General features: G+C 43.2%; 1 protein-coding gene across 2 annotated transcripts; it reads right to left on the bottom strand.

Moving 5' to 3' along the window:
- Positions 1–26,666: 26,666 nt before the first annotated feature.
- Positions 26,667–59,147, bottom strand: ZDBF2 (zinc finger DBF-type containing 2). Of its 2 annotated transcripts, XM_066576088.1 has the most exons (8): positions 59,044–59,147; positions 50,190–50,291; positions 47,471–47,579; positions 46,136–46,187; positions 41,511–41,562; positions 37,597–37,702; positions 36,990–37,117; positions 26,667–32,608 (listed from the first exon to the last, which is right to left on the bottom strand). In XM_066576088.1, the coding sequence occupies exons 3-8, from the start codon at positions 47,501–47,503 to the stop codon at positions 29,947–29,949; spliced, it is 3,033 nt and encodes a 1,010-aa protein (XP_066432185.1). In that variant the 5' UTR covers positions 47,504–47,579; positions 50,190–50,291; positions 59,044–59,147; the 3' UTR covers positions 26,667–29,946. The 2 variants fall into 2 exon arrangements, with proteins under 2 accessions (XP_066432185.1, XP_066432186.1); XM_066576089.1 differs by lacking the exon at positions 47,471–47,579.
- Between the last annotated feature and the right edge of the window lie 12,942 nt (positions 59,148–72,089).

Here is a 72,089-nt window from a genome sequence, read left to right as displayed (position 1 = left end):
ATAAATTAGCTTCTTGGCTTTTGGGTGTTACCCGCGAAGTCGGGCAGGGTAAGATGTTATTTGTAAAGTTCGTGATGCAAGTCTGTATACAGGTATAGACCTGTGCCAGACAAAATAATAATAAAAAGGAACAAATAAAATAAAACTTTTCCTTTCCCCTGAAGTGTAGTATGGTACCTCAGTGCAGATGTTACGTTGGTGGGAAGAGACTCCATAGTGAAGCCATAGAATACTTTATTCTTGTAGAAAAAGGGTTTTTGAACACTTCATTCACATTAACATTACTGTATCTTGAGGTAAACATTATGCAATTCAGTTACATCAATTTGAACAAGTGCAGACACGAAGTGAAGAAATCACATCTGAACACTGATGGGCTCTTTAGTGGTAAGCAAGCATGGGGATCCTTTCTGTCCTCCTGCTTCTCTCACTTTCTTCTCTTCCATTTCTTTAGGTATGAAGCCTTCCTGTAGCTAGTTACTGTTACTTTATTCTGTTCCTTTATTCTCCTTGTCTGTTCCTTTTTTCTCAATTCTTATCTTAGCACAACTATTACTTTCTATAGCTCTCTTCCACCCTTCTTCAATTCTTATGCAACTTTTGTACTCACACTTCAGTCCTTCCCACCTCACTGGCTTCCCCTATCTCTCAAGGCTGATCTGATCTCTCTCCTTCTCCTGGTCTGTACATCTCCACTCAACTCTCTCCAACTTAACTCCACCCCTCTCTTTTATCTGAAGTCTAAAGACTAACCCATGCACGGATGCTGTTCCCCAATCCTAGGGCAGCTACCTTCCATATGGCTAACTGACCAATGGGGCAAGATTAGAGTTTCCTAAGCATGGAGTGAATGTAAAAACAACCAAACTTTAACTTAAAGTTAAACACACATAAATAAAACATCTACATTATTATTATGGAGTGTACAACTCCTATACACTACAGTTCCCCCCTACTTTTAACAAAGCTGTCTCCAGCTATCCTAATTCAGATTGAGAGGTGCAAGTAGTAGATAAATCCTTTGCAAACTTTAAGATAACCTCACGTTAAGACACCAACTTCTTTCCTAAGCCAAGGTGCACAATTAATATATAGGATAAGTAGTGGTCTAAGACCTCTTCAGCTGGTTGTGGCGGTACGGAATAAAACCCCACATTACCCACTTTTTCTTTGTTGGAATTCCTCTGTGTGTGTACTGTTTTTTATGCATGTTGCTTGGAAACAATACAAGGAAGTTTAAAAAAAAAAAAAAGGAGAAACCAGGAAGCCAGTGTATGACAGCGTGTGTGAGATACGCTATCATATTTTATTTTATATGGTCATGTAAGCCCAGCCTTAGGCTGATGTGTCATACTCCAGCCACCCTCCTGGATAGTTCAGTGCCAAGGCAAAACTCAAAATCCTATAAATAAATTATAATGAAATGTAGTTTTTGCAACTCCAAAAATTGGTAATAAAGTTAAGATAATATAAGAGAAGTCCTTTAGGGCCCATTCAGAAGAATGATTTTCCAGTACAAGTGCTGTCCCTATATTTCACGTACAGGCACTCAGATCCACTAAAGCCAATTAGGCTTTTCACATGAAAAACTGTGTGAAAAAACCTTGCAGCATGGCCTATTCTGGTCCAATTCACAGACCACAATTTTACGTGCAATATCTACTGCTCTCAGGTATCAGACAACACATTGATATGTGTCTGTGTGCTGCCTAATCCGATATCCCCTCTGAACACAGTCTTAAGTAGATCAAAACTTTTTTATAGTAAAGTTGTGACATAACACTTCAAAGTATTTACATTATTACACATAAAATATAGGTGCCGTTCAATAATCAATGCAGAACACTTAATTCTGAAAACCCAGAATGGTAAAATTTACAGAAAACCTGCTGCAAGGTTTAGCAACAGATGGGGCATGCTGTGAATATTACATTGTGCAACACGTATAAAAATAAAATAGCCATATTAACAGTATAGTTTTTAATGCTAACATTTTTAAACATAGACTCAATTCTACAACTCATCAACTAATTCCTGAGAACTAGAAAGAAGTTTATGTATCTGTATAGTACATGATGCCTGTTTGCCTGTGGTAAGATATTGGAATGTGATAGCTACCTGTGAAGTGAGGCAGGTTTCTGGAGGAAGGGTCCTTGACTTCCCACATAGTCACAGAAATAAGGGCATAAGAGGTAAGGAAACTCTCCTTAAACATTTTACTGAACAGCACGGAATGGCCAATACGGCGAATAGAGTCAATTTGCCTGGATTGCCCACTAAGAGACAGTCTTCAAACTTCATCAGTATTCTTCTCCAGCAGTTCTTGCATTACAACTGATGAGAACAATGCTTCTCAGGGTGACAGCTCAGCTCAATCTCCCCTGTCACAATCTTTCCCAGTCACTTGGTACTTGATCAGTGACCTCTCGCTCTACCTCATCATATCAGACACGTTGCATGTAACCCTGATCACACTGCTGACTAACTTGGCTGCTCAACTGTTGCAGACTAGAGATGAGCGAATGTACTCGTTTCGAGTAATTACTCGATCGAGCACCGCGATTTTCAAGTACTTCAGTGCTCGGGTGAAAAGATTCGGGGGGCTCCGGGGGGCGGGGGGAGGCGTGGCGGCGCAGGGGTAGCAGCGGCGAACAGGGGGGAGCCCTCTCTCTCTCTCTCTCTCCCCCCCACTCCCCGCTGCAACCCCCCACTCACCCATGGTGCCCCCCGAAGCTTTTCGCCCGAGTACGGAAGTACTCGAAAATCGCGGTACTCGGGCAAAAAAAGGGGCGTGGCCGAGTACGTTTGCTCATCTCTATTGCAGACCCATTTATCACTTACAGTCTTCTATCCGACCCATTGAGTTGCACAGATCTTTCAAGGAGAAGGTGCACGTAGAAATAGTGCATGCACAAGGATGCACATGCATGGTGCTGTGCCCACTAGAGGCCGCTGGGTCCGGATTTTGACTGTGTTTTAGATTACGAAATGCTGCAGAATGGGCCACGCAATTTCCGCGGCAGACATTCCGCAACATTTCCACCTGGTATAAATGTATCTCTTCCTCTGCTTTCCTACAGCAATCAGCTGATGCCTCCTTTGACTACAGACTGCTCTGGCACTCCCCCTCATTGCACCCGGGACATATGCCCCCCCCGGCTAACCTTTCCTTAGCTACACCCCTGTCTTACATACCCTGCAGCCATGCACAGACCCTCTTGTTTTTATACTGGCATGTAATCATATACAAGGAGTGAAAAAGAGCCAATAGAAGCAATATGCAACACAATTTAAGATAAGACCATGTGATGGGGTAGTAGTTACTGCTAATTCTAGATATACTTTCAGTATATAAAAACAGCCTGAAAGGCTCATAAGCCTTAGGAACCTTATGTGGTGCTGTTTGGCAGAACAGAGTCCCATAGCTTTGTACTACCTAGTTGTAAGCACTCCAAGTGCCGACATGTTTTTGGGAGAGAAAAGCATCAACATGGAAACATGGTGCCCTTTTTGAATCTAACAGAAAATAACACATGACATAGAGGCATACAAATATATGATGTCTGAGAGCCTGTACCAAGCCATAATATGGTTTCTTTTGGGGTAACAGGCTGAATCTGTGGCTTCAGGACAATAGACTTAGGACAACTTGATGCTAAGCAAACCCACATGCAGCTGCTGCCAGGAACTAAACAAGTCATACTGACAAACTAATTCACATATGTCAATTGGTAAGTGCCAAACAATAAAGTATTATATGTAATAAAGAGGGTTTTTGAGAATAGAGTAATCTTCTGCCAATGCAATCTTGGAGCAATCATTGTCATGGCAGGAGTGCTGTTTAATAGGAAAAGGATGATAAATTGAAACAAAATGTATTACAATACAAGATTCATTTATCTGAGTAAATATCTGTACTAGGAACAAGGTTTTCCCAAAGGAAATGTGATACATACATTGTATAATACATGAGACTATAGGATATACTAGAATTTTGGATAGTTAAAGCTTTCTGCCCATTGACAACAATAAGGAAAATATGAAATGAAGGTCTTCCATGCCAGCAGATCCCCGTAAGAACATTCCTTAAGAAATGTGGCTGCAGATTACTAGACTCAAGTAACAAACTTCTTCTCATATTCAATAGAAATGGTCTTCAACCCAATTCACTGTTTACATATTGCCCAGCTTAAACCAATATGGGTAACAAACAGTAGCAGGTGTATTTAGCCAGGTGTAGCCACAGAACGGAAGTTTTCTTTATCAGTTATCACCCTTCTTTGCTGGGTAACAATACTAGGAGAAGTCATAACAAATACTGTATGTAGCAGTAAGGCTGGGTTCACACTTGACGGAAAACCCGCGGAATGTCTGCACGGAAATACTGCGAGATTTTCGCAGGAATGCAACTTCAAAACCGTGGCCTTTCACCGTGGATTTTGGAGCGGCTTCACCGCCTGCATTCTGCTGCAGCCATCTCTCCCCATAGAGAGGAGAGAGGCCGCCGCGGAAACAGGGAAAGGATTGACATACCGCGTCTTTAAATTCTGCGCGGCATGTCAATTTCAGTGCGGATTGGCCGCAGTGTGTGGACGAGATTTTTGCAAATCTCGTCCACTTTGCTGGCTAATCCTGGGATTAAAGCCGCGGGTGGAATGTCCGTGCAGAAGGTCCGCAAGGACATTTCGCGGCAATTACGCCCCATGTGAACCCAGTCTAATATTGTATCTAGACACAGTAGCATTTCCTCAAAATGATTCTAATTAAGAATTATTATATGTTTCGAGACATAACAGAAAAATGTATTATTTGATTCTGGGCCGACACCTTTAACCCCTACAGGGCCATTTTCGCCTTCAGAATCACACATAATCTGTGCTTGTTTATGGCACATGTTGTACTTTTTTTACATACCAATTTGGTACACTCACAAGGAAAACATATTTATTCAATTTATGTTGCATTTGTCCCTATATAAAACCGAAACATAAAATGATAGCAGTTCCATTTTGATGCTTTAAGAAATGCCAATACTTCCTGGAAAAAAATCAGTAGACAAAGAGAGAGAAAAAAATACAGGGTCATTCCAAAAGCTGATTTATTTTTACAAGAATTGACATAAAACAGCCAGAATGACAAGAAAAGATGAAAGGACTATTCAAGTTTGTAATACACCTTACAAATGTTCGATGTGGTCGCAGTTGGTGACCTGGCAGATATCAAGTCAGTAGCCCAGTTCTGCACAGACACGTCCCAGCATATCCACTGTGTTGAGTTCCACTGCAGTGCAGATATGAGGTTTTGGGTTATCTAGTGTCAGCAGTGGCCCTCACATTGAATATTTGTAAGATGCATTAAAAACTTGAAGAGTCTTCTCATGTCATTCTGGTTGTTGTTCAGTATGTCACGTCATGTATGAAGAAATTAGCTTTACTTTTGCACTATTCTTTTTGAATTGCCCTGCATTAACTTGAAAAAGCATTATTCCAAACCATATTAAAGGGGTTGTCCCGCGCCGAAACGTTTTTTTTTTTTTCAACCCCCCCCCCCCCCCCCCCCCGTTCGGCGCGAGACAACCCCGATGCAGGGGTTAAAAAAGATCACCGGAGAGTGCTTACCTGAATCCCCGCGCTCCGGTGACTTCTTACTTGCCTGATGAAGATGGCCGCGGGGATCTTCTCATTCGGTGGACCGCAGGGCTTCTGTGCGGTCCATTGCCGATTCCAGCCTCCTGATTGGCTGGAATCGGCACGTGACGGGGCGGAGCTACACGGAGCCGGCATCCAGCACGAGCAGCCCCATTGAAAAAAGAAGAAGACCGGGACTGCGCAAGCGCGGCTAATTTGGCCATTAGACGACGAAAATTAGTCGGCTCCATGGGAACGAGGACGCCAGCAACGGAGCAGGTAAGTGAAAAACTTCTTATAACTTCTGTATGGCTCATAATTAATGCACAATGTACATTACAAAGTGCATTAATATGGCCATACAGAAGTGTATAGACCCACTTGCTGCCGCGGGACAACCCCTTTAATGACCCTTGATCCCGAAAGGTAATCTTTCCCCGTATCAGTGTGTATATAGAGAAGGTTGTCAATCACTCTGTGTAGCTGAGGTGAGCAGGACTCTTAGGCTGGGTTCACACAGGGCGGTTTTGCCAGCCATGTGGACGAGATTTCTCAGAAACCTCGTCCACACGGGACGGCTAATCCGCTGCAGTAAATTCGGCTGAAACCGCGGCCGCCGCAGCCGCGGTTTCTAAAGATGCAGCATGTCTATTTACCTTTCCTTTTTTGTTTATTTACGTCGCGGCCGCGCTCTCCTCTATGGAGCCGCAAAGGAAAAGCATGCGGCCGAGCCGCTTCAAAGCCACCGCGGCGGTTCTCCCAGCGGAAATCTCGCGGTTTTTGCTGCGGCCAAACCGCGAGATTTCCGACGGGAATCCGCCGTGTGAGAACCCAGCCTTACTGTCTCTCCTAGAAGTCCTGCCAAGATTTACTGTACCTTTAAGGCCCAATGCACACAGGCGTATTTGCATTGTGGATTTCGGAGCGGGCGTCCGCCTCCGGATTCTGCAGCAAATACTGCCCATAGACATGCTATGCAAAATCGCTTTTCCATGTCCATGAGCAGAAATCAATTGCGATTTTCCACTCGCGGAGGGAAAATCGCAGCATGTCCTATTCCAGTGCGGATTCCGTGCGGACAGCTTCTATTGAAGTCAACAGAAGACGTCCGATCCGTGGCCCTTTCACAATGAAATTAGGCGATGAAGCAGGAAAAGCAGCCGGTTTTAAAAATAATTCTGTACTGCGCATGTCCGACAGCCATGCGGACCATCCACAGTACAAAAGAAAAGAAAAAACAGCAGGTACGCGTGGATGCCAGTCGTGGGCAGGGTATGATTCCACTGTGGGATTCCGCATGCGGAATCTGACTCGCCTGTGTGGATTTGGCCTAAGGCTACCTGCACATGGGCATTTAAAGGCTGGGGTCACACGGGTTGTAGTCTCGGCAGAAAACTCGTGGTTTTGCCGCAGAAAAAAGATTTCCGTCGGAAAAGCGCAGCTTCAAAACCCGCTGCACGTAGCCGCATGATTTTCTGTTGTGGCCAGCTCTCCCATAGAGGGGAGCACGGCCACAGCAGAAAAAAAAAAAGAATTGACATGTTGTGTCCCAGGAATCCGCGCTGGTTTTACCGCGACAGATTCGCCGCCCCGTGTAGACGAAAATTTTGACAAACCTCATCCGCATGGCAAGCTAATCCCAGGATTAGCGGCCACAGCGAAATTCTGCTGTGAAATTCCGTGGCAAATCCGCCCCGTGTGAACCCAGCCTAAAAGTTGTGACCGAGATTCTCCCATGTTTTTCTTCATTTTTACTTGCACCATTAAGAAGTCAACTATCAGGATCTGCATTTTCCCCAACCCTGCCAGTTGCCTCAGACATGCTGCTGTGTGTTAAAATCGCTCTCTGTCCAGTGATTGAGAAGGCACAGTAGCACGTGCAATTGCTTTAAAGTAATAGTACGTCAAGCTACTCAAAACTATCAAAATATGGGCAAGGGTTAAATAAAACAAAACAAAAATGATCGGAGCCTCTATGTGCACCATTGCAGTTACACCTGGACAGCCATGTGGTCCCAAGTTGGAACGTGTTCACAAGCAACATCTGCAAGTAGTTTTTAGAGTGTCCTTAATTTGGGATGAGTTTCCTCCAGTAACGGCTTTCTTAGCACATTCCACAGAAAGGTTCATTGACTGCCATTAGATTTGCCCTTGTGTGTGAATGACAGAAATAAGGCTGCTCTGGGTGCAGGGACTGATGCAAATGAACACATTTACAGGGATAAGCTGAAATGGGAAAGGCTTCTGAAAGTGGAAGGAAGAAAAAAAAAACGTTAACAAAGGGAGGCTTTATCTACAATACTGTACAATCTGTGGGAAAAAAAGAAATCTATCTAAAGAGACTAAGATAAAACGGTCCACTTTAAAGAAGGAGGAGTTTATTTTTAGCAGAGATATTAGTCTTACTATTATCCGTCTAATTATAGAGCATCCTATTCATTTCAGGCTGTTCAGAAGGGATCCGTTAGAATACTTTCTACAGGGGTCTATTCTTATCTTTAATGAAGCTCTATCTTTCATTAACATTGGCTATATTGAAAACCAGTGTAAAAGCAATGGAGATTTTTAATGTAACTGTTCCTTTTTGTGAATTGCACTTGTTTTTCGGTTTATTATTTCTGTGCCGTTTAGAAAGATTCTTATTATGTATTTGTACTCCATCCTTTAAGTTCATTATGATTTCCTGCTGTGGATTTGATTAGCTCATTAACACCTTGATAGCTCAGATCATTTCAAACTGGAGAAACAGTTTTTAAAACCAAGCTTCCCAGGTGACCTGCTGATCACCGCATATTTGACTGCTGAAACTTCCAGCTATTATCAGTTATCAGTTTGTATAGCTGTAAGATGGTCACTGCAGGGGTAGTGTAGTATTACACAGCGTCCATTCAAATACTTGCAGGGGACCTCCACTCTAGTAGAGGGAGGACCTGATCGATTGACCCTCCTCTATGATGTTCATATATACTATTATGACATTTGAACAGGTGGAGCATATCCTTTATAGATGACTAACAATGCAAGTATTAGGTGTCCTTATAACACTCATTGTGCAACAACATTCCCTGGAAGAAGTTGTCGGAATGGAATGAAACTTTATCTATGTGTTTGTAATGTTGGTATAAGGGAGTGATTACAGTATCAGGGCAAAAGGAGAATTTATTGTGGAGAATTGAACACTTGGAGGGAGGCTCTAGTATGCTGTTGTACCGCCTCTAGCTTGGATGTAAGATGTGATACGAGTGGGCATGGAGGCTCTAGTACCTTGTTGTACCGCCTCTAGCTTGGATACAAGATATGATACGGGTGGGCATGGAGGCTCTAATACGCTGTTGTACCGCCTTTAGCTTGGATGTAAGATGTGATACAGGGGGCATGGAGGCTCTAGTACCTTGTTCTACTGCCTCTAGCTTGGATGTAAGATGTGATATGGGGAGCATGGAGCCTGTAGTTCGCTGTTGTACCGCCTTTAGCTTGGATGCAAGATGTGCTACGAGTGGACATGGAGGCTTTAGTACCCTGTTGTACTGCCTCTAGCTTGGATGTAAGATGTGATACGGGGGGCATGGAGGCTCTAGTACCCTATAGTACCGCCTCTAGCTTGGATGTAAGATGTGATACGAGTGAGCATGGAGGCTCTAGTACGCTGTTGTACTGCCTCTAGCTTGGATACAAGATGTGATACAGGTGAGCATGGAGGCTCCAGATGATCCTATATATTTTCTATTGTTGATAAATCTGGCAACCGAACAGCGACGGAAGTGTGGCAATGTTGTGGAGACATTCCTGTGACACCCTTGTTTGTGCAGCCGAGTACTATCCTGTTGAATAAAGCATCTTGGAGGCCGCCATGAGAGGAACACATGTGGTTGCAGGATGTCCAGAACATATTGCTGAGCTTTCATTGACCCTTGTGCCATTACTAGGGGTGACCGACTATTGTATGTGATGGCCCCCAGACCATCATGCCAGCATTTGTGCAAATGTAACTACATGCTGAATTTTGATGCAAAATGACACCTTCTTCTAGGTGCTTGACTTTTTTTTGACAAAGAGTGAAGCAATCAAACCATTTGGCTGTCCATTTGTTAATTGGCATAAAGTGTTCTTTTATTAATAAGTAGAGCTGCACTAGCTGTTTACATAATCCATAAATATATGGTGACTTTCTTACTAACATTACTCAGTAACTAATTTTTTTTCTGGTTCCCTCTGAAAATTGACTTGGACAAAAGAAAATGAAGCATATTTATGGTAACTGTCTCAAAGAAAAAACGTCTTTCTTGCGCACATCAACCAATCAGAGAGCAGCTTTGATTTTTAAAGTGCACTATGAAGAATGAAAGCTGAGTTGTAATTGGTTGCTACAGTCCACAAAGACAGTTTTTATTTTAGACAGTATCAGAAAACTCCCCCATGTCTATCAAGTCATCACACTTTGCAACAAAAGTCAACTGTAACCGTAAAGTTGAGATGCGACCGCCAAACAGGTGTTTGACACATTGTGCCACAAACATATGCAATGACCGAGACACAAGACCCAATGCTGGGGAGATGGTGGGGGTAGAGATGGCACTTATCACGGTGGCTCTACCAACTCCTCCCTGGAGGGATGCATGCAACCTTGGCCAAGGCGCCACCAGGCCTCCTGCAGGCAAAGCTGCGGAAGCAGTTCCCTGAATAAACAGTGTGGTGGACCTGAAGAATTATGTCAAACCTCGCTTACAGCAACAGATCTGTCAGTGCAGAGGAAGCCTGGAGAAGGGGCAGAGACCAGCGGCCGGGACCTAGACGGCAGCTGCTAGGCGAGTATTGATTTTTTTTTTTTTTACATCTAGTGTAGCAAGGACTGATTTTCGGGGTAGGGCTTATATTGCAAGCCCTCCCCCCGAAAATCGGTGTGCGGTTAACGCTGCCAAAATCGCGGTACCAAGTTTTGTGCTGAAACCGCTGCCCGTTCATTTCAAAACGCCCAAAGAAAGAACATGCATCACGTTGGAAATGCTGCGTTTTGATGCACTGAAATGAATGGGAGAGTTGTACAGCGTTTAGCGCAGTGCTAAACACTGTACAAAAACGCCTGTGTGAGGAAGGCCTTACTGTATTTGTTGCAGTCATAGCTTATTGTGCACCTTAACACTTAATTTGTTTGGTGGAAGAGCAGACTTTAGTTTTTTGTTTGCACTGTCCTCAGGATAGGTCATCAATCGTTGATTGGCTGTGGTCAGCCAATCTGGCACCCGCTGTCTGCGCCACAACACACAAGTGTATGGAGTGGAAGCAGTTAGTCTGACCCCTCTGCAGTGGTCCTCATATTCGTAATTGCAGGTGCAGCTCTCATTAAACTCAACGAGAGCTGCACCTGCAATTACAACCGCCAGCCACTGCACAGGGGTCAGAGCAGCGGCTTCCGCTCTGTTGCCCTGTGTGTTGCGGCATTGATAGCGGGTGCTCGATCAGCTCATAGGTCCAGAGCGGTGGACCCCAGCTGATCAACTATTGATAACCTAAGGGGTTTGCCTGGAAAATCCCTTTAAAGCAGTATACCCATCTCAGACATTTGTGGCACATGCTGAAAATATACCATAATGCACGTCCCACCTCTGGGACCCATACATATCATCAGAAGGGGGGGGGGTTCCCCAAATTCTGTTCTTTCTAATGGCTGTGGTTGCTGCTACATTAGAACCGGAATAATGAAAAAAGCCATGTTTTAGTACATGGCTGTGCTACACTGTTTCTGTAACTCTTTCACTTCTATTGGAGTTCTGGAAACAGCAGTTGTTTCCATGACCTCGGCCAGGTGGTCAGGGCATACAGATGCATATTGCTATCTCAGCCATAAGTGGCTGAGATGGGAATAAGCTTTTAATTACCAAATTAGACCATGTTCTTAATGAGTTAAAATAAATACGATGAGTTTAGAGCAGACACATTAAATACTGAAGTACAGTATATACATAAGTAAAGGCTTTGAGTGGCACTCCTTTCCCTCTTCAATTCCCCAATAACCACTTCAACCTCAAGGGAGATGTTCGCTGGTGGTTTGTTTATGTTGTTCTGCTTCTTATTAGCGGTATAAGTTGGGGAGTGTAAGTACAGCATCAACTAATCAACATCTCCCAGTAGACTGCAACTCAACAACTTCTGTAACTTAGGCCCTGTTCACATTTGTGTCAAAGACATGTTTACACAGCAACCTGTTAATGACCATCCTGACGAGAGGTGTGGACGGGTGCGCTCTCCTCCTGAATATGTCAGACTTTGTTTTCAATGCTTTTAGTAGCCAAACAGCACATTTTATGGAACCATTTTGGTGAATAGTAATATAGACCTGTAGCTGTAATACTCTATATCATAAATAATATCAAAAAGTCATAGTCAAATGACTACTAGAGATGGAAATGCCAAAAATGTATGAAATCATGTTAAAAGATTAATGCTTGTACAATTATGTTGGCATTGTGCTATTTATGAAACCCTTAAGACTGGCCTTCTTTGAGTATCTACAAGCCCTTTGCCCAGAATACACTCTTGGACTGGAATCCATAGGGAGAGTAACACCCCAACCTCATACTGACACCTTCTATTGGTAAATGACAGATTTCACGAACACTACATCAAACCCTCATAAAGCCTCCAGGTTGGCTGAGCCTCTCTGTGATAAGTTAGGGACTTAACAGTCTATAACTATCCTATAATCCTACGAAGAGAAAGGAGGAAAGTAGAGAGAATACCATGGAGGTTTCAGAGCAGGTGTGGCAGGGCATAAACCCTTTCAAGCCCTAGACCACATGACATTTTAGCATTAATCATTTGCTTTCCTACATCACCAGGCATTAAAACCTATTCTAGATAGCCCAGATTTTAGCATTAACCCTTTCACTATCCCAGACCACCAGTAATCTTTAGTATTCACCCCTTCGCAATCTTTTGATCGACTACACTTGTTGGTTGGCATTGTTCTCTTTACTACACAATCAGCTGCTATTACTGGGTAAAACACCGTGCAATGAATCTAGAAAGTAGTGAGACTGCAGGATCAGACTGCACACGTTCATAAAACTTTTAACCCTTTATAAAGTTGCAAACCAGACAATACCATTAAAAAATATGTAGCATTCAGTGAATGAATGTAAAATTCTTAGACATATGCTAAAGTCATAAGCATGAGCTTGGCATGGTCTTTCTAAAGGGTTATTTGGACCGTATGTTCTACTTACCCTTTAAACCATGCTGCAGAATATTATACTAAGGCCCACAGGGGTAATTGAATTGCAGAATCCGCAAGGGGCACCCACGTGGAAGATCCACAGTTCAAGCCGCCTATAGGGAACAATGGGCATCCACACTTGAATTTTGACATGCGGATTCGTTTTCTGGATTCCGCATGCGGAAAACAAATTGCAGCATGTTCCATTTTAGTGCAGTTCCCGCACGGACGGCTCCATTGACGTCAATAAAAGTCGTCCGATCCGCGGGAAAGCAGGAGTTTAAAAAAAAAAGTACTGCACATGTGCGCTGGCCGGCGCTTCCGCACATATCCGCAGTACAGACCCGGACAGATACACAGGGTTTTCGGCTGCTGGCAGGGTCGGATTCCCTTGCAAGCTGCCACATGCGGAATCTGACCCGCCCGTGGACTTTAACAAGACCTAAGAACACGTTATCAACATATATGGTTACTAATAGAGTAAGATATCACATTTTTCGTTATAAGAATTTGAATATCCTCAACTAAGTCTAGACTTACATGTATCTAATCTTTCAACCAGACTGGTCAAACTATAACTGTGCAGATAGCACTGTCACCGTAAGATGACATGTGGAGCAGGGAGCACTAAAAAGATGTGATCAAATCTGCTGATCGTGCTACATTCATACTCTGAATCTTCATCCATTATTTAAAGCCACATGTTTTTCTTGCTCTTTCAATCGATCAGTTTCTGAAACCGTGAAATGCATAAATGCACATTCCCAGCAGTACGCAAACAACTACAAGGACAGCATTTGATAATAATTAGAAGTGATTAGAGTTATTCACGTGAAAAAAAGTTTCATTAACTGTTTATCCACGTTATCATGTTATTAAAGAGTCTGGCTGCAGCTAATCCTATTATTTTAGAGTGTCTATTATTAGTAGTTACATTGCACCATCAACTTTCCAATGCGCTTGGCATAGTATAATATTGGGGTAACACATTGTAACTAGAGATGAGCGAGCACCAAAATGCTCGGGTGCTCGTTACTCGGGACGAAATTTTTCGCAATGCTCGAGGGTTCGTTTCGAGTAACGAACCCCATTGAAGTCAATGGGCGACCCGAGCATTTTTGTATTTCGCCGATGCTCGCTAAGGTTTTCATGTGTGAAAATCTGGGCAATTCAAGAAAGTGATGGGAACGACACAGCAACGGATAGGGCAGGCGAGGGGCTACATGTTGGGCTGCATCTCAAGTACACAGGTCCCACTATTAAGCTACAATACCGGCAAGAGTGGGCCCCCCCCCCTCCCAACAACTTTTACTTCTGAAAAGCCCTCATTAGCAATGGATACCTTAGCTAAGCACCACACTACCTCCAACAAAGCACAATCACTGCCTGCATGACACTCCGCTGCCACTTCTCCTGGGTTACATGCTGACCAAACCCCCCCCCCCCCACAGCGCACACCAAAGTGTCCCTGCACAGCCTTCAGCTGCCCTCATGCCACACCACCCTCATGTCTATTTATAAGTGCGTCTGCCATGACGAGGAACCGCAGGCACACACTGTAGAGGGTTGGCACGGCTAGGCAGCGACCCTCTTTAAAAGGGGCGGGGCGATAGCCCACAATGCTGTACAGAAGCAATGAGAAATATAATCCTGTGCCACCGCCATCAGGAGCTGCACACGTGGGCATAGCAATGGGGAACCTATGTGCCACACACTATTCATTCTGTCAAGGTGTCTGCATGCCCCAGTAAGACCGCGGTTTTTAATTCATAGACACAGGCAGGTACAACTCCCTATTGTGAAGTCCCTGTGGACCCACAGCATGGGTGGCTCCCTGGAACCCACCGGCGGTACATAAAAATATCCCATTGCATTGCCCAACACAGCTGAGGTAGTAATGTCGTGCTTAATGCAGGTGGGCTTCGGCACACACTGCATGCCCCAGTCAGACTGGGGTTCTTTACAAGTGGACACATGTAGGTTAAACTCCGTGTGCACCTACAGCATGGGTGGCTCCCTGGAACCCACCGGCGGTACATAAAAATATCCCATTGCATTGCCCAACACAGCTGAGGTAGTAATGTTGTGCTTAATGCAGGTGGGCTTCGGCCCACACTGCATGCCCCAGTCTGACTGGGGTTCTTTAGATGTGGAAACGGATGCATTTATAATTCTCTGTGGACCCACAGCATGGGTGGGTGCCAGGAAGCCACCGGCGGTACATAAATATATCCCATTGCATTGCCCAACACAGCTGAGGTAGTAATGTCGTGCTTAATGCAGGTGGGCTTCGGCCCACACTGCATGCCCCAGTCAGACTGGGGTTCTTTAGAAGTGGAAACAGATGCATTTATAATTCCCTGTGGACCCACAGCATGGGTGGCTCCCTGGAACCCACCGGCGGTACATAAAAATATCCCATTGCATTGCCCAACACAGCGGATGTAACGTCAGCTGTAATGCAGGTGGGCTAAAAATTCATTTGATTACACTGTAGGCGAGGGCCCCCAAAAATTGCTGTATCAACAGTACTAATGTACATCCCAAAAATTGGCCATGGCCAACCAAGAGGGCAGGTGAAACCCATTAATCGCTTTGGTTAATGTGGCTTAAGTGGTAACTAGGCCTGGAGGCAGCCCAGTTTAACGAAAAATTGGTTCAAGTTAAAGTTTCAACGCTTTTAAGAGCATTGAAACATATAAAAATTGTTTAGAAAAATTATATGAGTGAGCCTTGTGGCCCTAAGAAAAATTGCCCGTTCAGCGTGATTACGTGAGGTTTCAGGAGGAGGAGCAGGAGGAGGAGGAGGAGGAATATTATACACAGATTGATGAAGCAGAAATGTCCCCGTTTTGGATGGTGAGAGAGAACGATGCTTCCATCCGCTGGTGCAGCCTACGTATTGCTTAGGTATCGCTGCTGTCCGCTGGTGGAGAAGAGAAGTCTGGGGAAATCCAGGCTTTGTTCATCTTGATGAGTGTAAGCCTGTCGGCACTGTCGGTTGACAGGTGGGTACGCTTATTCGTGAGGATTCCCCCAGCCACACTAAACACACTCTCTGACAAGACGCTAGCCGCAGGACAAGCAAACACCTCCAGGGCATACAGCGCGAGTTCAGGCCACGTGTCCAGCTTCGACACCCAGTAGTTGTAGGTGGCAGAGGCGTCACGGAGGACGGTCGTGCGATCGGCTACGTACTCCCTCACCATCCTTTTACAGTGCTCCCGCCGACTCAGCCTTGACTGGGGAGCGGTGACACAGTCTTGCTGGGGAGCCATAAAGCTGGCAAAGGCCTTGGAGAATGTTCCCCAGCCTGCGCTGTACATGCTGCCTGATCTCTGCGCCTCCCCTGCTACCTGGCCCTCGTAACTGCGCCTTCTGCCACTAGCGCTGTCGGATGGGAAGTTTACCATCAGTTTGTCCACCAGCGCCCTGTGGTATAGCATCATTCTCGAACCCCTTTCCTCTTCGGGAATGAGAGTGCAAAGGCTCTCCTTATACCGTGGGTCGAGCAGTGTGTACACCCAGTAATCCGTAGTGGCCAGAATGCGTGTAACGCGAGGGTCACGAGAAAGGCATCCTAACATGAAGTCAGCCATGTGTGCCAGGGTACCTGTACGCAACACATGGCTGTCTTCACTAGGAAGATCACTTTCAGGATCCTCCTCCTCCTCCTCTTTCTCCTCCTCAGGCCATACACGCTGAAAGGATGACAGGCAAGCAGCATGGGTACCGTCAGCAGTGGGCCAAGCTGTCTCTTCCCCCTCCTCCTCATCCTCCTCATGCTCCTCCTCCTCCTCAACGCGCTGAGATATAGACAGGAGGGTGCTCTGACTATCCAGCGACATACTGTCTTCCCCCGGCTCTGTTTCCGAGCGCAAAGCGTCTGCCTTTATGCTTTGCAGGGAACTTCTCAAGATGCATAGCAGAGGAATGGTGACGCTAATGATTGCAGCATCGCCGCTCACCACCTGGGTAGACTCCTCAAATTTTCCAAGGACCTGGCAGATGGCTGCCAACCAGGCCCACTCTTCTGTAAATAATTGAGGAGGCTGACTCCCACTGCGCCGCGCAAGTTGGAGTTGGTATTTCACTATAGCTCTACGCTGCTCATAGAGTCTGGCCAACATGTGGAGCGTAGAGTTCCACTGTGTGGGCACGTCGCACAGCAGTCGGTGCACTGGCAGATTAAACCGATGTTGCAGGGTGCGCAGGGTGGCAGCGTGCGTGTGTGATTTGCGGAAATGTGCGCAGATCCGGCGCACCTTTCCGAGCAGGTATGACAAGTGGGGGTAGCTTTTCAGAAAGCGCTGAACCACCAAATTAAACACATGGGCCAGGCATGGCACGTGCGTGAGGCTGCCGAGCTGCAGAGCCGCCACCAGCTTACGGCCGTTGTCACACACGACCATGCCCGGTTGGAGGCTCAGCGGCGCAAGCCAGCGGTCGGTCTGCTCTGTCAGACCCTGCAGCAGTTCGTGGGCCGTGTGCCTCTTCTCTCCTAAGCTGAGTAGTTTCAGCACGGCCTGCTTACGCTTGCCCACCGCTGTGCTGCCACGCCGCGTGACACCGACTGCTGGCGACGTGCTGCTGCTGACACATCTTGATTGCGAGACAGAGGTTGCGTAGGAGGAGGAGGAGGGTGGTTTAGTGGAGGAAGCATACACCCCCGCAGATACCACCACCGAGCTGGGGCATGCAATTAGGGGGGTGGGTAGGACGTGAGCGGTCCCAGGCTCTGACTCTGTCCCAGCCTCCACTAAATTCACCCAATGTGCCGTCAGGGAGATATAGTGGCCCTGCCCGCCTGTGCTTGTCCACGTGTCTGTTGTTAAGTGGACCTTGGCAGTAACCGCGTTGGTGAGGGTGCGTACAATGTTGCGGGAGACGTGGTCGTGCAGGCCTGGGACGGTACATCGGGAAAAGTAGTGGCGACTGGGAATTGAGTAGCGCGGGGCCGCCGCCGCCATCATGGTTTTGAAAGCCTCCGTTTCCACAAGCCTATACGGCAGCATCTCTAGGCTGATCAATTTGGCAATGTGCACGTTTAACGCTTGAGCGTGCGGGTGCGTGGCGTCGTACTTGCGCTCAAACTGTGGCGCTAGCGACGTCTGGACGCTACGCTGAGAGACATTGCTGGATGGGGCTGAGGACAGCGGAGGTGAGGGTGTGGGTGCAGGCCAGGAGACGGTAGTGCCTGTGTCCTCAGAGGGGGGTTGGATCTCAGTGGCAGGTTGGGGCACAGGGGGAGAGGCAGTGGTGCAAACCGGAGGCGGTGAACGGGCATCGTCCCACCTTGTGGGGTGCTTGGCCATCATATGCCTGCGCATGCTGTTGGTGGTGCCTCCCCAGCTGATCTTGGCGCGACAAAGGTTGCACACCACTGTTCGTCGGTCGTCAGGCGTCTCTGTGAAAAACTGCCACACCGTAGAGCACCTTGACCTGTGCAGGGTGGCATGGCGCGAGGGGGCGCTTTGGGAAACAGTTGGTGGATTATTCGGTCTGGCCCTGCCTCTACCCCTGGCCACCGCACTGGCTCGGCCTGTGCCCACACCCTGACTTGGGCCTCCGCGTCCTCGCCCGCGTCCACGTCCTATAGGCCTACCCCTACCCCTCAGCATGGTGTATTACCAGTGATTTGATTTCCCAGGCAGGAAATAAATTGGCACAAGCCTGCTGTTAAACGTAGCTGGCTGCGTATGATTTGTTTACTATCTCCACCCACCACACACGTACACAGAACGCTGAGGACTGACAGAGGCAGGGCACATAGAATGTTTCCCTTTTTTTAAAAAGAAAAGGCCCACTGACTATATTCAATCAGATAAGATATGTGTTGCACAGAAATGCAGTTATATGAAGTGCAGCACAGCGGAGACTTTTCCCAGGCAGGAAATAAATTGGCGCAAGCCTGCAGGACAAATAGAATGTTTCCCTTTTTGGGAAACGGAGGGCCCACTGACTATATTCAATCAGATAAGATATGTCTTCTGGCCCTGCCTACACAATTCTCTCCCTGTAGTATTACTGCAAGGTGCAATGCTCTGCAGACAGCCGATTTTGAAAAGAAAAAAAAATGCAACACTGCTAATAGCAGCCTGCACAGTACTGCACACGAATAGATGTGACCCTAAGAAGGACCGTTGGGGTTCTTGAAGCCTACACTCACTCCTAACACTCTCCCTGCCTAACCACCACTTCTGTCCCTGTACTATTAATGCAAGGCGCAATGCTCTGCAGACTGACGATTTTGAAAAAAAAAAAATTTGTGCAACACTGCTAACAGCACCCTCCACAGTACTGCACACGGATAGATGTGGCCCTGAGAAGGACCGTTGGGGTTCTTGATGCCTACAGTAACTCCTAACACTCTCCCTACAGCAGCTCCAACACGATACCACTGTCCCTCAGCTAACTCACAAGACATCTGAGGTGAGCCGCGGGAGGGGCCGACTTTTATACTCGGGTGACATCTGATCGCCCCAGCCACTCACAGCAGGGGGGTGGTATAGGGCTTGAACGTCACAGGGGGAAGTTGTAATGCCTTCCCTGTCTTTCAATTGGCCAGAAAAGCGCGCTAACGTCTCAGAGAGGAAACTGAAAGTAACCGGAACACCGCGTGGTGCTCGTTAAGAGTAACGAGCATCCCGAACACCCTAATATTCGCACGAATATCAAGCTCGGATGAGTACGTTCGCTCATCTCTAATTGTAACCATTACAACAGACCTTGTGGTGCAGACACATGAAACAGTGTTAACATTGAACATTTGGTAGGATGCATTGCGGGTTAAACTCATTTTAAATTGGATTTTTTTCTGTGAGGAACAGTCAGCGAATGAACCAACAGGGAGGGAGTGCCCTGTCCTCTAACAGCAGGATGGGCTGCATACCCAATACTGCAATATTTCTTCTACTTTCCCCTGCCTCATTCACCAGCAGTCACTCCGGTTGCATTTGGAGCCTGACAGTAGTCTTCTAAGTGAGCTGTCTCCACTGCCTAGTTTCAATGGATGGCGTAACACTTGATTGACACTGGGCGGTGGAGACAGCCCTCTTGACAAGGTTAAATGGTGGAGTTCAAAGATTTCTCTGATCTCCACCATTACTGCGGAGCTGCAGCTGTGAATTACAGCACTGCCCCGCACCAGATCTCATGGTCACAGTGGAAGTGCCCATGTGTTCAAGATGAGGACTATGCTTACAATGATGGCATAAATACCTGCTGAGCCTAAGTGAACCTCAATCTTGGAAATTCAGGTTTGACTGCAGTTATCCCATTGCTTTACAAGCCATACTCATTGAGGTTTGGTAGGCTGAGAACAGAGAGCTCTTCTGTTGAGTCCTCACAATGGAGATGCTTTAGATGTCTTTGTGTCTGCAGGACTGAGAGGGAAGGAACAAGGTTGTCATTGATAAATTTGTTTCCATGACTAACAAAATAGTGGCATAGCTAAAGCAGCACTTTGTGCCCCCTCGAAGTGATCTTACCCCTCTAAGTAATACTGCTCAGCTCTATGTACGCCTCTCAAGGTAATAGTGCCTCCCTCTTTGCCTCTGCCAGTCCACAGACCCCAAATCTGTGGCCAGCCAGGATGAACATACTTTGTTGTTCATACTGCTGCCTGATGACACAGCTCAGCTCCGTATATAGCCAAACTCTACCCCAGTCTTGTGCTCTCAGAGAGAAGAAGGAGAGCACTATCACTTTGTGGGGAGACAGAGGGGGTAGTTCCACTTTGTGGGTGTACAGAGGGAGGCACTTACATTGAGGAATCACTGAGTGGTCACTAATACTTTGTGAAAGTACAGAGGGGACACTAAGATAGTGACAAAATAGGTAGAATATAGAGAGAGTAGTCATGGCTGAAAGAAGTCATAATGGTGGTCTGGGCCCATGCAGAGAAGAAGAGAGAAAGCGTATGAATCCAATCAGAGAAGACATCACACTGTAAACGCTATTACCTTGGATTACTGGTACCTGACTACTATATAGTGACTGCATTTTTTAGAGGTACACTAGAGCTGATACACTGCATCTAATCCTAGCATATTTTCAAAGTTGTCTCTTTAGATAAGCTCTCATTTACATATTTTTTAAGGATGGGGTAAAACATATATCTTGGGGCTTGTGCCCTTAATCTTTTAAGACCCTCGCAATGCCCTGGATGTCAGTGCTGTATTGATGGATCACCTAAGAAACTCAGTGGTGCAGTAAAGACTTTTGGACTATGGCCCATGGGCCTTTAGCTATGCCCTTGCCTGTGCTCATACTGCTCCCCCCACCCCCCTTCGATATCTCAGACCCGAGAGCCCTAGCATTGTCTGTTTTTGGGACTGCACCCCTGCTATGTAAGCCATCAGAATAATATAGGTTTGTAAATTCTAAACTACAAGAAAACGTGGAAATGAGTATTTCTTACATTTGCTGGCTTTGCATTTTGAAAATGCTGATAAGGATTTCAATTCCCAAACTAAATGTCCTCATAATAGTTCCCAGGTACAGACATACATCTCAGCAAAATATGCAGGTGACCTGTCCTAGTTATAAAAGAAAACCAGAAATATATAACAAAAATATGAAACTCTAAATATCAAGCTGCCGTTTCCTTCGTTCTTGTAAATGGTTTGTATATTATTTATTACAATTAATTAAACTTTGTTGTAAATGAATCTTATGTCCCGTCCACACAGAGTTCTTTGTATGCAGATTATGCGCCAAAATCCATGCTGGTATCCAAGTTTAACTAGCATCCCAACTATTATTGGAGTCATTGAGAATCTATGCAATACTTTATATAGCAGGGATTTTGAAATCCGCCTCATGGGAAAAAAAAGAACTGAGATGTCAATTCATGACACGGTATCCACGCGGAAAGTATTTGGTGGCTGTATGTGGATTTGCCCCTCTGAATGGGCTAAATTTGTGTGTGAATCCACATGAAAATCCATGGCATAAATCTGAGGGTCAGCCTCGGATTTCTGCCATGGGTTATGTGTCGGATCCATGTAGGAAAAATCTGACATGGCTTTGCCACAAAAAGTGCCATGTGAATATGTCCTTACGGAGTTCTCATTCAACTTCTTGGGGCTGTATCATTTATGAATTGACTGCTATACCGTTTTTAAATATGTGGTCAAACATGTAACTCCTACGTGAGCAAAGTACATAGTGAATACAAAGTCTATATAAATCTGTCTTCATATTGCTGCTCCTACTACTAACAGCCACATGCATTGAAATCAGGTTAATTCCAAATTCCCAGTATTAACTGGTCCCTAAAAACCTTTTGCTTTATGGGGGCCTACCACAATCCCTAAATTAACTCTACCGTCTACCCCTCTTCTATACTTCCCCTTGGAACCTGCCCCGATCATCCCATACAGTCATCAGCCAGTACCTATTTAGATACTGGCTGGTGACTGGCTTACACAGCTTTATGTATGGCACACTATTCACATAAATGTTGGGTGGAGCATTGTAAAAAAATTATTGTACCTCTTCTGTCTCCCCTATCTTTTCATAGTTTGTAGCTCTTGCGAGCAGGACCCTCACTCCTATTGTTGAAATTGTTTATTGGTGTAACGTGTATGTAATGTTTGATTTTGTCTGCTCGTGTTCCATCTGACCTGCAAAGTGCTGCAGAATAGGTTGGCATTATATAAAGAATAATATTATTATCTATATCATGGTATCAAAAAATTGCAGCAGTTGGTGAAATGGAGCTTCAACCACAAAGGTGTTTTCTATGATTATTTTTGTATTTACTCTTTAACCCCTTCATGTCATTAGCAGTATATATGTGTGCAGGATTTGTTTGGAGTGGATTCAGGAACTAAGATGAAATTAGACCATAGTGGCAGAGATCAGAGCCAGCATAGATTCTGGTCATTTTATCCCTTAGATGCCACAGTTAATGTTGACCATAACATCTAATGCTAAAAGGAGAATCTTCAAGGGCAAAGCTCTCCTTTCTTTTGGCTGCTCAGTATTCTGGTATCGACATAAAAAGTGTCTCTCTAGTGGGTTCTCTTGGTCTTATGTCACCTATTTTTGGTAATCCTGTTTCCTACCAGATTAGCTCTTAGGCATGTCGTGATCTATCACTCAACTTGGGTGGCGTCCTTAGACACCTTCTGAAGTTTTGATGGGGAATGGTCACCCTTGGGTGCTTGGTACATCTATGGACAATGGACCTGTCAGCGAGGTGGCACATTGCATAGGGACTTAACTCCTTTTAGATAGTCTCTGTGTTGGTACGCAAGCCCCTATTCATTTGATTTTTCACGTAGATGGAATGCTCCTGGAGGGTGAGACTTCTAACTTTCTTCTTATGTACTTAGCAGGGAGCGGGAATTTGGGTATTTCTTTGCCTGTGGCTGATTCGGAGAAATCCTTTGTAATTACACATAAATTGTCCATCTCTAGCTGCATACAAGTAAACAGTTATGAATTCCCGTCTAGGTAGTACTGTACACCAGTCAAAGTATATTCCTCTTGCTTTCAGATCTCTGTTGTAGATATAGTTCCTCGTGTGGCACTGTGGAACATATTTGTTGGTCTTGCCGGTCAATTAACATGCTCTGGAGAGATATCACAACCTTGTATAATAAAAACTGTATGGAGGGTCACTACAAGGCTCAAAACAATTTGCTCTTTTGTCACTGCTTCCATGGTTAATTTCCCAGCTTAAGAAGGATGTTTTGTCACCTCCTCGCAGCTATGTATCTGGTAATCCCTAGATTTTGGATGTCTACTTTAGAGCACACCCCTAGAATGTACTGTGTTAAGGGGTTCCATGGTATCATGCATATTGAGGACATGATTGCCTCCAAATCTGCCACATATGAGAGCAGTTGGGCTATCTGGGCTATGTTTTGGAATTACCCACAATAATCACATTTGGTTGAGTGGCAGTTCCCCTTAGCATTCTCAGTTCGGTTAATGCTCAAACCAGAATTTCTACCGATTGGCATTTTGGAATGTTTAGGTCACCTGATTAACCCCTTTCCTCCATCTCTGTGTCCGTTTACGTATTGGATGTTTGTTCAGTTGAAAACAAGAGAAACGTCATGGGCAGCTGGGGATGTTTATGCCTGTATTTATTTTTGGTTATATGTCAACTTGAGAATAACCTCATTGTATCAGTTATACAGATCTTTTCCAGTCATGTGGCCATTATGTGGATGCCCATACTGCCTGGCACAGCGCTGTGATGGTTTTCACTGGTAAAGGCAGCAATAGCTCTGCTGGTATGTTATCTGTGCCTGGTGCTTTATTTTTGACTAGTTGTTTCATTGCCATAACCACTTCTGATTTCACAATAAAGGGCTTCAAGTCCACAGGCTCCACCTCATGCAACGGTCCAGACATGTGTTTGCAGGCATATAGTTCCTCTGAGTATTCCCTCCACCTATTCTTGATACTCTGTTGGTCATTCAGTTCCTTCCCATTTATGCCTTTGATTTTGCTGTTGCGTGCCAAGAAATGTTTTCGGGCCATCTTAACCTGTGAGAATAGGCCTTGCATATGGCCTTTCATGGCTTCTACTTTGAGTTGTTTGCAACACTCATTCCAGTCTATTTACTTATCTTTCCTTGTCGCTCACTAAAAATCAGCATTTAGTTGCCGAACTTCGTCTTCTGTTGCCGGCCGCCTCTGCTGCTCTTCTTTTATCAGCTATTCTGAGGGTTTGCTCAGACAACGAATAGCGCTGTTTTTCCTGCTCCTTATAGGCAAGATGCTTACTAGCAGTTTCTATAACTGTGGACTGTGTATCGTGCCATAGTTCCTCTGGATGCTTTTCTGATGTGTCAAGCAGTTCAAATCTGTTTGCTACCTCAATAGTGTATGATTTTAGAGGTGTCGAATTTTCTCAATGGAGCACCTTTCTTAATGCTATGGAATTTGATCTTGATCTTAGCTGCAAGTAGTTCTTGATCAGTGCTGCAGTCTGCACCAGGAAAGGTTTTTATTGCAACGACTGAACTTCACCAGCGATGATTACACAGGATGTAATCAATTGGATTTCGATGGGGTCCATTGGGAGATGTCCACATGTACAGTCACCGTTTGGGTTGCATAAACCATGTGTTTTCTATCCTGAGAGGATTTTCTTGACAGAACTGTTCCAGGCAATCACCAGCTTCATTTTTTTCCCCAAGCCCAAATCTTCCTGTGATGCTTGCTTCTGGCTGGCTGCTGACTTTGGAGTTAAAGTCGCCCATAATGTAAATGATGTCCTTCCTTGGCACTTTGTTTAAAGTTTTGTGGACGTCGGCATAAAAATCTTCAATGGTTTCTTGATCATGTAATTTCTGATTCTGTATGTTCATGTTCCTTGCGATTTATAAAATTCTATGAAATATGATGGTATTATATAAAGATTATTAGATAGCTTTACAAACCTGATCACCCATCTGCAGTGGTATCAGCTGTATATTACAGCTGATAGGACAAGAGATAACTCTGATCCTGGATATTTAACCTCTCATGATCCCATTCATCCCACCAACCTCCCCTTCCTTGGCATGACTGCCAGGTGCTAAAGGGTTGGCATGGCAACCAAGGCTTAATAAATGCCTGCAGGTCTGCCATTTTTGTATCTCTATTATGCCCTACCAACTTCAGGGGGGAAAAAAAATTATGTGTCAGTCTACAACATATTTTCAAAACAGGGGATTTCCTAACTTCTTCCATTTTTAGTCAGTTACCTTAAAAGCATGGGCTGGGTTGTGAAAAAAGTGGATGGATGTGCATGACTGATCTGGGACATATAAGAGAATTAAAAACTTCCCAGATTTGATTGCAATATTAGCTGAATGGGAACAAAGAAAAGGAATATATAAAAAGAGTTTGTACACAATTAGAAAAAAGAAAATTGCTGTGTTCTTCCAAAAACAGTGAAACACCTGTCCATAGGTTGTGCATGGCATTGAAGCTCAAATCTATTCACTTAATTAGAAATGAATAAGCCCCATGATAGACAAAATAATGCTCTAGTCGAGATTGCCCCAGACTAGTGATGAGTGAACTTTTGAAAAGTTAGTTTTTTCCAGTTCGCTGAATTTGGTCAAAAAGTTCAGTTGTATCCAAATTAGTTCAAACCAAACCCAAACTTCACCAATACCCCTAAAACTGGATGATGGGAGTAAGAAGGAATATTAGAAAGAGGAAGAAGAAAATTATAAGATAAGAAAAAATGAAAATGATAAGAAGCATTTTAATTTTTAGTGGGTTTTGGCTAAGACGATCTGCCCGTGTTTCAGGTTCACGTCAAACTGAACTTTTTCCAAACTTTGATCCAAAACAGGATTTGACTGTTTCGTTTTACTCTACTTTAGCCTTAGAGTTGACTAGAAATTAGAGATGAGCGAACATACTCGGTTCGGGTGTTTTTGGACTCGAGCACCGCTTTTTCCGAAAAGATTTGGGGGGCGCCAGGGGGCGGCGTGGTGGAGCGGGGGTAGCAGTGGGGAACAGGGGGGAGCTCTCTCTCTCCCCCCCCCCACTCCCGTCTGTAACCCCCCGCGCACGCCCGGTGCCCCCCGAATCTTTTCCTCCGAGTAGTCAGTTACTCGGAAAAAGCGGTGCTCGTGTCCAAAAACACCCGAACCGAGTACGTTCGCTCATCTCTACTGAAAATCCCTAACCTCCATCACTTATAACAAATTAGCATTTCAGTTATATTTATGAGCCTTTGTTTCTATAGGAAAAAAACAAATGGAAAAGTAAAATAATTACTACAATATGCCTTCGTAAAAGATTTTCTCCACTTTTATTATCCCATTCATGTTAAAAAAAAAAAAAAAGGAGCAAAAACGTGCTTTTGTTTTTTTTTAATACCAAACATTTGCATAGTATTTGCAATCTCAATACCTCAAAATTGGTCAATGTCAAATACAACTAGCTAAACTAAAAATATACTATATTCATAAATATACTTTTTCATATTGGTATGGGTAAAGGGGATAATCTAGACAATTGCTCTTTTATTATATGACCTACAGTACTTATCTCCATATTCATGTCCAAGGCATAAAACAAGAATTAAACAAAAAAAAGAAGAAAGAATACTGCCACCCAGTGGTATTACATAGTAATACATTTCAAACAAAAATGACAAACCAAACCATACAAAAGAAATCTGTATATACAAACAACTTTTCAACAAATTATGACTAGAACCCAAGTGCTTCACAACACAATGACTACATTATTTTTTTCTTCTATTCATACTGATTTAGGTGACTTTGACCATGATCAGCTTTCCTGAATATGTGACTTACCGAATACGTTTATAAGCTTTTAGAGAATAGGGAAATAATTTAGTGCGAGAATCCTTATCTTCATTAGCTTGTAGTAGTGTTGCTACATATCTCTAAACAACACTTGCTGATGCTACCCAGGGAACCTCACCGGGACAAAAAAAACAGATGCAGCTAATATAGCTTTAAACTTTTCTCAAAAGACGTCCTGTTAAAGGTACAAGACTCAGTTACACATTATTGTTTATCTATATCGGACATACAATATATTACATTTACAATATAAAGGGGATAGAGATAACTGTATAATAGTTAAGGGCATAATTCTCACAATACTATCTCCAGATATGAAGCATATACGTCAAGAGTTCACAATAGTGGGCATACAGGTGATGGGACTTGGCCTCATCTCTACTGAAAGCTAGCTGCGGTTCAACTTCTGTCAAGCACAACTGATATCTATAGAGAGGAGGCAACATATGAATGTAGATCCCTCCAGTGAAAAGGAGACTCAGCACCAGCTTGTTCCAGACATCTGGATAGACCATCTCCTGAACCTTCAATGATGGAACCTTCTAACATATCGGATTTGCATAGGGAAGCAGAATACAGTTTTGTATGCCCACAGGATAGGTAATAAATGTCAGTCTGGCACCCCACTATTGGGACTCATCGATCACTTGAATGAGGGCCTTGAATCCCCTTTTTCTCATCCCTTCGCCTATACGCTGAGGGAGAGTTTGAATGGAGCAGCAGTTGGGGATGTCCTTGCTGCTCCATTCAATGTCTATGGGGCTGATGGAGTACAATGCTTGGTTGTTTCTATCAGTTCCAAAAGTTCTGAACAGAGTGGCACCCCGCACACTCAATCGCCGTTCCAAACTTCTCCTCACTGTAGTTGTACACCAAGGAGAAACGAGGGAGACATTGGACCCCAGTTCTAGTGATTGTGGGGGTTCCAGCGATCAGACATTTAGTACCTATGCTGTGAAAGATCATACGTGTCTGCTGTAACACAACCCATTTAACAGTTTAACCATTTTTCTTTGTTTATATTATGCTGTTCTATATCTTGTAAAGTACAATAATTTTCTGTGGTTTTAGTTCATAAAGACTTGACCAGAGATTAAACCGTATTCCAGGAAAACTACTTAGAAGGGATGGTACAAAAATAAATTCTTGGTAATGAAAAAAAAACATTACTATTTGTGACAATTTATGACATACCTTGTTCATGTATCTTTATAGTAGTGCAGGCTAAGTATGGTTTACTTATATCAAAAGTAGCCCAGTCTGTACTCCATACTATTGAATGGTCTGAACAATGAGCTGTGAAAATACAGCAGTGTTTATCCCCATCTCTTAATTTGTTCTAGAGTTTACCAGTAAGCAGATTTCCTAGTTTAAAGGAAAACCTGCCCAGGCCACATGCTTATGAAGCTTATTGCTTTTTTGAATTTAGTCTTAGCCTTTTCGTATCCTTGGAAAAATGTTAATTTTCAATGCAAATAAACTTTCAAAACATTGTAGGCATTGACATTGTTAAAGGGGTTGTCTCATCTCAGCAAGTTATCCTGTATCTACAGGATAGGGGATAAATTGCTAATCAGTGGGGGTCCAAACTCTGAGACCCCCACCAATCCACAGAAATTGCCCCGACACGTTCCAATTCTGACACCATTGACTGCACATGCACGCTGCTCACTTCAATGGAACCGCCAGAGCTTGACGAGCACTTCAACTCAGCCATCTTGGATAGTCCCAATATATCGAATGGTGCGGGGGTGCACATACACGATCAACGCTATCAAAATCTCGAAACATACCAGGGCGGATCGTTGTGGGTCCCGATTGGACACAAACGGATTGGCAAGTTATCCCTTATACTGTGGACAGAAGTAACTTGTCAAGATGGGAATACCACTTTAAATCTACCCCAACACCACCTCCCTCATAGGGCTTACTTATTGCGTTTCTCCTCAACACAACATTACAGTTAAAACTACACTGTCAAAGGACTTCTGCTTTAGGATTACCCAATTACCTATATCCTCTCTACAAGAGACATGAAACAATCCAATGCTTGTTCATACACTTTAGATAGCGGTCAGTCAAATGTTTGTTCAGCTGACAGCTATTCCGGCCACCAACCAGACATTCCCAGACACATGCCTGTGCTGTCAATAAGGAGGTGGTAGTAAGTTACTACCAGACATATCTGTCAGCAGGTTATCTCCCTTGAGAACAAAGGAACTTTCTTTCACCCCCATCGGCCCCTGGGGGAGAGTCAGGACACCACCATACATATTGGTTGGCTGATCCCATCAAAATCGGTGGCTTTGGCCAATATTCATCTAATGTGTATGGCCACATTAAGTTTTCCCAGCCTGTTATCTAGATCCTTGCTGTAAACAGTCTACAGCCAATTAACTGGCACTCAAGAGAGGAAATTAAAATAACAAAGTGTGCAATTTGCATCGTAAAATTATATTAGTGAATTGCTGTTAAATAAATGTCTAAAATATATATTTTTTCTTTATGGGGATATACAGAACTTTTTTTAACTTTCCTTTTGTTGATCCGATTTAAAATATGCAATCCAATGACACACAAACATTTATATTATTTTAGTTATTTTATAAAATAAACAAATCTAGTATTTTACAATAAGTATTTATAAAAATGGAAATGTGTAAAATAATTTTGAAATAAGCTTAATAGCTGAACTTTTCAAATGTATGAAAATAAATGTAAAAACATTTTTAATATAAAACCCGTTTTCCAGGAGACAGTGTTATAGTGTTTTAGAAGTTTAGAAAAACAGATGTCCGACAGTATTTTATCTGACTTTTTTTCTTGCCATTGTTTTAGTAATAGTCCTTGAACTAGAATCCGTGGTCGAAACTTTGTGCCTACTCCTCAGATGGTGTATGGTGCTATGGACAAGACCCTCAGAGACTCTGCTACGAGTTCTTTTAACAATCTTGTCTTGGTAGGTCATCTGCGTATTCTTAGTTGACACGGCTTTAGGTAGGTTTGGTTTTCTTTTTGCAGGCTTTTGTGAAACAAACTGTGATTTTACAAGTGCCTTAGTATTTTCACCAGCATACTGTTGATTCCTTCGGCCTCTAAGTTTCATACTGGGCTGAAAAGTCTGAACTATTCCCCCAATTGATTTTGCAACTTCTGAGGAACATTTCCCAGTTTGCTGCTTATTGCATGTAGCTTTTCCTTGTGCTAGTTTTTTAACCATTCTATTGGGATTAACCTTGGATTTTGTGACCACTCTAGTTTCCATTCTTGCCCTGGTTATCCTTGTTGATGGTTTAGAAGATTCTCTTTGTATGACCTTTTTTGGTTTTAATGCTTTTGTAATAGACTTTGTAATCATGGAACCATGCTGATTGTCCTCCTTAGTTTTGGCGAAACTGGTGTTAAAGGGAGAAAGAGAAAAATTTGCATATGGTTTATCGGAGTGCCCAGATTTTACACAGGTTGTGCCAATATATTCTGCGCTCACTGATGATTCACATCCCTTACTGTTTAAATTTAGATCCTTTCCTGCGCTGGATTCAAAATGTAGAGAACCAACAGAACAACTGCTTAAAGACTTTTTAGAATTACTGGACTCCTTTTGCTCACACTCTACGTTATCAACATTAACGTCACTACTTAATGTACGAAACAGCTTCCGAACACAAGGTGCCTTAGTACCCATTCCTCGCACCGAGCTTCTTGGAGGGGTTTTAAGGATGCGATTAGTTAAAGGGTCATAATACTTCAACATGGATTGCTTATATTTATAAAATATAGAGTCCCTACTATCAGTAGAGTATTGGTTACGACCTCTGCTATAGACCGAAGCTGCTTTACCGGTACTTTGTTTTAAGTCTGGGTGAGAAAGAACATAGACCATAGTCTTAGGTTGTAAAGGAGTTAATATTTTGGTGTAGGATTCTGGAAGTTTTAAAGCGCACATCCGAGTTTTCATGTCTGGTGTCTTTTCTTCCACAAAATCAAAAACTGCTTGTTGTTCATTTTTCAGAACTTTCTTTTTTACTACAGGAAAATTGACCAAACTTGTTTGAGTTCCATGGCTCACTTTAACGACCTGGCATCTTGAAGCTTGTCTCCATGTTCTTTTGCAGGGTTTGGGAAGCTTGGGTTGCAACAGTTTTTCCGATTTAATACTATCAATATCAGAATGATGATCTAATAACGGTAGCACGTTAATGATTTCAGATTCTTTCTGGTCTTCAATCTTTACTTCACCTTTCTTTTCCGTTTCCTTATTCTTAGAATGCCTCTTGCTATTAGAATTCTTTAAATGTCCATCTTCAAAGTAACAATGGAATTTTCCTTTTCTGAACTGCTTTACAAGAGCTTCTACCTTTAAGTCATCTTCATACATTACTTGCGACCAGGTTTTACCAACAAAGGATGGAGGCACATGAGGCAGTGCTGGAAGTATTTCTTCTTCAGGCTCAGGCTTTATTTCTTTTTCTTTAACTGGACTTGTTCTTAGAATAAAGTTAAGTTTTGACTTGTAGTCCTCATCAACACTTACATTGGACTCCTTGAGATAATCTAAATTAGCCATCTTTGATTGATCTTCTTCCAATTGAAGTGGTACATTCCAGTCAAAACTTAGACTGGAGCCATCTGTGTTACCAATAATTGATTGAACATTTAAAGACAAAACACTTTCATCATCTTTTTCCTGTAACATATTTGACGAGGACTCGTGACAGTATTTCCATATGACTTCATCAATTATGTTATCCACAGTTGTTTTATTACCTCTTAATAAATTAATCTCTTTGAGGGTTTTAAATCTATCATATTCATCAGTAGCATCTCTTTGCTTTTTGTCTACCAGACAATCCCTGAGAATATTGTCTTTCCCCTCCTGAGATTTAAATATGTTTTTGAATCCACATAATGTTCCTGAGGTTACATTATAACAGCTGCCATGGGAATGAAATGTTTTGTTTTGTAAACCCATTGTAGAACATGCGGTTACATTAAGCCTTGGTTGCTTCTTTCCCTTTTTAGAATTTGCCTCTTTATTTTTACTTGATTCTGCACATGATGCGAAATTAGGTGTTTCAAAACTATTCTTTTTCACAATCTGCTGGCTAGATGAATTGAAAGGTGGCAAAGTCTTAAATGGAGAGTTGCGAGTCCCAATATTTACTGCTTTACCTTCTGATTCTTGGCAACCAGCTAATTTATTGTTAAACAATGGAATACTCTGATAAGCGTTATCATTTTTGGAACTGTGCCCTTGTTCAGGATTTCTATCATGAGGCTGTGAAAATGTCATTTTCTTATAGTGAAATGTTGAACCACATCCAGACACGTTGTTTATGTCCAAGCTTTGACTTTGTACCATTGAAGAAAAAGACTCATTTGTTTGCGATTGGAGAAGTGAATTGCAAAGTTGGTCGTCTTTACTGGGAGTAATTATGTTTGCTTCTGGTATATCATCATATGTTGGTCTGTAAAACAAAAGCAGAACGTACTTTAAGTTGAAAACAATGAAAAATTATGATATGAACAACTATGTGCAGTGCCATAATTACACACACTGTAACTAGGCTTAAAAAAAGACGTAAGCCTATAAAAACTTTTACGCAGTTGCAAGAAAAAGTAAGTGAACCCTTTGGAATTACCTGGCTATCTGCGTTGATTATTAATAATATGCGGTCTCACAGTAATCAACTTACAATTACAGACAAACACAATCATAGGCCGTCTGCAGACGGCTGGGTCGGATCCCGCTGCGAGAATTCTAGCAGCGGGATATGGCCCCGTACCCCTGCAGAGGCCTGCGGCTTAACCGCTCCCGGAGTCTTCTTCTCTGCGCTGTGTGCAAACTGTCGGCCAGCCGGCGCATGCGCAGAGAGGAGCCGGCGGCTCTTCATTGACATTACTGTGCTGGCCTCTGCAAGACCCGCACAGAAATAGAACATGCCGCAATTTGTTTAACGCGTGTGATTTTACGTGGACAAATTCGCGGCCATCTGCCTAGGATTGCATTTACTAATGCAATCCTATGGCAGCAGCCACGGGAAGAAATTCTGGGGTAAATCCCGCCACGGAATTTCCGCCCGTGTGCAGGGGGCTGAAGTAAACCAAAAACACACAAAAATTGTACCCTTTGTCTTTTATTGAGCACATTGAGTAAACTTTCGCAGTGCAGGGAGAAAAATGAAAGCCCTGAATTTAATAAACTGTAGATCCCCCTTTAGCAGATAATCACCTAAAAAAAAATAAAAATGTTGTACCATTCGTCCTTTAAATATGCTATAGCTCGCCAATATTTCTGGGATGTGCCGGTGTCACAGAGTTAAGTTCAGAACTCCGTCTTGGCCAATTTAAAATACAAATCATCTTTTTTAACCATTCTTTAGTTGATTTACTTTTTGGGTCACTGTCTTGTTTCATCACTCAATGTTGCTTCAGTTTGAGGTCATGGACTGCTGTCCTTACATTCTCCTGTAAAATGTTTTGATACACATTAGAAATTATTGTTCCCTAAATGATTGCAAAGCTTCCAGACCCTGAGGCTGCAAAACAGTCCCAAACTGTGAGATTCCTTCGATCATACTCCCACAGCTAAGATAAGGTTTTGGTATTGGTGTGCAGTTCTTCTTTGTGTTCTTTTTGCTCCGAATATAGCATTTTGCTTTGGTGTGAAAATGTTCTACTTTTCTCTCATCTGTCCATAGAACATTTTTTCAAAAAGCATTTTAGACCAAGTAAGTGGTCTAGGACAAAATTGAGATGCGTCACAATATATTTTTTTTTTAGGCAGCAGGAACTTCTTTAGAGGTGTCCTTCCATAACCACCATTCTTTTATTGTGTTTCTAATAGAAAACACATTAACAGAGGGTTTTGTAGTTTGTAAAGTCTTCTACATAGCAACATACTGTGCAAAGCTGGAAAAAAAAAACAAAAAAAAAACACATGTCCATCCAGTTCAGCCCATCATCCTGCAATTTTGGTCCAGAGGAGGACAAAAATACACGAGGTAGAAGCCAATTTTCATCATTTTAGGGAAAATTCCTTCCTGGCTCCATATCTGGCAATCAGAATAAATCCCTGGATCAACAACCCTTCAGATGTAATCAGGGATTATAAGGGTGGCTTCGAACGCAGAATTTTTTTTGAAAATGCACTTAAAGTTTTTGATGCACTTTTCTAATCCAAAGCCAGAAGTGGATTAAAACTGAATGAAAACTATCAAAAGGAAGAACTTCTACTTCTCCTTCCTGCTGGATCCACTTCTGTCTTTGGCTCAGAAAACTGCACCAAAAACCAAAAGTGCATTTTCCAAAAAATGCTGTGTGTGAAGCCATCCTAACATGTAATATCGGTGCATTCAAGAAAGACGTCCAGTTCGCCATCATCACGCTCTCTGAAAGAGAGCAGCAAGACAATGGAATTCTAACAGTAAAGAATCCTCTTCTATGTTGGTGAAGAAACCTTCTTTTCTCTAGACGTAGAGGAAGCCCCTTGTTATAGTCCTTGGTATAAATAGATGTGCACCTTAAGCTTTAGCAATGCTTTTGCAGCCTTTTCCATCTGTATGTGTCTCTGTAACACGTTTTCTGAAAGTTCTTTGCAGTCATGTATTCTTGGGAATAACTGATTTGTCGGTAACCAGGCTTTGTATGTCTTTATTTAATGGGCAAACACCTGTGAAACCACACTTCCAGTCTGCTTGCTTTTGATCAAGTCACTAACATAGAGGTTCACTTAATTTCTCTCCCTGCACTGTGGATGTTTATTCAAAGTGATCAAAAGATATGAACCATACAACTGTTTGTGCAATGAAGTGGGTTAGGGAGGAGCTAGTGGGACTAAAACTAAATTGTAAAAATAAATTTAACAAATTGTTTAAAATATAAAAAATTAAAAATTCCAAAATACACACTATACTATGCATTGATACATTACAGTGAAGTTACCTCCAGTGATCATAGTCAATGTCGCTCAGATTGGCGTTGTCCACTATCCCTTTTCTTCTCTATCTGGGTCTCTACACAATCTCCTCATCTGGCCGCTAACCCCAATGCAACTCTTAGTGCCTCTCATTGTACTAGTACCCCCACTGTGCACCTGTAAACAATGATGCCCCCTTTGTTACCCCAGAAACACAAAGTGCCTACTTCGTGCCCCTGCAAACTCATAGTGCCCTCTTTAAACCATCTAACACAAAGTGCCACTCTGTACCCTGAAAATCTAAAATGCTCCCTCTCTACGACTGTGAACTGATCATGGCCCTTATGCGATCCCAAAAGGACAAAGTGCCTGCTTGGTGCCCCCACTAATACAATTCACCACTCTGTAACCTTGAAAACACAAAATGCTTCCTCAGTGCCCCTGCAAACTCATAGTGCAACCTCTCTATCCCTTCAAACACAAAGTACCACCTCTGTACCCATGCAATCTCAAAATGCCCCGAACATAACCCTAAAAACTGTGTCCCCACAAACACAATCTGCCTTCTCAGTGTTTCCACTATTCATAGTGCCCCCTCTGTAACCCATCAAACACAGGGTACCTTTATGCCTTCACAACTCAGAATGTCCCCTCTGGCCCCTGCAAACACAACATACTCTCTATGTACTCCCACAAACACACAGTGCCCCCTCTATTCCACAAACAACTCTGGCCCTTCAGAGCAGAGGGAGTCCGTAAGCACACTAGGGAAGTATATGTTGTATGCAGACTGCTGTAAAGCTGTGTGATGCACATGTAAGGAAAAAGTGCTGGGGTGGAGGGAGTTTCAGGGACCATGAAAGAGCCTTAACAGCAGTCAGGGGGCACCTTTGAGCAAGTGCGACCGCTGTGACCATTATAGTTGAGCCACGGTCAAGAAACTTTTGTACATATGTGACTACATATCTGCATGCATACACATCTCCTAACATTAAATCTGGTGCTGTGCCTGTCCCCTTTCCTTCTTTTGTTCCTATTTTTCCTACCTTTCTCTTTTTCTTCTCTGTCCTTCCCAACTGCATGGATATTTCTCTATTCTGGTTTCTGCTGTTATTGTACTGATTTGTGTGATTCTATGGATCATTTGTACCTAACAACTAACATTTCTGCAACTGCCTTCATTTTGCCCTTGAATTGTATTATGTAATTTCCAAATTATATTTGTCTTGGCGCCCTCAATTTTCTTAATTCAGACAATAAACAATAAAAAACAGGTATTGTTTTTTGCTGTTTGTTTGTTTAGTCACATTTTATGTTATAATTATTTAAACATATGTTATCATCCTCTGGATTACATCGCCACAGTGGAATTTTACTAAAGGCTTCCTTTATGCTATTGGGGGCCTTCACGGAGAAGGCTCTCCCAGACGTAAGTGATCTACGTATGTTCACTTTACATAGCTCTATCACCACATAAGGAGAGCGGATCTGTTTTTTATTGTTTATTTTTTTAATTATCCCTCCTGGAGCCTGGTGTCAGGTCCTGCAGCTCTGCTTTGTCGGTGACACAGGGGATACACTCCAAGGCTTGAGGGCGCCTTCAAGATGTGGCGGTCATCCCCCTTTTCCTGGAACTTGGGTTTGACTGCTCGCACCAGGTGAGTGCCTGCATTTTATATATTAAAAAATGGGTTTTTTTGTTGCTTTTTCGAGTCCAAGCGCTGTTCTCACAACCTTTACTATTTTCTTAATTGGGTTTTCTGTGTATGTTTTGCCTCCACTACTAGGTGTAAATGTCCTTATTATCTGCCTTTCCTTATTTGTTACAGTGTTACCAATTAAATACCAACATCACTTCTGTCTTCTTCCATAAAAATATCACCGATTCATGTGTCGTCCAAAAAAATATATAGGTTACGTGCAATTTTTACCTTATATCATGATAGTTCTCTGGGTGATACAAGCGCACATCTTGCAGGAAACGCTGCATCAACAAGTTGGTTCCCAAACGATTCCTGTTGCATGTAGACAGCTGTCTGTGATTGTCACTTGCAAGATGCTAAAGAGATATTGAATATTTTACCTAAATAGTAATTTAGCAATAACATAGGAAAACTAAAATAAGGCTGCAAGCACATGGGCAGGTCAAATATCGCCTGCGAAATCCCAAAGAGGAAGCGCTCAGCTGTCATTCAATGATGGCCAGGCGCTGCCTCTGATTGGCTGAGCGCGGTGACCAATCAAAGGCAGTGCTTTTAAGAGGCGGGGATTATTAAATCCCTGGCCAGAAGAAAAGGAGAAGAAGAGTGCCCTATATTTCAAGCCCCCCACGAAAAGCCTTGCAAATGCATAATGTACATATGATCCAATGATCTAAAATCTTGAGATCCCATTACATACTAAACAATAAAACGATACTATGAAAAACGTCTTCTACTTTCAGTACACTCCTGTATAATCCTCTACAATAGTGGAAGATACAGCTTTATTCTTTACCGAATGCCTCTATTACAAGTTGAATATGTTAGACTATCTTACCTTTTCTAGGTTAATGTAATGTACTTGGCAGCAACTGCAGTATCCTTGCCTGTAATGCCCTGGAGGTATATTGTTTCCTGACTGCTCCACGAGCTGAACATTTTCACTTGGAAAACAAAAATAGTACAAATTATATACAAGAAAGGAGATATATAAAAGAGAACCCGCTACCAGGTTCCTGCTGCTGGAACCACAGGCGGAAAGAACTCTGGACCGGCGTGTGTGTGTGTGTGTGTGTGTGTGTGTGTGTGTGTGTGTGTGTGTGTGTGTGTGTATGTATGTATGTATGTATGTATGTATATATATTGTTCTTAAATGCTGCAGTGTTTCAGAATTACCAAACTTTGAATATTTTTCAGAATGGGCTTTAGAGTCAAAGGGGCGGGGCCTCTCTGACCTTTCCTTGCCCAAATCACCCAGACTGACAGAACTCTTCCTGTTTGTGTACAGGGAGGGTTCAGTGTCAGAAGTTCTCCTGGTGCATAAGGCAAACGGACACAGCAAACTGCAGTGTAAAGGTTCTGCTACTTTAAAGGTCAGGTTTATTAGCTATGCCTTGTGCTTGTAACCTACAGATTCAGAGTTAAAGGGGTATTCCATCTGTGTAGCGAATTTTCAAAAATTCCAGATATAAAAGGTGTTTTGCCATATTTATGTAACGGCTGCATGCACGATTTACACCTGTAACCAGCTATTACTTTCTTATCCTTTTCTCAATTTATTATGTTTCCCACTTCACTATTTTCCAAGATGGCCACCACATCCCTGCCGATATGGAGCTTGGAACTACATTTACCACAATCCCCTGAACATCCCTGCTAAGCGCTGCCCTGCTATTGGTCAGCAATCTGTTCCCAAGAGCTGAAGAAAAAAATAAGCCATCCCTGGTCGTTCTTACTAAGAAAGCCCGACCTGTAGGACTGGAATGCCTACAGGATGTATCCAGGGGAACCTGTGAATAAACACTTCTCAAGTGCCAGATGAAAGTAATGGCTTGTAGAGCTAGAGATACAAATCCAAAGCAGAATCACACTGCAAACTTTAATAACTTTTCATTCATTTGACAGCAACTTTGAATACTCCTTTAAGTGAGCATTTTTGGTAAAGCAAGCGCTAGATTTCTCTCTCCCCTTATTGAAAGTTCTAGCCTGCATCTTCCGTATTCTCCTGTCTCACGCACCGACAGGGTCCTGGAAGCTAGGATTTCTGAAGGAAAATGCAGCTAAGAAGTCTCTTCACACATAGGAAGACGACTGCTCACTGAATGGAGGCAAAGCGCACTGGCAATCTCTTCTGGCCACCTACTTGCGTTCATAGTAAACAGGCAGTCTTTCATGCACCGTCCGACTACCAGCAGTTTGTATGCCTGCATAAACCGAACAGCGAATGATAAGTGAACGAATTAGTGTTCAAGGTTCACTTGCTGGAAGGGTTTACACGGAACGATCATTCAGTTTTGCACGATCTAGCGATTAACTGAAAGATAATCATTCCATGTTAAAGCGCCCTAACGTGCAGTGGTTAGCAAGTAGTAGGGGAATAATACATGACTGCAAGATCAGACTATATGTAGGGTTTGTTTGTAGTCTGTAACCAAGACCTAATTAAGGGCTCATGTCCACGGGCGGGTCAGATTCCATATGCAGCGGAATCCAACTCTGCCCATGGCCAAGGACCCTGCTTACCTATCTGGGTCTTCTTTTTTCTCTACTGCGGATGTGTGCGAAAGCGCCGGCCGGTGCACATGCTTTCCCGCAGCCCGTCCACTATGTCAATTGCGGATGGGCTGCGGATTGGACGGCTTCCATTGACTGAAATGGAGCATGCTGCGATCTGATTTCTGCACCCAAAGGTCTGAAAAGCAAATCCGCATGCTTTAATTCAGTTGTGGACGCCCATGTTTTCCTATGGGTGGCTTGAACTGCGGATCATTCGTGCAGGTGCCCCGCGCAAAATCCGCAATTCAAATCCGTCCGTGGACATTGGACCTTAGGCTTCACTGAAGAAAATAAAATTGTTGAAAATCTGTATGTAGTCTTACAAGTAGTTTGCAGCCAGTAAATGGGGTGCATAATGCATAAAACCCCCTATGCACTGGTAAATGTTCCCAGTACATAGGCTAAATTTAGTGATGAGGCACAATTGACCTGATGTATACCAAAAAAGTGCCATTTTAACATACATCAGGTTGTTATGAGTTGGCAAACTTTTTACTGCATGGAATAGTGCAACTGAATATGCTAGATGATATACACTCTATATAATAGAGACATCCAGTCAAAAACTGTATACTATGCACTGCATTTACTCTGTGGAAGAGTCTAAGTTGTCTTCAAAACGGTGAAGTAACAAACTGTCATTGCATATTTTGCAAATAATTAGCTAGAATTACCTTTTTTTAATAACGATAGCAACCCAATCCATAGTTGAGTCTAACAACTTCCAGGAACAACACAGTGACAAAACAAAGTAAGTTTACAGATTCCAACACTTATATTAACATCAGCAGTGATGTATCCTGCGCCCATTGTACACAACATACAAGCTCTCAATTGTTAAAGCATTGATAACCGACTCCATGATCAATTTAAATTGGAACCAATTCTGTCCGTATGGTTACTGCATTAACGGATTTATCCGCTCTCTTCCTTCAATGTAGATGAGAATGTGAAACGTGCAACAGCATAAAGCGGGATGAAAAGATCCAATAAAACATCTGGAACCCGGCTTGTAAAGATAGTCCATCAATAAGAAAAATATCATCCTGTGTAAGGAAGGATAGTCCATCCTGATGGCATCAAAATTACACCCCATTGATCCTCATCTTATGGAACGGAGTTCTAAAGATTAGTTTTCTTTTTAATTACCATACTATTTTATCATTACTTTTTTCCGTTTTTTTTACATTCGAAATAAGCGACATGCTGCTAATACGATAGGGAAGATTTATAGCAGTGCAAAGGAAAAGTGAAAATGCAGTTGTCAACAGAGCGCTCCTTTTATTTTCCAACCAATGTCCTTGCTTGCATTATGACACATATGTTATAAGAGCAGCTGCAGTAAAGAATAATGAATATTCCAGTACATATTGCTTTAGTACACCAGGACTGGGTAAAACTGTTGTTGACAGGCCACCGTTATACCTCAAAAAGAAAGAAAAACTAAAAAGAAAACAAAAAAATGCAAAAAATAAAACCAACCTAGTAACCGCGCCTCTCCCCAGCCCGGCGCTTTAGGAGAATACATTTCACCTAGAGTATTATTACTTCTATGGAGCCAGGTTCCCATTGGGCAGTTACAGTGTGTTTGCGTTAGCGGGATCGGTGGAGCAATTGGATCGATTAATTCCTGCACTGCAGAATAAGTTGGGGCTATACAAATAAAGATTATTATTATATTATTCCTTAGTCATTGCCATTGTCAATAGCAAAAGCTGATTCTGGAAGCTCTGTCTGGCCATGGGGGGATGGTACTTTACTATGGTAGCCAGGGAAACCTGACTATGGTGAGAGATCTGCGTATTGGATAATGTCAGAGGTATAGCCTAATAGTTTGCCCGTCAGTATTACAAGGATCACAGCTTTTAGTCCCATAGAGGGGCAAATTAAACCTTTAGTGCAAAAAAGTAATTAAAAAAAAGCCCCCACCCAAAAAGTGAATAAAAAATAAATAAAAAAATAGGCCATGTCTATATGCCATAAAAAAAGATGGGAATACCCCTTTAAGACTGAATGGTGAATATTAGTGGTCATACATAGTGCTGGTAACTACAGACTAGCCAGATTCATACATTGTTGCAAACAGCCCGAAAATCAAAATGTGTAGATCATCTATGGATAAAGTCTAATTGGGTGAGCAGGTAGGTCCCATATGCAGTGACACAATGTGGACTACTGAAAGGTTATGTGTCTTACCTGCTGCTGCTCTCCACCTTCACATAAACTGCTTCACCTTTCCTGTTTACATCTGCAAGAAAACCCACACAGAGTCATTGGAAGAAGTTTTAAGGTGCACAATACAAGAGAGACAGGAGAGAATCCTCTGGGCCTACGGCAAATAGTATCTCAAGAGCTACAAAACACAGCAAGAACTTCTAAATGCACTTTTACCAGCGTGCCTGGGACTTGCTCAAACGAAGTTTTTTTTTGCCGGGCAAAATACTTCCCATTTAAGGCGATTCCACCAAAGATGTTTATCACAGGATAGGGGATAAATGTACCTCCAGTCTACCATCAAGACTGGAGGCTCAACTCTGCTTCATGCTTTGTTATTTTGGTGCTCCTCACCGCAATCTCTTTCTTTTTAGGCAGCCTAGAAAATACTTTCTACTTAGGTAGCAGCAGTAAACTAGCTGCTAAATTCACGTTCTATCAGAAGTTTGTTTCTCCCAGAATGTTTTAGGGGGCTGCTGGCTCCATCTATTCAGGGCATTTTTCCCTGAAACTAGTAGAGGAGACTCATACAATCTTTTGATAGCTCCATCCTTGCATTTTTGGATGAGCTACCAGCATATATTTATGTTTGGTATTTTTGGTGAGGGATATAGTCCCACGTCCTTTTGGCATTGTCCTAGGTAGTAGTAGGGACCCAAAAATTAGCAAGCTTAGCGAGTGGTCTTCCTAACCTCTACTTTAAAAGAATCAGGATATGCCTGGTGGGAACCGACGTTTGTTGCGTAATATGATTACGCTGTATTGTCACCTATAGACAGCACTATGATAATGAACAACAGTTCACTAAGGTTCCTGAAGAGCCGGTCCTCTGGCAGAAACGCGTCGAGTCAGTGAACTACACCTCTTTGATAGACCAAGTATCAAAGTGCCATTAAGTAAAAGGAACATTATAATAAGTGCTTTTTTTCTCACAACTTAGCAATTGAGATTTAAACGAGTCCATGATTGAGGTTTACAAGCACCAAAGAAACCTATCTGGCCTCCGGGCGGAGGAAATCTCATAAACTTGCATTAGGGTCTGGGTTTCTAAAGGAAGCTATTTTTGCCTCACATCCATTTTTTCCCTGTAAGATTGGGATCCCAGACAAAAATACTTTTCATGTTCTTGTTCGTCTTTCAGCCGTCTCATATTTTATTTAGAATAAACATTAAAAGTTACGTTTTAAGGAATTGTGCAGTGAAAATAGGTGATAAATGTCTCATCATTGGGATCCCTGACAAGGCAAGTGCTTGGCTATCTCCAGCAGTCCTACTGAAATGACCAGAGCAGTGGTATGCACAATGCGTAACCGACACTGCCCTCACGTCAGCACGTGCCGTCGCCCCGTTCTCAGGATACCAGCAGTCGGACCAACACCGGTCTAAAATGTATTACCTATACTGGGTAGTGCTTATAATCATGACACATCTCCTTCAAGTGTTTACACAGAAAAGTGGAGTGAAACTCCCCAAGCCCACTGAAGTTCGGAGGCTGTTGAATTTGTAACTTTGCCAAATTATATTGGGAGTACATTGAAAACCATGGAAGAAACAGAGGAACTTATATGGGTAATTTTTTTAGTAGAAGAATACTAGTTGTAACCATGAATAAGTTTATTTTGGGGGAAGTTCACACGCAGCAGATTCGCTGCAGAAATTTCAACTGTCCCATGTATCTGAATGGGTTTTGCAGAAGTCCATGGACATGCTGCAGCAACAGCCCCATTCGGATGAAGAGAATGGATTTGCAGTTGTAGAAACGTCTATAACCTGAGTGTTAAACTGCTCTATTAAGCTATTCTATTAAGATGTAACATGAAGTGAAGGCAATATATTGGGAAATACAATACTTATTTCTGTTCTAAATCCAAAATATAGTCATAGGTAGAGATAAGCGAGCACCCAAATGCTCGGGTCCGCGTTATTCGAGTCGAGCTTTTCGTAAAATTCGAGAGCTCTACTCGAGTAACGAACCCCGTTGACTACAATGGGAGACTCGAGCTTTTTTGTATGTGGGACGCCGGGTGCCGAGCTTTTTTTTCCTAGGTCTCTCTTTCTCTCCAGCCAGCCAGCCAAAAAATTTGCCAATGGCACTGCGTCGCGGAGGGGCCAAAACAGGCATGTCACAGCAGGGAGGAGACAAAAACTGGGGCGGGGTCGAACACGGCTTGAAACTCGTTCGAGTAACGAGCACCATTGAGTACGCTAATACTCGAATGAGCATCAAGCTCGGCAGAGTATGTTCGCTCAACTCTAGTCATAGGGCCCACTGACATGGCCATACATTAGGGTCGTGTGTGCGGTCCATGTATTCCACGGCGAGCACACAGCCCCATTATAGCCTACAATGGTTATTCACAGTGGCCTTTCACACAGATGGATGGTTAGTGTGAAAACAACTGCTGCATGTGCCATACTCAACTGTGTTCATAAGGCTGTGTGAATCAGGCATTAAAAGGAGATTCTGAATGTCTCAAAGGAATCTATATTTTACACAATTTCACTAAAAATATGCAGAAATGTACAAGAACCCAGAAAGTGACACACAGAATTCATAGACCAACGATCCCCAATTTTTTGTATTGCCTCATCCAACATTAAAGGGCCACTCCAGTGATGTTTTTCCCCCACTTATTATGTATATATTCCCCCAGTATATATAAGTGAGCTAGTGGTTAGTTATTCCTTTCTATCTGAAACTCCTGGCCTCTTTCTCCTGGTCATGTGATCAGAAATAATCAAATGATCAGAGATCTGACCAGCGTAGATTTACTTGGAGTTATACTGTCTGCAACGGGTTACTTTCATAGTCTATGTGATGGTATTACATGCCCTAACACAGAAACTGCCTGGAGTGAGATGCACTCCCGTCACAGTTATTAATGATGCTAACATCTCCTGTCACACAGTTCTAATAGAGGAGATCCCAGCTAATCCTCCTAACTGTATACTTATGGTCTGTAGTTCATTTAGGTGAATACAGAATGTAATAGTAACTAAACATCTCCCGAGAACATAGAAATAGCAAAGCCTTTAGCTAATGCTGTGCTAATGCTTCATAGGATGTGAAAGGGAAGCAAAAAAATGACAGCATAAGGCCGCTTTCACACAGCCAAGAATATCACGCGAGATTTGTGTATTGCGAGACGGACAAATCTCGCATGAATATGAACCCAATTCTTTTGAATAGGGTCATATACAGAAGTGATTTTTCCCCCCATTGCATGGCAGGTATGTCCTATTTTTGGGTGTTCCCTCGGAACGCCTCGCCCATTGTTTTCAATGTGGTCGGCAAAAACATTGCAGAGCTGCGCCGGAGGATTGCAACTGTACTGAATTGATGGGAGGAGTTTTTGACACAAAAATGCCTCACATCCGTGGGGACATCACACATTCCCGAGTGCGATATCAGGCAGAGTTTCACGGCTTGATATCACACTCGTCGTGTGAAATCAGCCTTAAAAGGACTATTACTGCTTTACAAAATAAAGCTCATTTATTGCATCATGAAATATTTTACAATTTTCAATATACGTTCTGTATCTATTATATTGTTAAGCTTTCTGCTTGCTGTCATTTAGTAAGAACCTTCATTGCGCTCGCCCCTGTGAAATTAGCCTTAAGATGGTGTCTGATAGGCAAGAGACGGGGGGCTGCAATACACAGAGGAGACCCCCAGAGTGTGACAAGCAATCAGGTGAGTGGGGACAGGGGTGGAAAAATTTGTTTTTGCAGGAGTGGCCCTTTAAGTAAAGAGACGCATTGAATTGAAAAATGGATAAGAGACTTAATAAATATGGAGACCAAGAAATCATGAAATTAGAATATTTTGCAGATAAGTATGTCAGTGTGACATTTGACAAGCACTATACTAAATAGGCATAGTTCAGTAGTTAAATATGTATCTGTAATATTGTCACTTGCCAGTGCCTTAGAACTACAAGTCTCTTAGGCTACATTCCCACAGGGGAGCGCGATATCGTGCTGAGAAACTCCCATCGCTTCTGTGAAATTCCAATTTTCGCACGTGATAGAGGATCGCAAGTGTTTCCCATTGATTTCAAAGGGAAACATTGCATCGCATACGCATGCACATCAGACAGTATGCGAGCGCCATGCGATGTCTTTAAGGTCCCATTGAAAACAATGGGCAAGACGTTCCGAGGAACTCAAAAATAGGATGTGCAGCGATTTTTTTTACCTCGTAGCACTGCTGTGAGGGAAAACATCGCTCATGTGTATGAGTCCATTCAAAAGAACAGAGTTCATATTTGCACTCAGGTATATGTAGCCTAATGGTGAGCCAGAGAATTCAGGGCTCTCAGACACTTTTTGGACCATTGTCCCATGCACTCTGCGTGTCGCCATAGTCTCCACTAGCAGCAAAACATCTCTGTAATTCAGTGTGATGATGATACAACAACAATATTTCTTCTAGCTTCAGTATAAATTCATGCTAAAATCAAATACAATAAAAAAATTGTGTGCGCCTCCATATAAATCTGTAGGCATGCAGCAATACAGTATGGAAGACAGCAGGCTATACTACGAGTCTATACAATAGGACCTGCCAAGGGCAGAGGATCTAAACCTTCCCGTTACACTACCTTGTATGGAAGCAGAGGAATCCTCTTCTGATGGCCGTCTCTTATCAAACATCTGTAGAATAAAGCAGTATGTAAATGCCACACAAACCGTATACACATCCTGCAACAAAACAAAATTGCTAATATACAATAGAAAAGAAGTACCTTTATGATAAAGTAGCTCTCATCTATCCTAGCAATACAGTAATGCATGTAGGTCAGGAATGCTATCTATTCTCATTAGGGAGAGCACCTAGAAGGTGAGTGAGGAGACTTATAAGGCCATTCATGCTCCTCTGGGTAATATGCAAATAAGGGAGATGGAACAATACCTCTGCATCGCCACCTATTGGAAGGCAGCATTCCTGCCAGTCAATGTTAGCATCTTCATAGAAGCCTTGTAACAATGACTGGGAATTGAAAGCCAAGCCAGAATGTAAGCAAACCTCCAAGCCTGCCATCACCCAAATTTCAATAAAGACTTTGTGTAGACGAGGCTTCTATTCCCATCAGCTGCACCACATTCATGGATCCATCTATACCATCAATGCCAATCTGACCCCCATTGGCTTACAACAGGATTAAGTGCAGACCTGTCCTGGTGTCAGTTGCCTTGCCAGGGAGAATATCACTGTGCATAGCATTATTCCTCCTGTCAAATTTGCCTAACTTAGTGGTGGAGCCTGCAGTACAAATATGAACAGAACCATACCAGCATACACTCAAAAGGAGGAGTGCTAACATGCCTTCTTATTTAAAGGTAACGAAAAGGAGCAATGGAATAATCCGCCATGGTGCTACCTATTGGAATGGTACCCTCCCTATATCTGCCTTGCAGTATGACTAGTAAGCCAAACCAGAACATTTCTTGACTTTTTCCCAATTGCATGGCCTGTATAAGACTCCGTACACCTTAGTGGTGCTCTTCAAAAGGAGAAATATTACCCCAAACTCACGTTGATGGCCTCTCACCTGCCCAACCAGAATCCTACTGTACACTAAGAGGGGCAAGAACAGCAAAACAGCTGTATGTACTTTGATATTCCGGTGTGGATTACATCGAGAGCCACATTACTACATGAATATTCTGGTGGAGATTACATCAGTCATACGACTAGGCCTGTTAGAAGGTGGGATATTCACTCATAGGGCAGCTACAATGCCAATAAGATGGCGCTGTGGAGAAGGATTCCATCACTCATTTGCATGGCTTTTAACCAAAATTCCCTGCCCCCTTGTGGTGCTGTCCGCGCTCTCCACAATGGTATACATTACTCCACCCCCAGACTCAAGATACAGGCAAAAAGTAACATAATTACACAAAAGTCAACAGAAACCTTGGTATGGAGAACCTACAGAAGGAAATAGTGAGTTCATGAAAAGCTGCATTCTTCAGCCAAGGTTTATGATTAGTTACATCCATAAAGCAGCAGGAAAGAAACATTTCGTGTGAGTAAGTAGCCATCTGCAGAATAGAAGACAATTCATTCAGTTTCACCTCATTTCTACCTCTATCCTCCCTGTCCTCATTTTATTAACACACACTGCTACATAAGTCTCCAAGCATTCACCTAAAGAGAAAGGAGCTCATGACAGACAGTTACCACCATGTTTCCCTGGAAATAAGATCTACCCCTAAAATAAACCCTACCCTGATCTTTGGGGGGACTTGAAATATATGCCCTACCCTGCAAATAAGTCCTAGCTACACTACATTAAAAAAGCAATACATTACCTAGCAGGCGCTGTCTAGGTTTCTCCTGCTGGTCTCCGGAGTTCTTTCTCCTGCTGGTCTCCGGAGTTCCTGCAGGCTTGTTGCAGTTCTCTGCCACCAACAATTGCTTGCCGGTAACAGGGTTAAACCCTGCCTTCAGCAAACGATGGTTCTGATTGGCTCAGTCGCGATGCCCGAGAACCAATCAATGCAGCCCTAGATGAACCAATGCAATGGCTCTGATTGCTTTTTTGAGTGCTGCATTGATTGGATCTTCAAGCTGCGGCTGAGCCAATCATTGCAGCACTCGAAGAACCAATAACGGCAATCACATTGGTTCATCGAGCGCTGCATTGATTGGTTCTCGAGCGGTGCGGCTGAGCCAATCAATGCAGCGCTCGATGAACCAATGCGATTGCAGTGATTGGTTCTTTGAATGCTGCATTGATTAGTTCTTTGAGTGCTGCATTGATTGGTTCTTTGAGCACCGCAGCTCAGCCAATCAATGCAGCACTCAAAGAACCAATCCCAACAATCACATTGGTTTATCGAGAGCTGCATTGATTGGTTTTGGAGCGCCGCGGCTGAGCCAATCAAGGCCATCGCTTGCTGGAGGCGGGGTTTATAAACCACCAGTGTGATCACATTCTTCAATTAGGATCTCTCTCAGATTCCAATCAAAGCTAAAACTATCACTTGCTACATGTCTTAAAATTACAATTACAGATATAGCTGAATAGTGTGCCGCAGAAATCTCTTTCTCAAAGGACACGGGGCTACAAATATGTACCGTAGTAGATATCCTTTCTTGACATTGATGAATATCGAGGGAGGATTGGGAGAATGCAACGATCCCTTTAATTTTCATGGGTAAGATCATAGCAAACATAGGTTTAGAAACTCATGTAATGGTTGTTCAAATGAAAGGATATATAAATATAGATGATTGTTAACCCCTTAAAGGGGTTCTGACATGAAAAAAAAAAAATTGTACTCACCTTGCCTGGCCTGGCCCGATCGCCAGGCATGTCCCCTCCAGCCGGCATCTTCTTCTGTGCCTTTAAAGCAGAGCAGGAGCGGTCAAAAAGACCGCTTCCTGCTCTGGTCCGTCCGTCAGGCACTTCCGAGGTGAACGGACGGCGCACAGTGCTTGCTGTGGGCGGCCCGTCCGTCCTGCTGAACTCCGGAGTGCTGAGCATGCGCAGTGGAGACGCGACCCGTCCTGACTCCTGTCAGAGGGCACCTCTCCGCTGCGCATGCGCGCGATCCCGCAGCGGCGCGGCTGCTGGAGGAAGAAGACTGCCCGCCGGGAGGCATACTAGCACTTTCTGCTTAGGTTAAGCAGCGCTGCTGATTAGAGCCACCTGATTGGCTCTTCGGCACCACGTGACTGCACAGCCTGCACCAATCAGGTGGCTCTAGTCAGGCTGCTTAACCTAAGCAGAAAGTGCTAATATGCTGCCGGGAGATGACCCCCCGATGTCAACAACAACAGAAGACAAGGTAAGTATAAGATTTTTATGCTTTAGCAGCCATTAACCCATGGGTTCCCTGGGTCCATTAGGCAGACCAGGGAACAATGGCTGCTAAAGCATAAAAAAATTATTTGTGTCACAACCCCTTTAAGGACTTGGCCTATTTTAGCCTTAAGGATGCTAGAATTTTTGGGGCAATTTTCATCTCCGCTTTTTAAAAGCCATAACTTTTTTATTTTTCTGTCGACATGGCCGTATGAGGGCTTGTGTTTTGCGTGGCAAACTGTAGTTTTCATTGGTAACATTTTTTGGTACATATAATGTATTGTAAACCGTTTATTAATTTTTTGGGGAGGGCAGGGAGAGAGAACGAATTCTGCCAAAAATAAGGAGAGGAGATCAGTGTTCTAGTTGATCCCCACTATTGCAGCCGGCCTCAGCTGCGGGAGGGCCCAGGCTCTCTTTTAAACCTGCATCATCTATAGGACATAGGTTTACATCCTGTTGCGTTAACTACCACCACGCCTGTGGCTTTAAGGGGTTAAAGAGTCAATCCTATCACACAAAGGGATTACATTGTGCTGGGACATATCATCACTTTGTGATCAATGGTGGTCTCACTGGCAGGACTGTCCCAACAATGCATTGCCGTTTAGCGCTGTGTCCCCTACAAAGTGGCTTTAGACCACTTGAATGAAGTTGTCCTGCAGTTCCCTGTAGGTCGTGTTGCCGGGAGCAGTGCTGGACAGCTAAAACTCAGATTGTCAGAGTTTGTGACAATAATCCTATAAATGTGTCAGATGAATGTTCTGGCAGCTACTGTTACACTAGTTATACCATCATGTGCCGTTCACATATGTAGTAGAGCAGCACATCTAGCACTTACCTTTTAACGGTTGGTTCTCGACTTGTCTTGTTTTTCAGTCCCTAGTGGAAGGGAATTCCAGGCACATCGAACACGTCAGCCACTATCATCTCTGAAGGACATCTGTGACACAGAAAAGGAAGATGGGGATACCCCGTTTTAGCTTTCAGTGTCAAAACCAATCTGAACTAAAGACGATTGCTTTTACAAAAAGTGAAATAGGTGACAAACACATTGGTTCGCTTGGGTTCACACCACATCTGTTCATCTCCTGTTTTGGAGATGTCTGCATGAAGCTTATCGTGCTGCATTCACCTAAGGGTAGAAGGGAAGACTTTCTTCATTCAAGTCCGTAATCATACAGCTTCGAGTGCGTTGTGCCTGACCCTCTCGGGTACAACTCGCAGCAGACACCCCATCCATGTGCTCCTGATGTACATGGCACTGCACCTTTGTATGTCCTAATCTCATCCGTGCGTCAGATAACGATAGGACGTGCAGCGATTTATCAAACTGTCGGTCCGAGTGAAAAATCCCACTTGAATGAACGCATTCAAGCGAATTTGTTCTTTTTCTGTGCGAGTTCTGTCCATCTCGGAAATAACACACACGGAATAATTGTCCACGTGAATACAGCCTTAGAGTTCTTTCACACAAGTGTATATCGGACACTGTTTTCACGGCCGGCCGATATACGCTACAATCTGATGCATTGGATTCCAATGCATCAGATCAAATGGCCGTATTCCTGGGGGGGGGGGTTAAAAGCGCATAACCGGGCCAAAAAGATAGTCCTGGAACTATCTTTCTGGCCGGAATACGTCGTCTGCTGCATGGGCTCCTATGGGAGCCAATGACAGCGGCCAAAGAAGGGAGGGAGTTTAGCAGCGTGACTGCTGAACTCCTCCCCCCTTTTCTCCTCCTCTCTACTCACCTCCAGCTGTTTGCGATAGGAGGGGGCTTAGCTCTGCCCCCGTCCCGCCCACTCCCATTGCAAGCATCCGGAGGGAAGGAGAGAGGAACTGAGCCGGTGAGGGGAGGCAACGACATTGAGGCCTCGGCGTATACGCGCAAGGCCTGTGCAAGATTTGTGCGCCCGTTCACGCGTTTTTACGGCGCCAGGGAGTGCACATCGAAACACCAATGGCCATGTGAAAGAGGCCTTGGGTCCCATTTGATAGTCCATAGATTTTGACCATATACTGCCTATAGACTTTGAGGCTATTCGCATGGACACTCTTTCACACGAACTGATGGGCCATGTTAAAGAAATCGCTGCAAGTCCTGTTCTTGTATGTTGTCGCAGATGAGAACAGCAGAGTCCATGTATGCCATATATTGGACAGGTGGTAACTCACATTAAAGGGGTTGTACCAGATTTACAAAGTATCCCCTGTCTAAAGGATAGGGGATAATTCGCTGATCGGTGGGGGTCTCACTGACGATCACCTATATTACGCATCAGGGGCACGTTGAAGGCACATGTTGAGATGCTGCAGTCAGTCGCACGACGATATCTTCGGGGCATGCTAAACAGTGTTTTCCAGCAGGATAACACAGAGAACAGCAGTAGTCAGATTTTGCACGTTGTTCAGTGGATTCCTTGGCCAGCATTGGACTCTGTGAGACACGACTGGACTTGGAGCAAACGCTAATGAAGATGATCTCTAGACTACGGTGAATACCACATGGTCAGCATCACCCCACAACCGTATTCGAGGTCCCATCATGTTAATGACTGTATCAGGCAGTATGGCAGCCCCACTTCTTACTGGTCTTACTGTTTATCAGGCACAGGAATTTTTTAAAAAATTAAAATCATTGTTCAGCACTTCCCCCAGTGATGAGTTTTGGCTTATTTCGAGCATTTTTTTGTGGCGTGGCGTTTTCCCGGTGAGGCAGAATATTTACTAAAATACCACTTAGATGCAGAAAACGATGGTCCTGGATTTAGTTGAACTATGGTGGCAGCACATTACTAACCACTTAACATTCTGGCCATGTTTTTAACATACAACACCTTAAGACTTTTAAGAGTTTAATTCTTAGTTATGCAAACAAATATTTTGAGCGTGTGGCCCTGCACTTTATTCCTAAGACTATATATGGGGGCATGGAGCCGGCAGTAGTAGAATAGGAGTGGCAAAAACGGTTTGCTTCTGGTCTAAAAGGGATTGTCTGCTTTGGAGAACACCTACTCACATATCCTTTTTGCGCACATGGAAGTAATAAAGGAGAATGACCCCCCACTTGGCACCGGCTGATATTACTCAAAAAGTAGTGAAATAAAGGAAATAAGAATATAAACCAGAAGCAGGGCTAGAACCTTGTAACCACAAGGAGCACTCACAGAACATATGGAAGCAGCACCGTTCCTGTGGGCTACATCTGACAGGGATTCACACCGAGGAAGAGATCTGACCATGTGGTTCCTACACTATCACCCTCGGAGCACTTCTGCTCCTTCGGCAGTTTTGGTCTCCTTCCAACCACTGTAGACAGCTATATAAGAGCTATATGGGGCTATATGGAGTCCCTCGCTTTCAGGACAAAGTTGTCTCCTAGGACCGGAGTAGAATGGGATGGGGGGTGGATATATTACCTACTGTTATTGTTCTCTGTGGTTCCTCTGATTGGCCAGTTCTGGACACGTTTTTGGCCATCCAAGATAGCTGATAATCTTCAGGCTATATAATCCCCCACAGAGCATTGTTAGTGTTAGACTACTTATCACTATGCCCGCTTTCCAAATAGCCAGAAGAATTCGTGTGATCCGTACTGGCCAATCAGAGCAGTGCATGTTAGGCAATTAGAAAATTGCTGCAGCCATCTTGGTCGACTGAAAACAGGGCTTGCAACTGGTGGATCGGAGAGGCAACAGAGCAGAACAACTAGAGGTAATATATTCACTTGCACCTCGTCACGGACAGAACTTAGTCACTTTAAGGGTGAATGCACACAGGTGGATTCAAATTGCGGAATCGGGAGTGGGTAACCGCCTGTGGATTCCGCTACAAATACTGTCCACAGCATGCAATGCAAAAGGGATTCTGCCTGCACACGGGTGGAAATCAATTGCGATTTCTGCTCATGTAGGAGAGAGGAGGGGGGGGGGGGAAATCAAAGCATGCTCTATTTCAGTATGGAATCCGCACAGACGGGTTCCATTGAAGTCAATAGAAGCTGTCTGACCCATGGCCTGTCCGCAATTGTTATTGTGGACAGGCCATGGATTCTGCAGCAAAAAATAAAAAATTGCACTGCACATGTCCGACGGTGAGCCATGTGTACCATCTGCAGTACAGCAAAGACGACGAACATACAGGTACGCACGTATGCCGGCTGGGCACAGAGTTGGATTCCGCTGAAGGCTCCCGTGTGCTGAATGCGACTCCGCCCGTGTGCATGAAGCCTTAGAGTTTTGATAAATTGATGAATCTGACAGGTAATGAATATGCCCATGAGACTGATTACCATCCAGGGCATGATGTTTGTATGTTCTCTCCATGATTAGGGTAGGTGTCCTCCTGCTGTTTTTGTCAATCATCTTTAAATGCACTATAAAGCCTCATTCACAAGGATGTGATTTGATCTGTATTTTCAGGACATCACTATTTGCAAGTCAAAACTAGGAGTGGGGAAAAAAGGACAGAATTGTAAGTGCCTTCACACAGGCATATGTGAACAGCGTGGACATTATTGAACTGCATTGGGTTATTCAGTTGAGCGTATTTTGTGTGTGCAAAAAAATTAAAAAATTTGCAGCACGTCCTATTTTGGTCCATATCTTAAAATCATCCATTAAAGTCTATGGGATCACGTAATAATGTAGTAAATCCACAGTTGCTTGCGTATTCACTGCTTTTGTGGCTGAAAAAAAAATTGTGACATCAATTGGCCTTTTTAAAAAATAAAAAAAAAGTTGTGTAATGAGTGCAGTGAATACACACGCAAATAAAACCACACCAACTATACATATATACACGCAGTAAAAACGCTGTGGATTTGCTGTGGATTTTGGTGCAGACCTGCAAAAATTTGAATTCAATTGGAAGGGTGAAAACTGCAGCAGATCCGCAGCAAAATCTACCAAAACCCACAGTAAATCAGTTGTGTGTAAATATACTCCAATGACCACCGATCCAGAGAATAGGCAACCTGGGTCCCCCTTCTTGCCAATGTGGGGGTCACTTCTCCCATCCGCAGTGACGGCAGGTTGACTGGAGTGAAAAAAAGTATATCACCTAGAAGCGCTGTCCTAGCCCCTGCACTGGTCTTCATCATCTCTTCTGGCCAGGGATTCAAAAATCCCCGCCTCCTGGAAGTGCTGGCTGACACTTAGCTAATCACAGCCAGCACTCTATGAATGACTGTGATTGGTTCATCGAGCACTGGCTGTGATTGGCTAAACGTCAGCTAATCAGAGGCAGCGCTTCCAGGAGGCGGGGATTTTTCAATCCCAGTCAGAAGAGATGAAGAATAGTTCCAGGGGGAAGATGCGCCCAGGCTGAAAGCGCTTCTGAGGTGATGTATACAGTTTTTTTTCCCCCTACAGCTAGGGCTTAGACAGTAGGATTTCCTACTTTCAAAGCTGCATTGCACAAAAATCGTGTTTTCGTGCGATGCAACAAAGAGGAAGATTCCATAGGGAAACATGGGCTACAAAACCTCACGAGTCGTTGGCATATTGTCGGACCAGCGAAGTTTTTGTGTCGGGTTGTCGCATGCTACAAAACATTGCATGGGCTTCACATACATGCGATTTGTAGCATTGCAGCAACGCAACAAGATCGTGTGACTTTGTCGCTCGTGTGAACGAGGCCTTACAGAGCACTTTTGAACCCATTCCAGGTATTTAACATGAGCCTCTAGTTAAAGCTCTTATACGGGGGCTGCTAGTCACTGAAAAGTTAAAAGCTTGCAAACTTTCTAATAAACTTTGTGTTTAAATTCCTCACCAATTTTCACTCCGCAGCACCAGACTGGATGCTGCCATTTGCTGACAGCAAGCAGACATTTTTTCAAATGAGAAATTGAACATAAACTGCAGAATTTACATTTTTTTCATTATTTTACACTGAGCCTAGTTCACACATTTTTTGTTTTCGCCTAGCTGCTCCGGTGAAATTGGAAATGAAACAACCGGGTAGCTTTCCATTGATTTCTGTTCTCCACTGACAGCAATGTTAAAAAACAAAATGTTGCAATCCATGTAGGTTTAGTTCCACAAACTGAAAACAAAAGCGCAACAGTCCATGATTTAGCTTCAGTTTGAAAAACAGAATAGCAACTAAACAGTGACAAACAGGTTGACACATAATGCCATCAGTTTCAGTGCACGTCTAAGGGCACAAAAACAGCATTTTCTTTCCAATCGGATTATTGCTGTGGAAACTGCGGTCTGACATCCGCCACGATCTCCGCAGCAATGTTTGTCCATAGACATGCTGTGTAAAACAATTCTCCCCTGCCAACGAGTGGAAATCAGCTGTGATTTTCCACTCACGGGGGAGAACCGCAGCATGTTCTAATTTGTGCGGGGACAGGTGAGTATTGGGTCTCTGGGTCTGATACCACTGTGGGATTTCGCAGGTGGAATCCGACCCAGCTTTGGGCATGAGGCCTTACCTGTTCCCACAATGGAATAACCAGATGGAAACAAAACAGCTAGTGTGAACTTAACCTTTGTACAAAAGCTAGACAACTTCTTTAAAGGGGTTGTCTGGTTACTGGAGAAACTTCGCCTTATGGGGCCCACTGTGCTAACATTACAAAAGGAGCTGTACTTGCCCATCCTCTGCTGCCAAGATGCAGTCCCGCCGTGGGCACGAGGTTTGTAGTAGTCATCGTAAGTTTACCTGACTGACAGAATCACCGCCTGTTCTCCTGCATCAGCGCTCACACCCCGAGTGCCATGATGCCAGAAGTTTGGAACAGTGACGCTGCAGCAGACAGGTGACTTTGGATGATATCATCTGCCACAACAGAACCATGGCGGGGCTGCAGCGTTGGGTCGTGGCGGCAGAGGCCAAGTACAGCTCCTTATGTTATTTTAGCACAGTAGGCTTTATAGGCAGGGGATGCCATCCAGTAAATGGACAACCGCTTTTATATGTGCTCGAAGGACTGAGGAAAGAGGTGTGGGGGTGAAGTCTGCTAGCACCGGATATGTCAACCCCTAGATAACTGGCACCCAGAAAAGAGAATATAAAAGCTGGGACAATAGCTGTCCTATAAAATCTGCAGCCACGCCTCACTAGAAGGATGCTGTTGGCCTCCGCTCCCATACAGATGTGCAAGGACATACTACCAGGAACATCCTGTCCTCCCGGCTCTAATTGTATGAGTAGTTACCACTCCTGTTGGAAGCATGTGCCTCATTGTATCACTCCTGACATAAGCGTCAGGAGAGTCACACAGCTGTCTCTACTTGGCAGACAGTCTGCTTGCAAAAGGAGAAAAAGAAGAGTCGATTCTCAAGACAAAATTTGGAAAAAAAAAGACACATTTGCTATAATATTTTTTTTTTATTTTTGTTTTTATTTTTTCCAATAGAAAATTCACAAATTGCTGAAAAGAAACTCTGCTGATACAGGAGCATATAAATACCATACAATTACAGAACAGAAGCCTTAGGAGGAAGTCCGTGCCAACGGGAGTCACTTATAACTAGATAGAGCTTTACCATTCTCCTATGAGCTGCGGGCAGTCCAGCTGGCAGCACCCCACACACCCCCTGGCTGCCGCCCCAATAAACAGAGGTGGCTGCTAGCGGCTTTCTGGTAGCTACAACAATGGATTGAGACCCCAGAAGGAAAACTATCATGGATGAGCATTATTCAGATATATGTCCCATCACAAGCCCACCAGATAGGGCTTCAAGGCAATCTCACCCAAGGCTACAGACACTAATGTTAGCAGAGGACGCATCCGCAGAACAGCATCACTGGGTGCAGCAGGACGACTGGGAACAGAAATATGGGACAATTTACACTGTGGGGTCAGGAGAAGGAAACAAGAGGAGCCGAAACACAGATATCGGAAATTCACAATATCCAAATATAGGCTTCCAATATGGCGGCAGCGCTGACACCATGCAAAAAGTGTTGTAAATCGAAGAAAGAAAAAAAAATGATATTCTTACAAATAGGAAACCTTTTAATGGCGACTTTACGGAAAACTATAGCACTTAATCAACTGACTAAAAAAAGGAAAAAAAAAAAACACAAAACTATTTTCTTTTTCCATACTGAAGTAGTAAAAAAAAAAAAAAATTCCACGTAGGAAATTCAGGCCTAGACCCTAAAGCCCCAGGACATATAGTTACATCAGAGGGGGATGCATTTGTATAGAATGGAGTCGGGAGCCGATCCCGCTCCATACACCGTAGGTACCGGCTGTCTGACAGCTGACACCTACCCGCAACAGCCATGTTCAGAGTTCACACCGATTGTGGATGTTAACCCTTTACCGCTTTCCAATCCACCGTCTGATGTCTTCCTACATTCTGATTGAAGCTTGTACAGCTCCAGTGTCAAGAGGACATCCGACAGGGTATTCTTACCGTCTATTACAGCCATTCCGCTGTTGGAGCCTCTCTGACGCACACACACTGGCTTTAGCCAGCAGATGGCACCGTTGTATAACAGCAAAAAGAGAAAGCCTTTTAGGGAAACCCTGAATCCAAAATTGGATTGGAAAGGATTAAACGCCCTGATCGGTGCTAAAGGGTCCCAAAAATCACTCCCGCGCAATGAGATCGCTAGGTGCTGTTTGGTTGGCTTTCTGAAGGCCCGTAGGGCTAACCATGAATGATCGCAGGTAAACTGCATATCAGAATACAGTTTAATGCAACACTATGGTATGATCAAAATAAAAAATATTTGGCATCGCCAAATCCGTGAAAGTCCGATCTATGAAATGAATGCATTATTTATCTCACATTATGAGCACCGTGTAAAAAAATAAAATACACAACGCCAGCACTGCACTATTTTGGTCACCCTGTCTGCAAAAAATGCAATAAAAAGCAGCCACAAAAAGTCATATGTACTCAAAAACAGTCAATAAAAACTACAGGATGTCCTGCAAAAAAGACACAGGTGCTCACACAACTATGTCAATGAAAAAAAAGTTGACTGTCAGAATTTTTTTTTTTAAAAACTAGTAGAAAAAAAAAACAAAAAAAAAAATTTAAATTGGGTAGTTGCAGTCGTACTGACCGGCAGAATAAAGTGGTCGTTCCTGCTGCAGTGTGTACGCCATAAAAACAAGTTCACCCAAAGTTAGCAGAACTGCAGGTTTGTTTGTTTTTTTAATTCCGCTTAGAAGTTTTAAAAAGTTTTCCAGTACATTACATGGTCCAGTCAACAGCGCCATTGAAAAATACCATTCATCCTGCAAAAAACAAGCCCTCCGCTGCCTCTACTGAAACGGGGAAAAAAAAGTTATGATTTTTTTGAAAGTGGCAAGGAGAAAACTAAAAATGGGAGGGGGGAAAAAAAAGCCCACATCACTAAGGGGTTAACAGTGCACGATTACTGCACCGGCGTGCAGAATGAGAGCGCTTTCAGGATGCACTCTTAGCACTTCTCCCCACCCAGCACTGAGGGGCTCATCCTGCAGCCGCACTGCGGACTGTCTGATGGGGGGAAACAAAGTTAAGCAAGTTTGTGAAGACTCGAGCTTCCCGCCGTGGGGGCGGCTACACACGTGCACCCACTTGTATCTGCGAGCTCTAATGTGGACTATTGTGAAAGCTGCTCCTGTCGGGCCGCGGCAGTCTACACACGGAGCAGCAGCGCCGCCGCCGGTACCGCCGTCTGTTAGTAATCAATGGCTTCCTGTCAGACATGGGCGGATATCTCTGTCTCACCCTCAGTAATGGGACCAGCGCCGCTCCCGCCGCACCGAGCGTCCAGGCCTCTCTCCTACTACTTCTCCCAGGGTTCCATTTCTTTCCGGGGTCGCACATTTCCACTTCCTGAGAACGACAGAAACCATCGAGTAGCGGCGCTGGATAGAACGGAACTCATCAGTCCTCCCGTAACTGGGCGAAGGTGCGCATGCGCCAACGGCAAAAGCGCGGGCTTTGTAGTGTTATGCGCGCTGTGTAGGGATGGTGGTCAGCTCACTCGGCTCCCTGTCACCGCTAGAGAGGTGCCACACAGCAGTGGGGACAAGAAGCAGTAAGACTGGGGCGTATGTGTATTTACGCCCACATTTACGCTGTTTTACTGAATAGTTGTGTATTTGCACATTTTTTGCTGTACTTTTTGCATGCCCCAAAAAAGCTGAAAACACACCAATGCTCTCCGCCATTGAAATAGACTATTAGGCCGTCCTCACACGGGGCGTTTTCAGTCCTGTTCTAAACGCTGTACAAGGCTCCCATTCATTTCAATGGGGCTGCTCACACGGGGCTGAAAGCGCTGCCTGTTCTATCTGTGGGTGTTCTCAGCTGAGTCTCCCATTGAAATAAATGGGCAGCGTTTTCAGTTGTGCTGAAAACACAGCTTTTTGCAGATGCCCTGTGTGAGGGAGGCCTTAGTTTAACCCCTTAATGACACGGCCTATTTTGGCGTTGAGGACCAAACGATTTTTGGTATTTTTTCATCTCCATTTTTCAAAAGTCATAACTTTTTTATTTTTCCATCGACGCGGCCGTATAAGGGCTTGTTTTTTGTGTGGTGAACTGTAGTTTTTATTGGTACCATTTTTGGGTACATAGACTATATTGTAAAACTTTGATAACCAGGAGAGAAAACGCATCAATGCTGCCATAGATTTTTCTTTTTTAAAGGGTTAATTATGCAGCATAAATGATACAACACATTTTGTTCTGCGGGTCGGTACGGTTATAATGATACCAAAATTCTTATATTTTTTTCTAGGTTTTTCCACTTTTCCACAATAAAAACCCTTTTTTTGGAAATTATTATTTTTTTCTAAATCGCTGCATTCAAAGTCCTATAACTTTTTTATTTTTCCATGGGCGGAGCTCTGTGAGGGCTTATTTTTTTGTGAGATGAGCTGTAGTTTTTATTGATACCATTTTGGGGTACACACGTTTTTTTAGATCACTTTTATTGCATTTTTTGGGAGGCAAAATGTTACAAAATTAGCATTTTGCCTTGTTTTTTTAACTTTTTTTTAACGCTTTTTGCTGTGCAGCATAAAACGCGTGTTCAATTTATTGTACGTGTCGTTACGGACGCATCAATACCAAATATGTGGCATGTCCTTTTTTCTTAAATTTTTTTTATGCTAATATGGGAAAAAAGCATAAAAAAGGGTTTTTTAACTTTTTTTTCTACATTTTTATTTTTTGTACTTTATTTTGCTCTTAGTTTTACACCATCTGTGTCCTTGTGAGGTACTTACACTGCAGCACTGCAGATCGCTAGAATAAGGCATGGCAGGACTTCTCTCCAGAGGCCTGTATCAATGGTGCCACCTGTCTCTGGATGGCGAACAGCAAAACACTTGAAGATGCTCATGCTTGTTAGACGATCCTCTCTACCGGTGTTCTGTTAAGGGCGTCCTGAACCTGGTCGCCTTGTGTGCGTGACCGCACACATCCACTGGTACCACCAACTCCTAACAGTCTGGTTAGACTGGCTCAGGTGGTGGGCAATTCATTGATGCGACCCATCCAGCCTCTCAGATTCCAATAATGAGCCCCCTCTAAAACTTTATTAACTGGACAAAATGTCTTTGATTGCATCGAAAAAGTGCCTAGTGGTCAACAAGCTCTACACAACTGGAAATATAGGTCCACTACTCACAAGTAGCCTCTGAGAGCCTTTTTATAGGCCAAGAGTGGAACCACTTCTTAGGGAACCTTTATGAAGAAGATCGGAAAAGAACAAGTTTCAAAGCAAAAGCTGGAGAAATAACAGGGACAAGTAGAGTGTTGTGGTGGTTCTGGGATTGCCGCCTTGCTGATAGTCTGGTGCTGGTTTTGAAGATGTTTCTACATCTTCTGGCTCAGTGGGTGTGGTATTTGGTGTGACGTGTTTAGTCGCACCTGTGGATAATTACTAGGGCTATGTAACCTGGCTTGCGACTGAGCTGAACTGCAGTTAATTTTTCAGTCTCTCCCTGACTGGGCTAGCAGTCAGAAGCTTTCTACTGGATCATTTAGTTACTTTCTGCAGCTCAAGTACTGCATTTGCTTGCATAGTGTTTTTTGTTTTCTGGTTTTGTTTCCTTTCCCCAGGTAGGGTCAACTAGGGGCCGAGGCTTGCGGTCGGGGTCATCCTTATCAGGGTGATCGCCCTGTTTTCAGACAGGGCTCTTCCCAGTGTTTGGTTGTATAGGGATTGTGTTTCCCATATTTTGGTTCCATTCTTGTTTTGTCTTTATTTGCATTTTTGGTAGATCTGCAAGTGACAGATCCAGCACGTCCAGGTTGGATGTGACAGAGTGACTTGACAAATCTTGGAAGCACCTTTGTATTGCTATAGGGCAAGAAGTTGATGACTGAATCCCAAGGCAAGAACTAAGGAATTAACTGGCTTAAAGACACAAAATAACAGAAAAAAAGACTTGGGAATGTGTGGTAGAGCAGAGAGCCAAAAGAACCAGAGGTAGCTGTTTACTTACCAGCATTCAGTATAACAGTCAGATTCAAACGGCAAGATAGCATCAGGAAGTCATCTTTGTGAACCTCTAGAACATGTTGCAACTTCATATATTTCGGTTATGATGACTTCACAATTAAGGCCTGGCTACATTGTCTTCTGCACCACCAATTGTGTATATGGAGTACAGCAGTATGTCCCGGCCTGACAGTGGGTCTCCAGGCCTGAACTGCTGCACTCTGTACGTGATACGGATGATGCTGAAGGCAGTATGGGCAGGTCGTAAATACTGCTATATGTTGAAATACCACCCTCTCTTACCTTGGAGTAAGTAAACAGCTCCCTCTGGTTATTTTGTCTGTATGCTCTTCCACCCTTTTCCCTGAGTGCTTTTTCTTTTTTTTTGCTATTTTGTGTCTTTGAGCCTATACTTTACCAAGACCCAACTAGATTTCTGGGAATGACCTGATGCCCTCCTGGTTGGATATCACTTAGTGAGATGGGAAACATTTTTTTATTGCTTTGAAGGCTATATCAGCTTAAGGTGTAGTGGGAGACCCTATTTAATAAGACTTACTCTGAGACACTGGGTGCGTGGTAATTCTTTGACTATCTCTATCTATATCTTATGCTATTGACCTTGGAGTGCTGTCCCATTTTTTATTTTGTTTTTCCTTTTTAAAGAAATAACCAGTGGGTACAGAACTTTGACAAGGCTTGGAATAACCCTCACACTGCCATGAAGCAGGAAGTTGAAGACTAGATCTCAAGGAAGGAACTGAGGAAATGTCTGGAGCAGACACTGGAACTTAAAGAAACAAACCAAACTGAGACTGAAGAACACCCGGACGGCAAGACATCCACTGCAGAAGCTGGAACCTCAGCTTCTGACCGTTCCTATGTCAGATAATGTATTCAGCAAAAACATTTGGGGCCATATGCAAAGGGGTAAGTTGTCACTAGGACCCATGGCCTGTTTTGAACTGTTATGGTTCTCATGACTTGAAAGTGGACCCTTGTGGCTGTAATTCGGTATGGTTTTGCTAGGCTGGGGTGCGAACGTTAAGAGATCCCCTGGTTTTTACCTTTGACCCCCACAAGAATGTGCAGTATTTACAATAGGAGAATCCCTTTGTTTGTCTACGCAATAGCAGTTGGCAACTGGACGCATCAGCATGAAGATGAAAGGATGAGACAGGCCATGATAGACCAGGAAAATAAAGATGCAGGATCAGGAATGGAGTAAAACATGATCACAGGAATGAAACTTGGCAACAGGATAGGAACGTAGTCAATTCACATGGACAGGAAGATGGAGACAGGCTGGAACAAAATTAAGAACAGGACTGAAGCATAATTAGGTAGGTTACAGCCAGAATGTCAGAATTAGAGAATGTGGAAATCAAGAAGTATCACATAGGCAGAGACAGGAACCAAGTCAGAACCATGGGGACATAGAGTCCAGGAATAGGCCAAGAGATCAAAACCAGGCGATGCTTAAAGCAGAATCCAAGAATAGGTCAAAGTAGGAACCAGGAGATATCAGGAACAGCATCCAAGAGCAGGCCAAAGTCAGAACCAAGAGATGTGGAGCAGCATCCAGGAGCAGGCAGAATCTAGAAGCAAGATGTGTTCACGAATGGAGCCAAAAGTTCTCACCAGGAGAGCAGTCGAAATGCAACAGACCAAGGAATGCGACAAGAGCATAGTCAGAAGTAGTTTGGTGATTAGGACCTGCAGCCATGCTACACATACCGGGAGCAGGATCCAAGGATCAAGGCAGGCACATAGTGAGGAATAGTAACACAAGCACGAAGTGTAATATTCAAGTGTCTACATATGAACATGGTAAGGAATATGCAGCAGTTTGGACCTGAAGTAGTATCACAAGAACCAGGTGTAATATCCAAGGGTCTAGAGTGGGAGTAGCCAGGAGTCTGGACCAGGAGAAGTACCATAAGTGCCAAGTGTGATATCCAATGTCTAGGCAGAAACAGTCAGGAGTAGCAACACAATTTCCAGTCATAATATTCAAGGGTCAAAGCAGATGTGTGGTCAGGAAATAATGCCATGTGTTGAAACAAGACTTTAAGTGTGCTGTGATGTTATGGAGGGCCTAGAAAATCTGGTCTTGGCAAGGATGCTGAATAAACTTGGTCACCATCTCATAGATGTCAGGAAGGAGAGGTGTCATTGGGGGGTTTATGGCCTAAACAAACTGTAACAAAGACCCGCTGGAGACATGGACAGACAAGGTCACTAAACTAGTGAGCAGAGCCTAAGGAATTGTATGTTCTTCTGCAATTCAAGTACACACAACAGCTTATTTTGAAACATCATCTAAAAGCTTATTTATGTTGAATGCAGCAATTGTTTTTTTATTTTTCAAAGCAACATTTCAAAAGCTATAACTTTTTTATTTTTCTCTCAACAGAGCTGTATAAGGGTTTTTGAGGGAAGTTCCACCATATTGGGCTACATATAATTTATGTTTTTACGGTGTTCACGGCAGAATAAGTGACAGGTTATCTTTATTTTGTAGGTTGTAACAATGATGGTGATACCAATTTTATATAGTTTTATTACTTCTGCACAATAAAAAAAATCTTGATAATTTCTTGATGATGCCACATTCCAAGAACTTTTCCCTTTTTTCCATTGACTGAGCATATCTTTGTTTTTTGAGGAATCGCTTCTGGTGTTCATTGGTAATATTTTGGGGTACCTAGGACTTTTTAATTAAAGCTTCACGTTTCCGAGCATCCTGGCATCATGATAGTCAGGATGTGAGTGCCGATGCCAGGAGAACAAGCAGCAGTCACCTGACTTCCGGTGTCAGCTGTCGCCACAAATGCCGGTACTATGTGGCAGGACTGCAGCGCTGGATCCCCATGGCAGTGGAGGGGTAAGTAGAGCTCAGTTTATTATTTTATAACAGGCAGCCCTATTAAAGTGGGGTTGTCCAGTAACCAGACAAGCCCTTTACCCTTTATCCTTCATTTTCATAGAGTAGATGAATTATTTTTTTAAATGCAATTCTGGCAATTTTTTTAAGCAACAATTATCGTGCAGAAATAATATGCTCACTTTATCATAGAGATCTTTACTATCAATTATGTATTTTTTTCTCTTATATCAAAATTCTTTGTAAGGGAAAAAAAAAATATTTGAGCCAAAGCCAGAAGTGGATACAACAGATAGGAGAAATATAAGTCCTTGCATTATATTTCTCATGTGTTTTGAATCTATCCTATGGAAAACTGCATAAAAAACTTCTATGAAAATCTACATTTGAAATTACCCTTGGGATTTTTAAACATTTTTCTAAACACTTTATTGAATTTCATTAGTTTTAATTTTTTTTAGTCCCACTAGGGAAGATTGACCCTTCAGTCCTTTGAGTGCTTGTTTTATACATTGCAATGCTCTTATATTACAATGTACAGTATTGTGCCTGTCAGTGTTACACTAATGGATGTCCTATTCGAAGGGTCTAATAGCCTGACATATATGGCATACCTGGTGTTGATTGGTAGGCCACTGCCAGGCATGGCTAATCATTGGCACCTACAATCATGTTGCTGGTGCGCCAGTTATCTTACAGTTATCTTACCTCTGTAAAAACTACTTAAACAGCACTGAAGTGAGTTAACTCCAGTCCCAACAGTTAGAGTGGGTTGTCAGCTGTATACATCGGCATCCGCAAGTGAAGTTGTTGGCACAGCTCCTGCACCTTAATATATGTATGGCGGTTCACAAGAACAATCAGCTCACCATAATGTAATAATAAGGCAGGAAGGGGTTAACTAGAAATATTTGTATAAAGCTAAAGTAATAATTTGGAGCCATAACCTGTAATTTAGGATGATAACTGTGGGTATTATAATCCTTCCCTTACTAGCAAGTAGCTCATAAACAACTTTAATGTGCTAGCTATGTGAATTGTATTGACAGAACAGCAAAACGCAGCTCAGATAATCTTCCTGTGGCTTTCTATATTCTGGTAAAATGAGTAAAACATTCCTTTATTATCCTTCCGGACATAGGCGTTCTCACAGCCAATGAATTCAAAAGAGACCATGTTTTTATACAAAGACAGGGCCCTCACTATACTAGAGTCCTATGGGTCCGAGCAAATTCTGGACCTGCCCCAGCCAGTATATCTAGGCCATTACTATATAGTGCTAGCTACACAGGCACTCTGCAGACCGTATAAGTGAATACAGTACAGGTAAATCCAATGACACAGTAACAGTGCCCCCTTTGTGCTCCCACACAGTAATAAAGCTTCTTTTGTGTTCTCAGTGCAACAATGCCTCTATTTGTTCACCCAACTAGTAGTGACCCCCTTTATGTCCCTACAAAGTAGTAGTTCTCTCTTCACTACCCCCATTCATAGTACCCCCTTTGCACTAATGAAAATGAAAAAACTGAAACTCACCTAATCCTGTGCCCACAACGAGCTGCTGGGTCCTTTTCCTGCTGCCTGCTCTGTTTTGCCACAGGCGGCACATTGCAATCACCTTTTAACTTCACTTTTTGTCGTCTGTGTGTTCTCAACCTTTTGGCAAAACACAGGTCTAAAGGTGCCTTTGGCCTACCAGAATAAGTGGCAGGGCAGTAAGACAGCTCTCTGGAGTTATCTGCTCCACCATAGTTTTCAAGAGGATCCGTGTCCCGAGGATACATTTGAGTACAGTGTTGGTCACAGGCAGGCCCCAATGTCCTTCAGGCCTGGTCCCTGCTGTACACCTTGTGACCAAGATTGTTACTCTACTGATAAGTAACCACTTTATAGCAAGAGATCCTGATATCAAACTTCAGGGTTCAGTAAAATCCACTTTTGGAAGCACTGCTTTATTAGAATATGTGTAATAGATAGACCGTATGCGCGACAGAAGAAAAGACACACAAAAATGAAAATGCACACTCTCAAAATAGACAAACATTTGTAATGTGTATTAATGACACAACAGATTAAAGACACTTAAAGTCATGACAAGACAAAACATGTATCACACAGAAAGTAATACACTCTAAAATCAAGCACCTAGAAGGAGTTGTCCTTTTGCTGCAAAACTCGGCATGCAGTTCCATCTCAGGCAGAATAGAGTTGCGGTGTGATTAAATGAACAGTCTTGTCAACTGAGGCCCTAAAGTGGTTCTATCCTTGGCCTATAAAAGGCTCTTAGAGGCTACTTGTGTGTAGTGGACCTATTTTTCCACATGTGTGGAGCTTGTTGACCACTAGACGCCTTTACGTCGCAATCAAAGAGATTTTGCCCAGTTAACAGAATTTGAGAGGGGGGTGTTTATTGGAATTCGAGAAGCTGAATGGTATCAACAAATAGCCCACCACCTGGGCCCTTCTGACGAGACTGTTAGGAGGTGATGGACCAGTGGATTAGTGAGGGCACACTTACAAGGCGACCAGGCTAAGAGTGCCCTCAACAGACCACCAGTAGAGAGGATCATCTGATCATCCGAAAAATACGAGCAGGTCCAAATGTTTCATTGTCCACCATCTAGAAACAGGTGGCACCATCGTTACAGTCCCCTATATCTGTCCGAATCATTTCCAGGTGCTTGACTGAAGGACATTGGGTGTCACCACGCCCATTACGTGTACTGCCTTTGACATCTACCCACTGTCGCCTCCGATTGTAGTGTTGTCATGAGCAACAAAACTGGACTGCTACGGAGTGGAACTAAGTAGTCTTCAGCGACAGGTTTACTTTGGGCACTGATGACGGCCCGGTTCGTGGCTGGAGACCTCGGGGTGAGCGCCTCAATCCTGCCTTTGCTGTGGAGTGGCACACTTCCCAATGCTGGTGTGATAGTCTGGGGGGCCATCGCATACGACAGTTGGTCACCCCTAATAGTGGTACAAGGGACAATGACAGCTCAGCGATATGTTCAGGACATCCTGCAGCCACATGTGTTCCTCTCATGGCTGCTTCCAAGAAGCATTTTCCAGCAGGTTAATGCTCGGCCGCACACAGCAAGAATGTCGCATGAATGTCTCCACAACATTGCCACTCTTCCGTGGCCTGCCCGGTTTACAGATTTATTGCCAATGGACAAAGTATGTGACCATCTGGGATACCAACTTTGACAGCCTATGTGTTTGCACGATCTAGAGGCTCAGTTACAGCAAATGTGGACCGATATGCCACAGGATACTATACAGAACTTGTATGTCTCCTTACCTGCTCTTATCAAATCTTGCATCCAAGCTAGAGGCAGCCCAACAGGATAGTAGAGCCTCCCTTCAAGTGTTCAGTTTTCCTCAATAATTTACACTGTGCAACACAATTTTTGTAAGTGGCTCATAGTAACTTTAGTGCGCTGAATTCAAATATGATATCTGTTTTTTTTCTGCCATGTAAGGTTTTCCAGATATGGGGAATCATTTAATCCAATTGCCATTGTACTTTATTTTTGGAAAATATGCCTATACAATTAATCCAGTCGGCTCACCATTAACCTTGCTTAATAAAAAGAACAAAAGTGATTCCTTAGAACAAAAGTATTCCTCAATCGCTGTTACACACCGCGCGCTGACTGAACACTATAAGGATATGTTTATGTAACATATAGGGTATGTTTCCACGTGATGGAAACGCTGTGGATCGTCCACCAGTTGTAATTAATGCACTGTGTTTTACAGGTCATGGGTTAGACTGGGACTACTTTTCAAAATTTAATTACGCGGTGTGGATGTCTGAACAACCCAGACAATTTCTGCTATGTCTCTGGACAGTTCACAACAAAGACACAGCAGAAGAAAATAACATCCTTGGTAAAGTGGGCCTATCGCTAGTATTTCGGTATAAAGCTTGGTGACCAAGCAGTGGGCACCGCACGTCATCTGTGTGTCATGTAACACTCATCTCACACAGTGGCTGAAAGGCAAGAGTAGAATGCCATTCGCCATTCCAATGGTATGGCAAAAACAAAGAGACCACCATACTGACTGTTATTTCTGCATGACAAATACCAAAGGTTTCTCCAGTAAACAGAAAGATACAATTCTGTATCCAGATATACCTTCTACAATAAAACCTGTGCCTCATGACACCAGATTACTTATTCCTGATCCAATGGAAGGGTCACTATTGGCCTCTAGCTGGGCAGCATCCCTAGGACTACTGTGGTGGTCACTATTACTACTCGGGCCAATATAGGGGACACTGTTACTACTGGGGCCAATATAAGGGACACTTACTACTGGGGCCACTATGGAGGTCACTTACTACTATGGCCATTATGGCGGTCACTGATACTACTGAGGCCACTGTGGGGGTCACTATTGGAGCTCAGTCCCATGGACGTTAGCGCATTTCAGTCATGCCAATGTGATATGTATTTGCACAACCAAAAATCACTTACATCCACGTTTTTCGCCTGCTCTGTTGTGTTTTTAAGTGCACAAATACACTGTATATTTGTGCATACAAAAAAGAATGTAGACAGGCTCATTGAAATGATGTGCAAATGAGCAGGTTTTCTGCATAGTCACTGCATATTTGTGCTCGCCCATTCACTTCAATGGCTTATTGCAGTGTGTAACAAAGTCATACTGCGTATTTTTTTGCGCGATTGTACATTGTGCAAAAAATTACGCTCATGTGAGCAAACCCATTGAAATCAATGGGTTCTATTTACTGCGTATTACGCACACAAGACATTTCAGTAATTGAACAGCGTTACAAAGGGAAGTACAATCCAAATATGATGGGTGACTTTTGCTGGTTCTTACAGAGGGAAAGTAATGTTTCTTACCAGAGGAAGTCAAGATCCAAGCTTCATTTTCCTATAAAAACAGTTGAATAGTAATATTACGGCACGTCCAAACTTATCATATTAAATAAAGGAAATTGTTCGTAACTTGAAAATGAGACATGCCGCCAGTATTCAATGTTACCAGTGGAATCAGCAGGTTTTAATCTTACAGAAACGTATCAATTACTTTCTGTTATGAAAATAAAAAAATGCAGTGAAGTGCTACCTGTCCACTAACGCCAACCATATACATAGAGCGTAGCCTGTAGGCTGAGTGGAGGAAGAAAAAATTGTGGACTTGATTGATGCAATGCTCCCAAACATTTCAATGAGTATTATACCCGTTTCTTCTTTTATTAATGGATTTAAAGCAGCCAATAACACGCATTTCGGGAATACACCCCTTCTTCAGAAATGACTAAGGAGCAAAGAGTGTGTCAAATTTCTCCTGTCTGTGCTCCCGTTCAGAAGAACAGCCTAATAAACTATCAAATAAGGTCAGCCTGGATGACATGTCACATGAGAAATATAATGCCACATCCCCAGTGCATAAATATGAAAGGAATCAATATCTTGCACACTGACCAAGCGCAAAAAAATATAGAAGAGAAAATCTCAATGGATTTCACACTGCCCAGGGATTAGATAATCATTCCTCAGGAAATATTCCAAAATCAAAATAGAAACCAGTGAGTAAGAATTCCAAACCACAAAGTTACAATGTTGCGAGGTTACAAATATTCATATCAAAATATTAGCAAGTTACCCATCCATAGAAATAAGGGTAGATGTGCCAAAATACATCTATGGTAGCTTCATTCTCCATGGGTAACTTGCAAATATCACTATGATATGAATACTTATAACTTTGCTTTCAGGAGCTACAGGCAGTGTTGCAGTTTGGTTTGCAAAAAGATATATATATATAGCTTTGCTTCACCATCTTTTGACCCCCAAAACTTTATTATATAATAACAACGGGTATGGAAAGTTATAATTAGTCTAAAGAGGTGTAACTTTAATTAGTCTAAAGAGGTGTCTATTAAACTATGTATGAACTATGTAATATACTAAGGCTATTTATTCACACTTCCATTTGGTTTTATATTGTTTAGCTCCGTCATAGGAGCCGAACAACGAAAATAGTAAAAGCGCCAAATCCAGCATATGTTATATTCTGATTTGGCACATTAACTATAATGAGATCCATTGGGCTTCCAGAATTCTGCTTGGAGTTTTCGTGGATGAAATAGCACACAGCTTGCTGTATTATGTCATCTGGAATTTTAGGCAAGATCTACGCCAGAGACTCTGAATCAGTTGCCTCTTCCAAGTGATTATAATTATAATTGACCAATGTGAAAGCAACAATGGATCAGAGCCAAGAGCAGGGCCTTTACTATCACTGAATGGGGAGAGTGTGACCGCCCAGGACGCTGATTAGCTGGGAAGGAAGGGGGCACAGAACCAAGCGAGTCTGACTGCACTCTTAAGAACTCAATGTGCTCCTTGCACATCCAAGAACATGGTTCTTCAGCCTGTGTAGCATTAATACCATTCCTTATCTCCTCCACTCTAGTACCTAGGAATAGCTTAAAAATTAACAACGAATAAGTCGAGTCGGTCCAAGATCTCATCTTCCTTGAATCCAAAATCGCTTGCAACAGGCAATCTGGACCTGAGATCAAGAGACGGATTACACTGCAATGCAAGGAATGGAAAAGATCTGGAAAAGCAAGGATATTAGCATTGCAACAAAAACCAGACGGGTCAATGCAATCGTCTTTCCCATAACGACGTATGGTTGCGAAAGTTAGACGCTCAGGAAAACAGACAGAAGGAAAATTAAGGCGTTTGAACTATGGTGCTGGAGGAGAATGCTACGGATACCTTGGACCGCCATGACAACGAACAAGGTAGTGTTAGATCACATAAAACCAAAAATATCACTAGAGAGCAAAATCATCAAACAGCGACTCTTATTTTTGGACACGTGATGCTCGCTAACTCAATGGAAACAGTACTGATGCGTGGCAAGGTCAGTGGAAAGAGAAGATCAGGACGACAAAGAACAAGATGACTAGATACAATCAAGGCCATCACGAACATGTCAATCATGGAACTGAAAGAAGCGGTGATGCGTGGAGAACATTGAGCCATAGAGTTACCGGAGGTCGGATGCGACTAAACGGATAATCATCATCATCATCATTTGCTCAGCAGAGAATAAAACAAATATAACAAATATGGAGGCAAATGCAAATCATATTAATAAAAACACAAAAAAGGCAAGATTCTTGCCTTATATTTTTGGCACTAGCGACTAAGTTCTAATTGACTTCACTATCAGTTGATGTGAAGGTGAGCACCGCAATACTACTTTCAGTGTACTATAAAGGAAAGACTGATACTTCAACTCTCATTTATAGTCACTCTTTCATTTGGTTAGAACAACTGCATCTAAAACTAAATGTGTGAAACCAGCTTTATGCCTGAACTCAGTTCTAGTGTATGCTTCCATAAATGTTCTCCACTGTGGAGGGAGCAGTGG

This window comes from Eleutherodactylus coqui, chromosome 8 (assembly GCF_035609145.1).
Source record: "Eleutherodactylus coqui strain aEleCoq1 chromosome 8, aEleCoq1.hap1, whole genome shotgun sequence".
In the NCBI taxonomy this organism is placed as follows: domain Eukaryota; kingdom Metazoa; phylum Chordata; class Amphibia; order Anura; family Eleutherodactylidae; genus Eleutherodactylus; species Eleutherodactylus coqui.
This window is presented reverse-complemented; position numbering and strand designations above follow the sequence as displayed.

What these genes read in the sequence shown, in the direction of transcription:
- ZDBF2 (XM_066576088.1), bottom strand. Translation starts at nt 47,503, where the DNA reads ATGCAGCTTTTCATGAACTCACTATTTCCTTCT. An exon ending in TGAACTCACTATTTCCTTCT is followed by an intron (nt 46,188 to 47,470) that starts GTAGGTTCTCCA and finishes TTTATTCTACAG; the next exon opens with ATGTTTGATAAGAGACGGCC. An exon ending in ATTACATTAACCTAGAAAAG is followed by an intron (nt 37,118 to 37,596) that starts GTAAGATAGTCT and finishes ATATCTCTTTAG; the next exon opens with CATCTTGCAAGTGACAATCA.